Source organism: Dermacentor variabilis, chromosome 10 (genome assembly GCF_050947875.1).
Source record: "Dermacentor variabilis isolate Ectoservices chromosome 10, ASM5094787v1, whole genome shotgun sequence".
Lineage (NCBI taxonomy): Eukaryota > Metazoa > Arthropoda > Arachnida > Ixodida > Ixodidae > Dermacentor > Dermacentor variabilis.
In genome coordinates this window covers 94,552,539-94,624,627 of record NC_134577.1, presented here as the reverse complement: position 1 = coordinate 94,624,627, position 72,089 = coordinate 94,552,539, and the positions used below count along the sequence as shown (strand labels likewise).

Sequence of the window (72,089 nt, the reverse complement as noted above, 5' to 3'; positions counted from 1 at the left end):
ATTTGGCGGGATTCTTTCGATTAACAGCTTCAGTTAGCAAGATTTCGTTAATAAGCATTCTGAAAATTATTCTACGTTATAAAATGAAGAGCATGTACACCGCTGAAAATCAGAAAGAAATTTACAGCAGGTTAAACATGGGTTGGAGTACATACGGCAGGCTTTACAAAATACTGACTGAGAGCTTACCACTGTCCTTGCAAAGAAAACTATACTATCATTGCATGCTACCTGTGCTAACACATAGGACAGAAACTTGAAGGTTGAAAAAGAAGCTCGAGAACAAGTTAAGAACCGCGCAAAGAGCGATGGAACCGTAAAAGTTGCAGTTTCGCCCAGTAATTGCAGCATCCACGGCGACAGCAAATTATTAGAAAGCTATACGAACAAATGACATGAAGTTTATCATCCGCATATCTTTGTAAACGCTTGCTTACTAAAATAACAAGTACGGTGTCACGCCCACAAACAAACATGAACACAGCCGATTACACGGAAGCTCGCTGCCAAATACTGGCGTAAGGAAGAGCGGTAGCAGCAGCAAACTAACTCACCTTTGTGCCGCCTTCCGCTCAAACACGATCGAAACGCCGAGCGCAGAACGTGTACGAAGCTATCAGTCCTCGGTGAACTTCGGCGCTGTCCCCATTGCGGATCGCTTTCAAAATAGTGCTACCACATCAGATCACAGCTACCATCTTCGGCTCACCCTCGCACGCCTTCAGTCGCATACACAGCATATGGCGTGCGGTCCCGATGTTACCGCACATGAACTTTATAGGAATACCACGATGACCCCAAAGGCGACGGAAGGCGCCTGGAGTGTCCGTATATCTGCTATCACAATAAAATGCTAGGCGTAAGTTTAAGAGACAGGAAGAGAGTGGTCTTCATCAGAGAGCGAAGGGGCACAGCTGATATGCTAGTCCAAATTAAGAGACAGAAATGGAGGTGGGCTGACCATCTAATGCGAAGGGCATATAGCTGGTGGGCCATTAGAATTATCGATTGCGTGCCAAGAGAAGAGAAGCACTGTCGAAGAAGTCACAAAATTGGGTAAGGTGATGAAATCAGAAAATTTGCACGCGCAAGTTGGAATCAGCTAGCTCAAGACAGGGGCAATTCGAAATTGCTGAGTGAGGCCTTGGTCATGCCGTGGACCCAAAATAGGCGGATTATAATGCCCACCACGCCTGCAAACTCCTCTGAAAATATGTAGCCGTTCTAGGTCAAAAAATTTCACCGGCGATTACGATACTCCCTAACGCGAAACCTGAGCGCATCGGTATACGCGTTTTCATTTCCCCATATATTGGCTGGCACGGACACTGTGTTTCATGCGGCACGTTTCAAACGGAGCGAAGTGTGGCGCGAGTGCCTCGCCAATCGAGAGATCGCTAGAGTAATAGCGTGGCTGATGCGTGGCCGCGATTCACAGCCGCCGCCGCAGACAACCTCCACTCATGCAGCGCTGAGTTTCCATACAGACAACGCGCGCTACGCTGGTGCCATCTCGTAGCCATCGTCGCCGCAAAGCCACTCGTGTGCGGCATGACTCTTTCATTCTCACGCTTCGCAACACCCTCTTCCTCCGCTTACCGCTTCACGCCCCTTCGCTCTCGCTGCTTTTTTCTTTCTGCTGCACTTCGCATTCCCTCTAACCTTTCATTGTGCTCGTTCACTCGGTTACGACCTATGACGTCGATGCTTACCGCAAGAACGGGTGCCTAAAAGCTGCGGTCTAAAAAACCTGTATGTATGTAAAGATTATATATGTTCATCTTTCATAAGCTGCGCATCAGAGGCAACAAGCACGTATGAAGCCTCGGGCTAAGGTCGGCAGTAAGAAAAAGGCATAGTGGATGGACAATACAACTATGGCATGCTGCCGATTACAGCCGGTGGCGATTGTGACGTGTGGATCAAAGTGGACAGGAGTAGCACTGACACTGACCTGGAGAAAGACGGTACGGCTGAAGAATTTTTCGTGGCATACAACAGGAGACGCATGGTACCAAACGTGGCCCCGATAACTGGCCATTGTAAACACTGAGCAAGTATTGGCTGCTACTCTCTAGTGAAAAACATTCTGGCGCTCAATTCCCGACTACAGTCAATTGCGCTGCCAGGAAACGATATTTTCATTTTCATTCCAGGAATCGAAACTGCACGTGAGAATTGGAGCTTCGCACACCCAGAATGAATTGAAGCGATCCTGCCGGTGTCAAGAAAACACTGTAAAATGACCACAAGAGTGTTACACTGTTGCGCTTACGTGAGGAAATAGTTCAAAGCCTCAGTGACAAGAGTTTTACTAACTTCACCAGGCTTTGTCACGCACATGAATGTGCCGGCGAGCCAGGTCCATAAAAGTTGGTGGAAAAAACTTCCCACTGAGGAATTGTCACACAGTGTGTAGCATTCCTTGCGATTGTTACTTACGAAGCTTATACGGCACCCTTCAAACCGCTAATGCCGTATTTAGAGATATCAGCCACAGCTAAGACTAACACGCGCACTATGACGATACGCTCAGTAAAGTAGTTTTACCACCAATCTCGTCTTTGGTAAATAAAACGAATGGTATTTTTTTCTCGCATAATTTTTCGACAAAGCGCTCCCATGCGTTGCAACGCATTCTCTTCAGAAGCTTCTCTCTGTCGTTCCAGACGCGACTCTCGCTGCTTGCGTTTGCCGCCTGTGCCTTGCCGGAGCTAGTCGGAGCAAGCAAGCTCTCGCCTGCGTTCTAACTGCACTGTGGGTGATGGTCATCCAAAGAAAGGAAAAACTCTTGATTCTGCAACCCGTGAGATGGCCAAATTAAAACGTGCCAAGCATCTCAACGCGCTCGCTTGCCCACAAGTAATTCATAAGGGTGTTCTTTGCGGCTGTCCAATGCATGCGTCCGTGGCGTAATGGCTTCTGTTTTGAACGGCCTCGGTTCAAATACTGCTCTCGGACAATTTTAATGGGGCTCATTTAATTATTTGTAAAATAGTTCTTTGTTTAAACCGATTAGCTTACAAAGCCGTCTCGCCAAAAGTGTGCACTAATCGTGACTGTATGAAGCTGTAAACTAACCATAATTCCATTGCTGGATGAACGACAGCGCTTGCATCTTCCCGTAGACCTTAGCGCCGTAGTTCTCTCTGGTAATCAGAGTTTTTGAACTGGGGCCCCACGATATTGGGGCTCCAAGCCGGGTCGTGTTGGTTGCTCTTGGGTTCGTGGAAGCATCAAAGTTTGAGAATTGGGAGAAGACCAGCAATGGGGGGGGTGGCGCGCCCGGGACGACACAATATAAAATAGTATATTTTTTTACAAAAAAAAAAGATTCGGAATGAAGTTTTTACTAGAAATAATGACTTTGTTATTATTTGTACGGCTTGTTCCTGCCATTTCTAGGCCAGGTGGGAGGGAGAGGGCAGTTCGAAGGACGCCGACCCGACCTCAGCTAGCATCTTGCGTTGCGCTGCGTCTCTTGCCTCTAAATGGGCCGCAAATCACGCGTAACACGGCAAGTTTGTTCTCTGCAACCAACTTTAGTATGCCGATTTAATTTGGAGAGAAACACGACGCGCATAGGAAGCTTTGTGCCAGTCATGCTTGCCGCTCACAGTGCACTATAGCTATAGATGACTATACTTGGCGCCATAACTTCGCTGAGTGATCCGAGCTCTCGATGGCTGCGGCTCGGACGTCTCTCTTGATTATCACGTTACTGCTCGTCGCCCGCACGTGCAACCCAAGACGGCTTAGGAACGCACGCTACTTTTCGAGTTTAGGGTCTTTCGGTTGGCCGTAACGCAAAGACCCAAGGCAGCTTCGCGTTCTATGCGTACTCAATTCTGGCCCGCTATCCTCTTTAGGCCCCTGGGCCCTTGAGGCTCCAATTCTAAAGCTTTTATTAATGTATGAAACACTGTGGTTTTGGCCTTGGGTGTATGTGTGTCGCTGGCTTCCGGAGATTAGGAGGTTCGTGCAACGACAAGTAGATGACGCTAAGCGTAGAGAAGCTTGCGTATTCACAGAAATTCACCTATTAGAGCACACTTACAGCTACGGGTCTTTTGAAACACGAAATGGAAGGGCCAGCGGAATGGAGCATGAACTTAACCCAGGCACCTGACCAAAGATTGCTACGCATAAATACCGATTTACTGCCGCGTCGAGTCATTTTATTCAGTCGTTTCGAATGGATTCGCTCACCTTTACATGTACACGTGAGTTCATTGTAAATGGAACGTTCACGCACGACCTTTGCAGCCAGTGGCGTACCAACTATTTTCCGAGATAAGCGGAAAAGAAAACCACGCCCTTTCTCGCGCCCTCTCTCTCTCTCTCTCTCTCTCTCTGTGTACACACACACACACACACACACACACACACACACACACACACACACACATATATATATATATATATATATATATATATATATATGCATTGTACTCTGACGAAGGCTGGTCGACCATCGACCAGCTGAAAACGTTAATACGTCTTCCAAAAGTTTCGTCGGGTCCTGCGTGCTGCACGTGGAAAAAACCCTATATATATATATATATATATATATATATATATATATATATATATATATATATATATATATATATATATATATATATATATATATATATATTTAGAGAGAGAGAGATTCGTGATGAAGGCTGGACCACCGCCAAAACATTTTCGCAAAGTCGTACGTTCCTTTTGTAAAAACTTACAACTAGATCATCCAAAGAAAGAGTCACTTGTATATCTTGACACGAGCGAAACAACAGTGACAGTCAGGAGTCCATGTCTTTACCGGAAGCAGACAAAGGAAATGTTCTCCTCTTCTTCGAAGCCTCACGCGTGTGCGTAACACAGCGGATGGCTCATTTGTCATGGCATGTCATTACCCAGCTCCCCCCTCCTGAAAAAGTGTCGTGTCGATGCAGTATATGAGGGTAAAAAAAGAGCATTACCGTATAAAGGAATGTGTCGTCACGCGGAATAACAATATAACAATCTACAGCTGTCAAAGAAGGAATGAAAGACTGAGAGAAAAACGAACAAAAAACAACAAAAAGAAACGGCGCTAAGTTTCAATGTGCAAAGTCAGTCGGAGGTCGAGCCACGGCGTGAGAAATATGGTTTGAGTCTTGGAACATGAACAACTCATTTTTGAGGGAGCCAATGGGAGTTTCTTGAGGTGCCTTCTGGGAGAACCTCGTAAGAAACTTTGCTGAGTGACCGTACAGCCTTATAGGGACCGAAGTAGCGACGCAACAATTATTCGGACCGGGGTCCGAGTAGTTGTAGTTATGTGTTATTATTATTTTTATCGTTACGTGTTATGTGTTATGTTATTCTGTTAGTTGTTGTTATGGGGGTCCAAACCGACACTTACCACCTGGATTGTAGCTAACCTCACAGTGACGAACGTTGTAGCGGCGTGCGTCTGCGGTTTGCAACACAGAATACGGTAGCGTGTGAGTTGACAGGCCTCTTTGGCAAGCGGCGCTGGGCATAACTAAGCTTTCAGATGTCGCATTTTTTAAATCAGCACCCTGCAGTAACTATATTAACCCACGAAAGCCACTTTTACCTTGTTTTTAAAAGAACGGTATATTCATATGGTGCGATCAGCATTCTACGCCTACTTCGAATGTTTTGAAACTATCTATCTATCTATCTATCTATCTATCTATCTATCTATCTATCTATCTATCTATCTATCTATCTATCTATCTATCTATCTATCTATATCTATCTATCTATTTTCTTTCACTGGGTGAGTGACTGATTCACTCACTCACTCACCCAGTGAGTGAGTGAGTGAGTAAGTGAGTGATTGAGTGAGTGAGTGAGTGAGTGAGTGAGTGAGTGAGTGAGTGAGTGAGTGAGTGAGTGAGTGAGTGAGTGAGTGAGTGAGAGAGTGAGTGAGTGAGTGAGTGAGTGAGTGAGTGAAGACAACTTTCTGGAGGTCCGGCAAGGACGCGAACTTATCGCGCGCCCGTCTAGTCCCACGTCGGGACCGGAAGGTCTAGCCCACTGGTCCAGTCGAGGGCACGCCGGACAGCCAGGATTTGCTTGCATAGAGTGCAGAGGCTACTCAGAAGCGAGTGCCGTTCCTCCTTGCTGAACTTGGGGTGTCTCGACCCGCACTCCCAGAACGTGTGTACTAGGGTGGAGGTGATTTATTGCCCTCAACTTTGAAACTGGCTGATGACAACTGCCCACCTAACCATCTTAATTTACTGAAGTGTACTAAACGTGCTTTTCGTTCTAGCATTTTTATGCATCTCCTTTATATTCTTTTTTTTTCGTCCAACCTTTTATAGCTACCTTGTACTGTTACCTATAAAATGCTGCATAGCGTGCCACCTGGTGTTGTAATACACGACTTCAGTGTGAAGTTTGCACGTATCGACACTATGCGGAACGCATACGAGATCGCGTGAGAAGTGTCACGGTGCGACGTGAGTGATGCTTTCGTCGAAAATGGGATGCGATAATGGTGGCGATGATTTATTGGCATCCCATTTATAACAGGGTTGTGATAAACGGTTACGTAGCGCGCTTGATTTACTCATGTAGCCATAGATGCTTCTAATTCCAGTATTTCGTATACGTATCTATAATCTTCTATTTCTTTCCTCAAGACTTGATTGTCTACCTTGTACAACTGCTTTATGGCGTGCCACCTGATGTAATATTATGCAACTCCAGCGCAGAGTGCACACGTATCGACGCTACGTGGCGCGTATATCACATCGCGTGTCTCTCGGCGCACTATGTAACCTATGTCCTGTGAACACTTGTTCATAGGACATTTTCCCAGCTACAAATGAGCGGACGGTGTCGTTTTTCAGTGGTTGTATAGCTCACTACCGCTCGGCGGGTGCGGGTTCGATCAAGGCGAGAAGCGGAGATTTTTTTAGAGCGCAGCTCTTTGGCGTCCGCTCCTGGGTTTCGCGTCGTCGTCGGCCTCGTAACCAGCTCCGCCCCCCTTTCATCCTCCCAGCGCTAGCAGCGACCGACTGATACCGCTGGATGCCGCTGACGCCGCTAGAGAGTCAAGATAACGTGACTGCATAGAACACCGTCGCCGCCATGCAGAAAGAGGAGGAAAGGGTCCCCCCCCCCTGTTCTTGTGTGGCGGATAGGGTGCTCTTCAGTTGCCGACGCGCCGGTTATTCGTTGTCCCTGAAACCAACTCCGCAGCTGGGGTTGACTCACTATCGGCGTCAGCGGCATCAGTCAGTCGCTGCTATCTCTTCCCTCCTCCCTTTATCGTGTTGTCCGCTTGCTGCGCGCGCTTCTGCCCCCATCGTTTGCCGCTGGGTGTACACGCCGCCCCCCTCCCCCCTCTTCCTGCGAGTCTCCGGTTGTCAAAGCGCCGGCTCGAACTTAATTCCTTTCTTCGCTCCTCCTCCAATGCAACCCCTGTGCGGTGGCAATCAGAGAGCCAGATCGGTGGCGGCGGATCTGTATATGTGCACCGCCCGAGCCGAAATTACCGCTGCCGTTCGCCCTGTGCGGTGGCAATCAGAGAGCCAGATCGGTGGCGGCTTGACATAAAGACAAACAGCAATTTCCTAACACTTATGCGGGAGAACATCCCGTTCCTCTCGCTCGTAACGCGTCCCACGGCTGTGACAACCTCGCGAGGCACTTGTATAGATCTCGTCTTTGAGAATCAAGCATTGGTGTACCAAGTCGAACATATATCAGTCTATTTCTCCGACCACAAAGCTTCCTTCATGACTGTCAAGAACTGTTAGTGGAGTCTTTGTTAAAGGAATACGTGTGAAAAATAAAAAAAAATTCTGTGATAGCGCATACATGTGTTGCTCGATTTCTTTGCCTCAATCTATCGAAAAGGTGAAACAGCTTATTTGCTGTGCTCAAATTTCGCATTAGGAAGTAACGTAATTGTCGGTAATTTTTTTTCTTTTTTCTATGACATTCTGCAGACATTTGTTAACAAATATGATTTTTTTTAATTATGGGGTTTTACGTGCCAAAACCACTTTCTGATTATGAGGCACGCCGTAGTGGAGGACTCCGGAAATTTTGACTGCCTGGGGTTCCTTAACGTGCACCTAAATCTAAGCACACGGGTGTTTTCGCATTTCGCCCCCATCGAAATGCGGCTGCCGTGGCCGGGATTCGACCACGGGGCCTCGTGCTCAGCAGCCCAACACCATAGCCACTTAGCAACTACGGCGGGTGGAGATTTTTTTTTCTCATTCGCGACGATAGCTGCGACTGACTCCGGCGGCAGCAAACTCCATCGCTATTCGAAATGGCTATTAGAATGAATCCATAACAGCTTACGCTGTAATATGCATTCTAGCTTAATAAATATAGCACCCTTAAACAGAGGGTACCTAAGGCTGGTAAGGTCGGTCCGTGTGTACAATTTGAATTGCGCGACATGCATCGTGATGTCCTTAAAAAAATGAGGTTGCTTACTTTACAAGGAATAAATTACAACTTATCTATGTAATGCTCAATACTCTCACTGCGCTATCGCAAACTTGTATCACTATCGCATATATTAGAACACTCTTTTTCAAATTCCTAATTTAAGGTATTAGGTTTTGATACGACAGCAGCCCTCTCCCTCAGAAAGTGCCTTGTAACCAGTGCGTTCGTGTTCACTTCCCCGTAGTGGTTGAACCTAATTATTTGTGAAAGATGCAGACAGCGTTGAATAAGATGGTGGTCTTGACTGTGCTAGAATGCTACAGTGGCAGTGAGTTCAGAGCTGAATAAATTGCTGAAGTCTGCAGTTCTTCTTTATGTTTCAACATTTGGTAGGGCGCCATCTAATGTTCATATCTCAATAACTGGCTTCCAAGGGAAGGGAAGCGTAGCAGGGGGTGGCAGAAAGTTAGGTGGGTGGATGAGATTAAGAAGTTTGCAGGGACAACATCGCCACAATTATTACATGACGGGGGTTGTTGGAGAATTATGGGAGAGGCCTTTGCCCTGCAGTGCGCGTAACCCGGCGGCGGCGGCGGCGGCGGCGGCGGCGGCGGCGGCGGCGGCGGCGGCGGCGGCGGCGGCGGCTGCTGCTGCTGCTGCTGCTGCTGCTGCTGCTGCTGCTGCTGCTGCTGCTGCTGCTGCTGCTGCTGCTGCTGCTGCTGCTGCTGCTGCTGCTGCTGCTGCTGCTGCTGCTGCTGCTGCTGCTGCTGCTGCTGCTGCTGCTGCTGCTGCTGCTGCTGCTGCTGCTGCTGCTGCTGCTGCTGCTGCTGCTGCTGCTGCTGCTGCTGCTGCTGCTGCTGCTGCTGCTGCTGCTGCTGCTGCTGCTGCTGCTGCTGCTGCTGCTGCTGCTGCTGCTGCTGCTGCTGCTGCTGCTGCTGCTGCTGCTGCTGCTGCTGCTGCTGCTGCTGCTGCTGCTGCTGCTGCTGCTGCTGCTGCTGCTGCTGCTGCTGCTGCTGCTGCTGCTGCTGCTGCTGCTGCTGCTGCTGCTGCTGCTGCTGCTGCTGCTGCTGCTGCTGCTGCTGCTGCTGCTGCTGCTGCTGCTGCTGCTGCTGCTGCTGCTGCTGCTGCTGCTGCTGCTGCTGCTGCTGCTGCTGCTGCTGCTGCTGCTGCTGCTGCTGCTGCTGCTGCTGCTGCTGCTGCTGCTGCTGCTGCTGCTGCTGCTGCTGCTGCTGCTGCTGCTGCTGCTGCTGCTGCTGCTGCTGCTGCTGCTGCTGCTGCTGCTGCTGCTGCTGCTGCTGCTGCTGCTGCTGCTGCTGCTGCTGCTGCTGCTGCTGCTGCTGCTGCTGCTGCTGCTGCTGCTGCTGCTGCTGCTGCTGCTGCTGCTGCTGCTGCTGCTGCTGCTGCTGCTGCTGCTGCTGCTGCTGCTGCTGCTGCTGCTGCTGCTGCTGCTGCTGCTGCTGCTGCTGCTGCTGCTGCTGCTGCTGCTGCTGCTGCTGCTGCTGCTGCTGCTGCTGCTGCTGCTGCTGCTGCTGCTGCTGCTGCTGCTGCTGCTGCTGCTGCTGCTGCTGCTGCTGCTGCTGCTGCTGCTGCTGCTGCTGCTGCTGCTGCTGCTGCTGCTGCTGCTGCTGCTGCTGCTGCTGCTGCTGCTGCTGCTGCTGCTGCTGCTGCTGCTGCTGCTGCTGCTGCTGCTGCTGCTGCTGCTGCTGCTGCTGCTGCTGCTGCTGCTGCTGCTGCTGCTGCTGCTGCTGCTGCTGCTGCTGCTGCTGCTGCTGCTGCTGCTGCTGCTGCTGCTGCTGCTGCTGCTGCTGCTGCTGCTGCTGCTGCTGCTGCTGCTGCTGCTGCTGCTGCTGCTGCTGCTGCTGCTGCTGCTGCTGCTGCTGCTGCTGCTGCTGCTGCTGCTGCTGCTGCTGCTGCTGCTGCTGCTGCTGCTGCTGCTGCTGCTGCTGCTGCTGCTGCTGCTGCTGCTGCTGCTGCTGCTGCTGCTGCTGCTGCTGCTGCTGCTGCTGCTGCTGCTGCTGCTGCTGCTGCTGCTGCTGCTGCTGCTGCTGCTGCTGCTGCTGCTGCTGCTGCTGCTGCTGCTGCTGCTGCTGCTGCTGCTGCTGCTGCTGCTGCTGCTGCTGCTGCTGCTGCTGCTGCTGCTGCTGCTGCTGCTGCTGCTGCTGCTGCTGCTGCTGCTGCTGCTGCTGCTGCTGCTGCTGCTGCTGCTGCTGCTGCTGCTGCTGCTGCTGCTGCTGCTGCTGCTGCTGCTGCTGCTGCTGCTGCTGCTGCTGCTGCTGCTGCTGCTGCTGCTGCTGCTGCTGCTGCTGCTGCTGCTGCTGCTGCTGCTGCTGCTGCTGCTGCTGCTGCTGCTGCTGCTGCTGCTGCTGCTGCTGCTGCTGCTGCTGCTGCTGCTGCTGCTGCTGCTGCTGCTGCTGCTGCTGCTGCTGCTGCTGCTGCTGCTGCTGCTGCTGCTGCTGCTGCTGCTGCTGCTGCTGCTGCTGCTGCTGCTGCTGCTGCTGCTGCTGCTGCTGCTGCTGCTGCTGCTGCTGCTGCTGCTGCTGCTGCTGCTGCTGCTGCTGCTGCTGCTGCTGCTGCTGCTGCTGCTGCTGCTGCTGCTGCTGCTGCTGCTGCTGCTGCTGCTGCTGCTGCTGCTGCTGCTGCTGCTGCTGCTGCTGCTGCTGCTGCTGCTGCTGCTGCTGCTGCTGCTGCTGCTGCTGCTGCTGCTGCTGCTGCTGCTGCTGCTGCTGCTGCTGCTGCTGCTGCTGCTGCTGCTGCTGCTGCTGCTGCTGCTGCTGCTGCTGCTGCTGCTGCTGCTGCTGCTGCTGCTGCTGCTGCTGCTGCTGCTGCTGCTGCTGCTGCTGCTGCTGCTGCTGCTGCTGCTGCTGCTGCTGCTGCTGCTGCTGCTGCTGCTGCTGCTGCTGCTGCTGCTGCTGCTGCTGCTGCTGCTGCTGCTGCTGCTGCTGCTGCTGCTGCTGCTGCTGCTGCTGCTGCTGCTGCTGCTGCTGCTGCTGCTGCTGCTGCTGCTGCTGCTGCTGCTGCTGCTGCTGCTGCTGCTGCTGCTGCTGCTGCTGCTGCTGCTGCTGCTGCTGCTGCTGCTGCTGCTGCTGCTGCTGCTGCTGCTGCTGCTGCTGCTGCTGCTGCTGCTGCTGCTGCTGCTGCTGCTGCTGCTGCTGCTGCTGCTGCTGCTGCTGCTGCTGCTGCTGCTGCTGCTGCTGCTGCTGCTGCTGCTGCTGCTGCTGCTGCTGCTGCTGCTGCTGCTGCTGCTGCTGCTGCTGCTGCTGCTGCTGCTGCTGCTGCTGCTGCTGCTGCTGCTGCTGCTGCTGCTGCTGCTGCTGCTGCTGCTGCTGCTGCTGCTGCTGCTGCTGCTGCTGCTGCTGCTGCTGCTGCTGCTGCTGCTGCTGCTGCTGCTGCTGCTGCTGCTGCTGCTGCTGCTGCTGCTGCTGCTGCTGCTGCTGCTGCTGCTGCTGCTGCTGCTGCTGCTGCTGCTGCTGCTGCTGCTGCTGCTGCTGCTGCTGCTGCTGCTGCTGCTGCTGCTGCTGCTGCTGCTGCTGCTGCTGCTGCTGCTGCTGCTGCTGCTGCTGCTGCTGCTGCTGCTGCTGCTGCTGCTGCTGCTGCTGCTGCTGCTGCTGCTGCTGCTGCTGCTGCTGCTGCTGCTGCTGCTGCTGCTGCTGCTGCTGCTGCTGCTGCTGCTGCTGCTGCTGCTGCTGCTGCTGCTGCTGCTGCTGCTGCTGCTGCTGCTGCTGCTGCTGCTGCTGCTGCTGCTGCTGCTGCTGCTGCTGCTGCTGCTGCTGCTGCTGCTGCTGCTGCTGCTGCTGCTGCTGCTGCTGCTGCTGCTGCTGCTGCTGCTGCTGCTGCTGCTGCTGCTGCTGCTGCTGCTGCTGCTGCTGCTGCTGCTGCTGCTGCTGCTGCTGCTGCTGCTGCTGCTGCTGCTGCTGCTGCTGCTGCTGCTGCTGCTGCTGCTGCTGCTGCTGCTGCTGCTGCTGCTGCTGCTGCTGCTGCTGCTGCTGCTGCTGCTGCTGCTGCTGCTGCTGCTGCTGCTGCTGCTGCTGCTGCTGCTGCTGCTGCTGCTGCTGCTGCTGCTGCTGCTGCTGCTGCTGCTGCTGCTGCTGCTGCTGCTGCTGCTGCTGCTGCTGCTGCTGCTGCTGCTGCTGCTGCTGCTGCTGCTGCTGCTGCTGCTGCTGCTGCTGCTGCTGCTGCTGCTGCTGCTGCTGCTGCTGCTGCTGCTGCTGCTGCTGCTGCTGCTGCTGCTGCTGCTGCTGCTGCTGCTGCTGCTGCTGCTGCTGCTGCTGCTGCTGCTGCTGCTGCTGCTGCTGCTGCTGCTGCTGCTGCTGCTGCTGCTGCTGCTGCTGCTGCTGCTGCTGCTGCTGCTGCTGCTGCTGCTGCTGCTGCTGCTGCTGCTGCTGCTGCTGCTGCTGCTGCTGCTGCTGCTGCTGCTGCTGCTGCTGCTGCTGCTGCTGCTGCTGCTGCTGCTGCTGCTGCTGCTGCTGCTGCTGCTGCTGCTGCTGCTGCTGCTGCTGCTGCTGCTGCTGCTGCTGCTGCTGCTGCTGCTGCTGCTGCTGCTGCTGCTGCTGCTGCTGCTGCTGCTGCTGCTGCTGCTGCTGCTGCTGCTGCTGCTGCTGCTGCTGCTGCTGCTGCTGCTGCTGCTGCTGCTGCTGCTGCTGCTGCTGCTGCTGCTGCTGCTGCTGCTGCTGCTGCTGCTGCTGCTGCTGCTGCTGCTGCTGCTGCTGCTGCTGCTGCTGCTGCTGCTGCTGCTGCTGCTGCTGCTGCTGCTGCTGCTGCTGCTGCTGCTGCTGCTGCTGCTGCTGCTGCTGCTGCTGCTGCTGCTGCTGCTGCTGCTGCTGCTGCTGCTGCTGCTGCTGCTGCTGCTGCTGCTGCTGCTGCTGCTGCTGCTGCTGCTGCTGCTGCTGCTGCTGCTGCTGCTGCTGCTGCTGCTGCTGCTGCTGCTGCTGCTGCTGCTGCTGCTGCTGCTGCTGCTGCTGCTGCTGCTGCTGCTGCTGCTGCTGCTGCTGCTGCTGCTGCTGCTGCTGCTGCTGCTGCTGCTGCTGCTGCTGCTGCTGCTGCTGCTGCTGCTGCTGCTGCTGCTGCTGCTGCTGCTGCTGCTGCTGCTGCTGCTGCTGCTGCTGCTGCTGCTGCTGCTGCTGCTGCTGCTGCTGCTGCTGCTGCTGCTGCTGCTGCTGCTGCTGCTGCTGCTGCTGCTGCTGCTGCTGCTGCTGCTGCTGCTGCTGCTGCTGCTGCTGCTGCTGCTGCTGCTGCTGCTGCTGCTGCTGCTGCTGCTGCTGCTGCTGCTGCTGCTGCTGCTGCTGCTGCTGCTGCTGCTGCTGCTGCTGCTGCTGCTGCTGCTGCTGCTGCTGCTGCTGCTGCTGCTGCTGCTGCTGCTGCTGCTGCTGCTGCTGCTGCTGCTGCTGCTGCTGCTGCTGCTGCTGCTGCTGCTGCTGCTGCTGCTGCTGCTGCTGCTGCTGCTGCTGCTGCTGCTGCTGCTGCTGCTGCTGCTGCTGCTGCTGCTGCTGCTGCTGCTGCTGCTGCTGCTGCTGCTGCTGCTGCTGCTGCTGCTGCTGCTGCTGCTGCTGCTGCTGCTGCTGCTGCTGCTGCTGCTGCTGCTGCTGCTGCTGCTGCTGCTGCTGCTGCTGCTGCTGCTGCTGCTGCTGCTGCTGCTGCTGCTGCTGCTGCTGCTGCTGCTGCTGCTGCTGCTGCTGCTGCTGCTGCTGCTGCTGCTGCTGCTGCTGCTGCTGCTGCTGCTGCTGCTGCTGCTGCTGCTGCTGCTGCTGCTGCTGCTGCTGCTGCTGCTGCTGCTGCTGCTGCTGCTGCTGCTGCTGCTGCTGCTGCTGCTGCTGCTGCTGCTGCTGCTGCTGCTGCTGCTGCTGCTGCTGCTGCTGCTGCTGCTGCTGCTGCTGCTGCTGCTGCTGCTGCTGCTGCTGCTGCTGCTGCTGCTGCTGCTGCTGCTGCTGCTGCTGCTGCTGCTGCTGCTGCTGCTGCTGCTGCTGCTGCTGCTGCTGCTGCTGCTGCTGCTGCTGCTGCTGCTGCTGCTGCTGCTGCTGCTGCTGCTGCTGCTGCTGCTGCTGCTGCTGCTGCTGCTGCTGCTGCTGCTGCTGCTGCTGCTGCTGCTGCTGCTGCTGCTGCTGCTGCTGCTGCTGCTGCTGCTGCTGCTGCTGCTGCTGCTGCTGCTGATGATGATGATGATGATGATGATGATGATGATGATGATTTAAGATATGATTGTTAAGCGCTTGGCAATCTACAAGGCCCCTAACAACTTTTCACGCATTCGGAGAGGCACCTCCACGAAGAATTGCCAAAAGCAATCTTTGCTTGAGAGGAAGAGGTCGCCCAAAACAAGCGCCCACCTACAAAGCGCAGAAATTTCTCTTTAATGAAGTTGTGCCTTTATCTACCTCCTCCGCCGGCCAGTCGCCTCCGATAGTACTAAAGGTGAAAACACAACATTAGTTTGGCGATAGGGTATGTCAAAGATGCAAGTAGATGTGACGTCCAAGATAATATTACAAGCAAATCGCAGCGACACTTGTGTGGTAATTATCGTTGAAGCCTACATAGATTTTGTTTTATTCAAGCGCCTGAAATAAAGTACGGTGCTCCATTAGAAAAAAATATTTTGGGAGCCTCTTTTAACTGTAACGATATCCTATATTTTGATAAATAGTTACGTAAGGGTTGCAGAAGAAACTTCTCTCACTGTCTTTGCTGAAACAGAAGAGAAGTGCACTGGCTTACCCTTATGTATCGGCTCCACCACCCCTTTGTCTTTAGAACGTTGCCAATTCCTTCACCAAATTGTAATATGTGATTTCAGAAAAACTAAATTACATGTCTGAAGGGAATGATAATTTACAAGGTAACTTTAGTTGTCATAAACATACTCTGTAATCGACATGAGTGGTGTTAATAAAGTTAACTATTCCAGCAATGTATTACGCACAATTTGGTTGTCTATTTGTTGAAACTCTTACAAGGCGCAAAGTCTAGCATGGCATTCTGCATTCAAATCCATCTGACTTCAGCTTTGTCCTTACAATGAGATTTAGAACTCGACTGTTTCCAACAACAGCAACAAGGTTTAAACACGAAGTTAAAATTGCTCAACCATTTCGTGATGGTGCTTTCCTTAAGTGGAAGCTTTAGCTCAGATGCTCCTATCTAAATACATGTAAAAGGAGAGTTCGTTTTTCTGGACAACCACTGAACCAAGTTTGATGGGGTTTGTTATATTTAAAAGAAAAACTTAAAATCTAGTGGCTGTTGGTTTTGAATTTTTGTTCTATATCCCCAATCTTTTATAAACATTTGCAAAACTCAAAAACTTTAGAAAACAAAAATATCAAGTTTATAACTCCGTAACCCAGCCAGAAAAATGATATCGCAATTCTGCGAATTGTATCTGATAGAAAATCTAAAGCGAACAAATTGGACGTCTTACAGACGAATCTCAAGAAATTTATTATTATGTAATTACAACTTTTGAAGAACCCTTGTAAACAACGTAGTAACAAACTCACGTAAGATGTAAAATGCCATATAAAATTTGTCCGCTTTGAACGATCTAATGGATACCGTTTACAGAACCGCGATATCTGTTTTTGATGCATGGCTATTAGTTTGTAAACTTCGTGCTTCTATTTTTTTCAAACTTCTCAATTTTTGAAAATCTTTTTAACAAAATTCAAGCCCTAAATCGACATTCCGCTGTCACTAGAATTTACCTTTCTCTCTCAAATGGAACAAATTTCATTAAAATCGGTCCATGGTTTATCTCAGAAAAAACGTTTTTGCGTTTTTACATGTATATGAATGGGCCGCGTCGGAGTTGGGCCCGAGCTAAAGCTTCCTCTTAATCTCATTTTGGCCTATCCCTAAACGTATTGGCGTATTCGGAATGCATAGCGACTCTTGTCCCGCAACCTGAGATTTCACCTCGGGTACAGGAAAGAAAAATTATAGCAACAACGCCAGTATGCACACCTTGTGGCGCAGAGCTTAGTCAGAGATCCCACACAGTAAACACTGCTTCTAATTACGATATTCCACTTATCTTCGGGCGCAAAGCGATGTAACGATATAATTTTACAGGACTGTTATTTGCTAGTTTTTCTCCCAACCAGCAATCACGCGACATATTTCTCACGCTGATTGAATTTCGACAAAGCATCACAGGATGTCGACACTAACTTTACTACTGTATATTACGCGGGCTTATACAAGTACTGTCCACATCGCCGATGGCGTGGTCTTACCTAAACAGTAAGAAATTCGCCACAGGCCTAAACTGTTTATCGACGGCAACCCGATCATTTACCTGTATCTAAGCTGACGAAGCAGTCACGCCTCCGGAGCTTGCTACAAACATGCACGGTCGTATCGCGATGGAAAGGAATTCTCGGGTGCAATTTTTTCAGAAGCTTGACGAGGGTATGCTAGGACGCCTGATGGGAGTGGACGAGTGTACGTAGTGTCGTTTAGGTAGTGACCGACCGTTAAACCGATGGTGAAGGGGCATCCTTTACTGAGAACTAGAGAGTAGAGCTGGTGGAGGCCCTCCTTCCAAAGTATCACTGGTGCAATCCTTCAGCACAACGTTGATGACCCACACCAGGTACTCTTTTGCCGGTAAGAAGGTAGTTTTTGTCCGCCTCGTAGCCGATGCGTCAGGGGGGGTGGACAAACGAGAAAAGAGAGAGGGGGCGATGCAGGCAGGGGAGATTAGCACAAAATGTGTTGGGAGTTCGGGTGACTTCCACCATCATCATCATCAGCCTGGTTACGCCCACTGCAGGGCAAAGGCCTCTCCCATACTTCACCAACAACCCCGGTCATGTACTAATTGTGGCCATGCCATGCCTGCAAACTTCTTAATCTCATCCGCCCACCTAACTTTCTGCCGCCCCCTGCTACGCTTCCCTTCCCATGGGATCCACTCCGTAACCCTTAATGACCATCGGTTATCTTCCCTCCTCATTACATGTCCTGCCCATGCCCATTTCTTTTTCTTGATTTCAACTAAGATGTCATTAACTCGCGTTTGTTCCCTCACCCAATCTGCTCTTTTCTTATCCCTTAACCTTACACCTATCATTCTTCTTTCTATAGCTCGTTGCGCCGTCCTCAATTTGAGTAGAACCCTTTTCGTAAGCCTCCAGGTTTTTGCCCCGTAGGTGAGTACTGGTAAGACACAGCTATTATATACTTTTCTCTTGAGGGATAATGGCAACCTGCTGTTCATGATCTGAGAATGCCTGCCAAACGCAACCCAGCCCATTCTTATTCTTCTGGTTATTTCCGTCTCATGATCCGGATCCGCCGTCACTACCTGCCCTAAGTAGATGTATACCCTTACGACTTCCAGTGCCTCGCTGCCTATTGTAAATTGCTGTTCTCTTCCGAGACTGTTAAGCATTACTTTAGTTTTCTGCAGATTAATTTTTAGACCCACTCTTCTGCTTTGCCTCTCCAGGTCAGTGAGCATGCATTGCAATTGGTCCCCTGAGTTACTGAGCAAGGCAATATCATCAGCGAATCGCAAGTTACTAAGGTTTTCTCCATTAACTTTTATCCCCAATTCTTCCCAATCCAGGTCTCTGAATACCTCCTGTAAACACGCTGTGAATAGCATTGGAGATATCGTATCTCCCTGCCTGACGCCTTTCTTTATTGGGATTTTGTTGCTTGCTTTATGGAGGACTAAGGTGGCTGTGGAGCCGCTATAGATATCTTTCAGTATTTTTACATACGGCTCGTCTACACCCTGATTCCGTAATGCCTCTATGACGGCTGAGGTTTCGACAGAATCAAACGCTTTCTCGTAATCAGTGAAAGCTATATATAAGGGTTGGTTATATTCCGCACATTTCTCTATCACCTGGTTGATAGTGGGAATATGATCTATTGTTGAGTAGCCTTTACGGAATCCTGCCTGGTCCTTTGCTTTACAGAAGTCTAAGGTGTTCCTGATTCTATTTGCGATTACCTTAGTAAATAGTTTGTAGGCAACGGATAGTAAGCTGATCGGTCTATAATTTTTCAAGTCTTTGGCGTCCCCTTTCTTATGGATTAGAATTATGTTAGCGTTCTTCCAAGATTCCGGTACGCTCGAGGTCATGAGGCATTGCGTATACAGGGTAGCCAGTTTCTCTAGAACAATCTGTCCACCATCCTTCAACAAATCTGTTGTTATCTGATCCTCCCCAGCTGCCTTCCCCCTTTGCATATCTCCCAAGGCTTTCTTTACTTCTTCCGGCGTTACCTTTGGGATTTCAAATTCCTCTGGACTAATTTCTCTTCCATTATCGTCGAGGGTGCCACTGGTACTGTATAAATCTCTATAGAAATCCTCAGCCACTTGAACTTTCTCATCCATATTAGTAATGATATTGCCGGCTTTGTCTCTTAACGCATACATCTGATTCTTGCCAATTCGTAGTTTCTTCTTCACTGTTTTTAGGCTTCCTCCGTTCCTGAGAGCATGTTCAATAATATCCATATTATACTTCCTTATGTCAGCTGTCTTACGCTTGTTGATTAACTTCGAAAGTTCTGCCAGTTCTATTCTGGCTGTAGGGTTAGATGCTTTCATACATTGGCGTTTCTTGATCCGATCTTTCGTCTCCTGCGATAGTTTGCTGGTATCCTGCCGAACGGATTTAGCACTGACTTCCATTGCACACTCCTTTATGATGCCCACAAGATTGTCGTTCATTGCTTCAACACTAAGGGCCTCTTCCGGAGTTAAAGCCGAATACCTGTTCTGTAGCTTGATCTGGAATTGCTCTATTTTCCCTTTTACCGCTAACTCATTAGTCAGCTTCTTATGTACCAGTTTCTTCCGTTCCCTCCTCAGGTCTAGGCTAATTCGAGTTGTTACCATCCTGTGGTCACTGCAGCGCACCTTGCCGAGCACGTCCACATCTTGTATGATGCCAGGGTTAGCGCAGAGTATGAAGTCTATTTCATTTCTAGTCTCGCCGTTCGGGCTCCTCCAGGTCCACTTTCGGCTGTCCCGCTTGCGGAAGAAGGTATTCATTATCCTCATATTATCCTGTTCCGCAAACTCTACGAATAACTCTCCCCTGCTATTCCTAGTGCCTATGCCATATTTCCCCACTGCCTTGTCTCCAGCCTGCTTCTTGCCTACTTTGGCATTAAAGTCGCCTATTAGTATAGTGTATTTAGTTTTCACTCTACCCGTCGCCGATTCCACGTCTTCATAGAAGCTTTCGACTTCCTGGTCATCATGACTGGATGTAGGGGCGTAGACCTGTACAATCTTCATTTTGTACCTTTTATTAAGTTTAACAACAAGACCTGCCACCCTCTCGTTAATGCTACAGAATTCCTGTATGTTACGAGCTATATTCTTATTAATCAGGAATCCGACTCCTAGTTCTCTTCTCTCCGCTAAGCCCCGGTAGCACAGCACGTGCCCGCTTTTTAGCACTGTATGGGCTTCTTTCGGCCTCCTAACTTCACTGAGCCCTATTATATCCCATTTACTGCCCTATAATTCCTCCAATAGCAGACTCGCCTCACTAGATAACGTTCTAGCGTTAAACGTTGCCAGGTTCATATTCCAATGGCGGCCTGTCCGGAGCCAGTGATTCTTAGCACCTTCTGCTGCGTCGCAGGTCTGACCGCCGCCGTGGTCAGTTGCTTCGCAGCTGCTGGGGACTGAGGGCCGGGGTTCGATTGTTGTGTTCATGTAGGAGGTTGTGGCCAAGTACTGCACCAGGGTGGCCAATCCTGCTCTGGTAAGGGAGTGCGTTACCAGTTCTGGTCACCGGGATCAGGCCACACTCCAGGCCTGTTTGTGCAATTTTATCAACACGCGGATTTTTTTTAATCCGGTGGAAAATTGCCGGCACTGGGATTCGAACCACGGACCTCTTGCACACGAGGCGGGTGTTCTACCTCTACGCCACCGCTGCATCTCTCCACAAGAAGGGTTAACTGTTTTAACGGTCATCTGCGAAAGCAGTATAAGCTGGTTGGAGAGAGCAGAGTTGGACTGCGCCTATTGCAGTAGAACGCCATGAGCCCGCTAGTGTACCAGGTCGGAAGGGCGAAAGCCGCGCCTGAAACGACGGCAAGGTTCTTGGCAGTGCAGTGTACAGCGTGAAAAGTGCGGAGTTGCTTCGGGGATGTCGAGAGCCTGGCAGAAAGCTTCACTGGCGAGCTGGTTAGCCCATTAATTCCCTGACAATCGTGCAGGACAAAGAAACGGCACAACTTGCACTAATGTGCGTAAAGAATGTGTTATGAGAGAGGCAAGCCGTGTGGGAAGCATTCCCCACTGTGCATTGCGTCAAGCGTCAATCGAAGCAGTAAACAAGTTCGGAGGTTCTAAAAATTCAAAGGTAGATGAAGGAAAGCTGCAGCCAGGGCATGCAGCTCTGCTATCATACCATCATAGTAGAAAGCAGTTCGCGCTGAACTATAGCTATCGGGACCGTGAAAGTACGATGACAAAGAAACCGCGGGGAGGTGTACTGGCGTCGGTGGATAAAAAGCGATGCGAGGGATGAATGCGGGGGTAGCGCTGGTAGCGCAAAACGCGGGCTGCACGGGACAAAACGACCCGTTGGGCATGGATGCATGGTGGAAGATAGGTGTACTTTAGAAGGCCTTGTGTCGCAGCTGGGACTACAGAAAGATGCGTAGTAGAAACCATATGGGCTGAATAGCCTAAGCGCTCAAGTAGTGCGTCTTTGTTGGCTGTGGCGTAGACGAAGTTCTTGATTACGTTTATGAGTAGAGAGAATCTCGGCGGTCGTGTTTTGTACTGAAATCTGGAGCAGATGTGCTGATGCTGACAGGGAGACCTAAGGCTAGCTTCGTGGCGCTACGTAAGAGGGCACCGAATTTGTTTATATCCATGGAGCGCAGGCAAGTACAGCGAAGCTAATAGCGAAGACGAGAAACTAAAAGGTCATCACAGAGACCAAGCATGTCAGGTTCACTGGGGCCCCGGAAGAGCGAGGATACCCTACGCATCATGTGGACCACTTGCTCCCCTTGACGGAGAAAGCGTTGCAGTGTTGCATCCAGACGTCCATTGTCGTCCATATTCGGACGTCCATCAGGATGTCCAAATACGTATGTGTGGCGATTTCACCGGGACAATTCTGAACATTCTTGAAATATTATAATGGCTCAGCACTTGCCTAGAAGAATAGCAAAAGGAAAAGTTGGATTGCAAGAGGCTAAGGCTTTCAAAATGCTGAAGCACAACACAATGCGCATAAAACGTGACACTCAAGTGCCACGTGTGTGCTTTTTTCTGCTTGTTTAGATATCGCATTTTGTAGAATTTTGCGGACTGCGATATTGTGGCTTGCAAAGGACAAGTTAAAAGCAAATACAGTGAGGTTGCGGACAAATGCTTGTAGAGTTCAGAAACATTGGAAAAGAAGGATCTAGAAAAATCAGGAACACGTGTAATATCACCTAGCTGATTTATTCTAAAATAAGTCTGTATTCGATTTTATAATTGACACTTGTTTTGTGCCTCGCGCGGAATACCGACATGCATCACTTTTGCCACAAGAGATCCAGGTTTGGGAGAAAACGTGCTTACTCTGATAGACAAAAACTTTGAATTTGACTTGTCGTTGAGTGGAATTCTTATCGACACTCTCTACAATGCGCCGACATATAACGAAAGAACTTCCTAAACATCACAGAAGATCTTTTCATGTATTCGAAATCAGAACAATAGCGTCTGCACAGATAAAACATGCAGGACTTCATGTCACCGCCATCCATGTTGAATAAAACGAGGGATTACAAATCTAATCTTTCCTTCTAATCTTTATTTGCATTACCAAGATTGTAAGTGTACGCCAGCGTTAGATGAATGCGCGATATTGTACAGACATAAGAATGAAGATACGCGTCTTATTGTAGAAGCATGGCATATATATAATGATGGAAGTGCATGCGTGAGTCAGCCTTCGAGTACTTTACATAAGGAAGAGATTAAGTGCCTTAACAGTTATCTCTCATGTAGACCGGCACATGTACCCGACTGACACGCGGTGATACCATTCCTGAGCTTGCGCAGACGTGTTTTGTGTCTTCCTTCTTTTTTCGCCTCAGTGCTCCCTTCAGTTGATAGTCGGCGTTCGTGTTGTCCACTTCTCTTCTCTTGGGTCCTGTCTGCACGCCTCACCTCTTTTTTTGCATTATGAATCCTCACCAACTAGCTCAGCTTTCTGTCGTTCTATGCACATGGATAACACGTGTAAAAAAGCTCTAATAAAATTGGGTTACCTATGGCGTACTTACCCAACTTTCCAAACGATACTAAGCTGCTATTATAACAGAACGCTGATCCGTCGTGTTGTTGGTCCCGCATCTGTCATTTGGAACCTTTATAAGCTGTGAGAGATTAACAGGCTAGAAGCAATTCAGAAAAAAGCTGTAAGATTTATATGACACCATGATGATCGTGACTGTTCACCCTCTTCTGCACTTCGTTCGTTAACTTTACCTTCGCTCTATCCACATTGACGCAAAGCTTCAATAGAGTTTTTGCACTGCATCATCAGCTCTTCGGTTATGCTTTCCAAAAGCAGCTATAGCACCTCGTGCCAGAGCCTTCAACGAGACGATATCCCTGAGTTTTGCATCCGCCACGGAGGATGTATGGTCTTAGCACATCATCCTTATCGGTGTATGGTGTTTTGCTGTGCAAGTTTTCCTGTTTACGCCTCCCCCTTCTGCTATTGCACTTATTCCGCTGCAGTATGTACAACTAAATAAACAAATGTATTTTGACTTCATTACGCAGCATGCGGCTACGTATTAGCAGGGCATTGCCACGTTTTGACACGCGCTCCGGCTAACTCGATTGTACGTGATGCTCCTACATAGAGAGACAGAAAAAATAATGCAGAGAAAGGCAGGGAGGTTACCCAGAGGTAGTTCCGGTTGGCTACCCTGCGCAGGGCGGAATGGTTACGGGGGATAAAAAGAGAAACAGAGTGGAAGGGGGAGATAGAAAGAGAGACAAGCACGAACAAAGCGCGACACTACAGAGCGATTGGTGGCGGCATTCTTAGAGTCTGTCGTGAAGCCCCGTGGACCGCAGGATCCTTAATAGCGCGAGTAAGGCCTTCAACGTGGGTGCTCTCTATGAACATTGGCCTAAAGCTTTTAGTTCTGAAAGTGGACGATTGTCCAACTGGCCCAGTACGCTGCACATCACTTGTCTCTCAGCACTGTATCGCGGGCAGACACAGATAATGTGTGCGAGCATCTCGTCGAAGTTACATGTGTAGCACGTGGGGCTGTTGGCCATTCCAATGAGGAAAGCATATGAGTTTGTAAAGGCAACGCCTAGCCACAGACGGTAGAGCATGGTTAGTTCACGTCGTGGTAATCCAGGCGGAAGGTGCATCCGTATGTCCGGAGACAACGAACGCAACCGACACATGGTGAAAACATGCGAGTCCCACAGGGGCAAGGTACACTCACGGGACATTAATCGCAGCTCGGCCGCAGCGTCTGTTCGCGAAAGCGGAATGGAGACTCGTTGACCACTTTCATGTGCAGAGCGGGCGGCTTCGTCGGCGTGGTCATTCCCGCTAATGTTACAATGTCCTGGAAGCCACTGAAAGATTATGTTGTGTCCCTTGTCATAGCTTTGATGATATATGTGCTGTATTTCTGAGGCCAGTTGTTCATTGGGTCCGTGGCGCATTGGGCTTCGTATGCACTGAAGGGCTGCCTTGGTGTCACTAAAGACTGCCCATTGTTGCGGTGGCTTCTGCTTAATGAAATCAAGTGCAGCGCGGAGCGCCGCGAGTTTGGCACCAGTCGATGTGGTCATACATGTAGTTCTTAATTTGATCTCCAAAGATTGTGCCGGGATGATGACTGCAGCAGCAGAGCTGTTGAGTTTTGCTGAACCATCTGTGTATACATGTTGCCGGAATCTGTGCACGTTGTGAATGTGCTCCGAAGTTGCTTGTTTCAAAGCTTCCAATGGCGCTCCAGCTTTCTTTCTTATTCATGGAATTGTCAGTTGCACTTGCAGCCGGTGCAGACACCACAATGGATCTGACAATCGTGTAGCGGGCGTAAATTCTGAAGGCAAGTAGGACTGATGTCTTACAATAGTTTTGGCAAAAGTTGAAAGCGGCCTTTTTGCTGGCAAGCAAGCAAGATGGTGTGAGGGAATCCGAGTCAGGTGTCGGATGTGCGCTCTCACGACATCTGTATCAATGTAGACTTTCAAAGGAGCGTCTCTGGCTATGGCCACTGTCGCAATCGATGACGTAGTTTTGGGAAGACCGAGACAAGTCCTGAGTGCTTTGGCTTGCATGCTCTGGAGTTTGCGAATATTCATAGTGCAAGTATTTCCTCGTACAGGTAAGCTGTACCACAGGAAGCCCAAGAACAGTGCTTTATACAGTGGCAACATTGACGGCACTGTTGCGCCCCAGGACTTCCCGCCGAGAAACGAAAGAAGGTCCACAATGGCGGCCAAACACTTTGTCATGTACGAGATGTGAGGGCTCCAAGACAAGTCTCTATCAATGATGACGTCAAGGAATCGGTGCGTTCGTCTATATTGTATAATTTGGTCATAATTCCGCAAAGCATACGGGGCCATCGCTTTGCGAGTAAAAGCAACGAGTGCACATTTCTCAGCGGAAAGCTCCAGGCCTTGTCTTCTTAGGTATGTTGACAGAGCCGTTGAGGCTTTCTGAAGTCGTGCGCGGACTTGTACACGTGTCACGCCTGAAGCCCATATGCAAATGTCGTCTGCATATACGGAGAGCTGAACGGTTTGCGCTAACGAATCAGCGAGACCAACGAGCGCCAGGTTGAGAAGGGTAGGGCTGAGTACTCCGCCTTGCGGTACACCCCGACTGGTATAGCTAGATGCCGTTGGTCCGTCTTCAGTCAAAATAAAGAAAGATCTTCCTTTCAAATAGTTGCATATCCAGCGAAAGGTGCGTCCACCAATCCCTACAGCTTCTAAGGCGTCCAGAATTGCATGATGATCTACATTGTCGTACGCGCCTTTAACGTCAAGGAATAGGGCCGCAGTGATTCGTTTCAGATGTTTCTGGTGTTGTACGTATGTTACCAGGTCGATAACGCTATCTATTGACGAGCGGCCCCGTCGAAAACCAGCCATTACCTCTGGATAGACGTTGTAAAAATCCAAGTACCATTCTAACCGTGTAAGGATCATTCTCTCCAGTACCTTGTCGACACAGCTGGCGAGTGCTATTGGACGGTAAGATGACAATTCCAACGGGGATTTGCCAGCCTTGAGGAGTGGGACAAGTCGACTGGATTTCCAAGTTGTCGAGACCAGGCCGTCACGCCATGATGCATTGTATAGGCCAAAAAGGGTATCTCTGGCCTCTTGACCAAGGTTTGCAAGCGCAGATTATGTGATGCCATCGTGTCCTGTTGACGAAGATCGCCTGCACCCAGCAAGTGCGGCCTCCAGTTCTTCGATGGAGAAAGCAGCGTCTATACGAGGATCTCGGGAGCAAGGGAGCACAACGGGAATAGGTGCGCAAGGTTAATACGTGAGCGCCGGACCCTCGAATTCTCGGCGTCCTTGATGTAGGGCCAGAGACCTAAATGGACGACGCTGTTGAGGAGCTGTTCGTAGTCCACGGATTGTTCTCCAGGCAGCCGACAGAGGTTTACGCGGGTCGACAGACTCACAAAACAATTTCCAGCGTTGATATTGCCGTAGAGCAAGACGACGCTGCATTTTCTTTTGAATGCGTCTGGCCTCTCTAAGGCCGTAGAATGATTTAGTCCGTCTGTACGGTCGCTCCGCTCGCCGACGGATTGCACAGAGGCTCTGTATTTTCGAATGAAAATCTGTGTATTTCTCTAATGGCCGAAATGAGCGCATAGCATCCTGCATAGCCTTGGCGATCTCAAATTCTAGTGTGGACGAAATGCCTTCGTGGCATGCGTCTTCCATAAGTGATTTAAACACGGGCCAATCGATTATTTGTTTAAAATTTGATGGAACAGATTTGGTGAGGCCTTTTATCTTGATGTAGGTAGGAATGTGGTCGCTTCCGCGGGTTTCTATCTCTGCGAACCAATGGACGCAGTGAGTGAGGCATCGCGAAACAAATGCTAAGTCTAAACAACTACTGTACGTCCGGCCGCGCAGAAACGTGGGACTGCCATTATTAAGACAACAAAGTTCATGATCGCAAGCAAAGGACACCAGGTTTCTTCCTTTGGAATTTATCTTGTTGCTTCCCCAAAGTGAATGATGCGCGTTGAAGTCCCCAACAACAATCCATGGACCAGGTGTCGCATCTATGTCACTCAGTTTCTGCCTATCGAAAGGTCTTGATGGAGAAAGGTAAGCGCCCACTGAAGTAAACGCAAGTTTTTGTTTTTTCATGGTCAAACACGCATACTGATTAGTGTCATGTGGCCGCACTGGATGAACAGTGTAAGTCAGTTCACACCGCATGTGGATGATCACTTTGCTAATGCCACTACAAGTCGATGACACATGAGGTTCATAGCCTGAGATCCGGACGGGTTTCTTAAGAAATGGCAGACCTACAACATATGGTTTCGCCTTGTCCTTAGACACCCACGCAGAATAACATACGCAACACCAGACAGCAGTGGGAGACCGCATTGCTCAGGTGTGCACTGGAAGACCAACTCAAGGCAATGCAGCAGGCCGAAGCTGCCGCCAGGGCCCAAGGGCTCGAGGCCATTATCTAGGCTGGGAGGCCTAGGTCTAAAATGTGCTGTCCTAAAATAAAGTCTAAGATGCGAAGACTGTTTTAAAATGAAGTCGAAATGCACGATGGACTAATTACCAAGAAATCGTTATATTACATTTAAAACAACAACCTTCGTCTTAGATTGTGGATAACAAAATGTAGCCGGAGAGTTTGCCCAGAATATTCACTTATTTGGAAAACATTCTAAGGACTCCGCAAGTCTCGCGAATTGCCCTGCGCCTTTAAACACGCGAGTTGACACCTGCAATCATGAGCGCGTAACGAAATTCCAGCTATGACATGCTTCACTCGGCAAAGCTATGTGTTTTTCAAACCATATCGAACTGAATTTCCCTCATTGTTCCCTAGTACGCACGCCAGGCATTCGTTGTTATGAAAAATATAGTATAATAACAATGGCACATGCAGTTGTGTAGAAGATGAATGCATACACGCAATCCTGCATCGTGCATTGTCCAGTCCTATGCGCCGCTTTGTCTTCTTTTTAAGCAAAGTAACAGGTGGGAAGGAACAACATGTGGCAACGCTGGTCGCATAACAGTGCACGTTTGCGCCATATTCGCTGCTAATATAATCGCCTACCGAATCGAACTAAAAATTTTGCCCAAGGAGACAAGAAAGACGTTACACCGAAAAGATGTAAGCGTGAGAACGCAAATAAGTTCTACAGTTTGAAGAGAAAAACAGGTAAACATGCTGTGATACTGTTCATTGAAACTGTGCTTAACTATTCTCATGCCTCTTAAGCCTTATTGCATGCAGAGCTTTTTGATGAGACTTCCAGAACTTACAGACGAGTCGTCGTTCCTTGTTTAATTTTCCAATGTTTACTTGGGTTCTTTTCACATTCAGGTAGATGATATCTATAAAAAAGCCATTCTATCGCCGAGATGAACATTTTTGCAGTAGTTGCTCTTCAACTGGCTGCTGTAACGTCGGCAGCGAATCTTCAGGATCTAATCGACGTAAGTACATATAATCGCAGTTTCGTTAGATGCTCATATTTCGTACGCTAGAAATCTACTCCACACCATTTTAAGCAATGCGTAATATGCATGCTTTTCGTCATTTTAGAACGGTCACTTACATTGATGGCCTTGCCATCTTACAGCTGCTAAAGTTACTAACATTGATATATATAGTTCCCTTTTACCATTTCTATGTACAATATCAGCTCAGATGCTTAATAACATTTATGCAATGAAATTTCACGTCGCTAGTCCCAAGTATTTCTGGCAGAACCAGCACTGGTGTCATATATAATTGTAAGAGGTAACTTGCGCATTAAGACAAGAGATGCGCTGCGCATCTTAGCAAAGAACGTGTCCTTCACACACTCTCGGGGAAGTTGCACAGAGAGAGAGAGAGAGAGAGAGAGCGATGCTTTTCCTAAGCTTTAAAATGTGTCCAATGACCCGGCGGGACGCACTTGACTTTGCAGAAACACGTGACAGTGCCACAGCACACGAAGAGAGCTGCGCAGCAAACTTCCGTGACGAATGCAACCCGTGACATCGTTGTTCATTGTCAACCAGAAGATGCACACGCTCTGTTTTCATGGGCAAACTCTTACAATGCGATGCGCCTAGCGCGCCAAATGTCTCAAGCGCTCGTTCGCAGAAGTTTATGCCGCCTTTTCAGGCACGTCTCCGTGGTGTAGTAGTTAGAGCATCGCGCTACTGAGCTAGCATTTCAGGCTCGAAACCGATGATCGGACATTGGTACTTATTTACTAGTGACATCCGGTGTCCGAAGTTGTCCAGAAACGTACAAAAACCACAGACTGGTGACAAATAAATAAGAAAGCTATCGCTGTAAAATGGCACTTTCTTGTCAGTGCGTTGGACTCCAGGACGTGGTCGGAATCCGTTCGGCGATGTGGCCGAACGAGCCGTCCACGTTCCATAACTATCTAAGCTAACTCCCTTCCGACACACGCGCTCGTCCGAACCCAGAAGTCCACCCCCGACGGGAACCATGTGCGCTTATACACCCGCGCCTGCTTCCTTTGCTGCAAAATTTCTGGCCAGGAGGAAACTTTCGAGTCTTCGAGCAGCTGTGGTCCTGACATCAGCATTCACATCCGTCTGGGAATGTACAAATAGAAACTGTGGAACAAGTTCCAAGTACTGGCTGCGGCTTCTGAGGCCCACACTTAATACTTGATTCGGCTGTGGCCTGGTATTCCAGACATCAGACACAAGTGCTGAGCAATGCGAAACTAAAGGACAAAAATAATAACGTTGGATAATAGGCCGCAAATTCGAAAATGAACTCATTGGTGCAGAACCTGCATAAGGAAAGGCTGAATGCTTTTATTTCAGGTCTCAGTTTCGTTCACATTTTACAACACACGGCGATATGGAAAATCCTCCAACAACAAAAAAAGTAGATAAAGATTAAGAGTGTTCCAAACCTAGCATGCTAAAGTTCTCGCGGAGGTTATTAATGCATTTGTGGTGTTGAATGAATTCGCACTGCATCGGTAATGCAGAGTCAAGAACTCTCGTTTTCTAGAGTGAATAAACATTACGTAAAACAAGATCTAATTAGCAGTAAACTTGCCGCACTCATCTTCATATATAAATTTTGCTCATTAGCTCATTTTAATGACACCAGAAATGTGACCAACTGGTGAGCGTAGCGTGTTTAATGAGGAACTGTCGCAACCTTAGACACCATTTCAAACACTAGCCTATTATATATGCACAATGCCCTAAAATGCTTGACATAGCTGATGATAAACTTGGAGCTGCTTCACAAACTTCTTGCCTATTTTATAATATATTGCATACATACAACTGCACGAAGCCCTCGACAACTTGAAAAAAAAAACTAAAAATTAAATTATGGGGTTTTACGTGCCAAAACCACTTTCTGATTATGAGGCACGCTGTAGTGGAGGACTCCGGGAATTTCGACCACTTGGGGTTCTTTAACGTGCACCTAAATCTAAGCGCACGGGTGTTTTCGCCCCCATCCAAATGCGGCCGCCGTGGTCGGGATTCGATCCCGCGACCTCCTGTTTAGCAGCCCAATACCACAGCCTCTGAGCAACCACGGTGGGTAACTTGGAAAAAAGAAAACTGATCAGTCAGTAAAGACTTAGACCTTTCTAGTGGTACATAAGTCCCATCGTTTCAGTTTAGCTTGTGATGTTGCTTTCCGTGCAAAGACTTGCTTTTTTTTCTTTATTGCCGACTTCAACACGTCAGTTTACAAAATCAGTCCGCGCGAAGAACACAACACGTATGCTAAAAATACGTCACCCTCACTTGGGGTTACGTGATGAGATTAAAATTCACGCATGTGTAGCAAAGCTTCCATTCTTGGAAGCCACTCAGGCACTGGGTCTTGTATCTTGTATCCTTCAATAGCTCTGCTAACAGATTCACAAAAATACTGTCTTATCGGCCTGGCATCAATGTCTACGTGGCTGACCGCCATCCTGGATCGCCAAATACTGTACAGGCCCAATATCATAATCATGTCAAAAGGAACCCCGTCTTCACTCTCGACGGGCAGAAATCTAATTCCGAAAGCATCCACCGGTAAGTCTTTTTTAATCGTGCGTTGGAGAATGTCCCAAAAGAAAAGGGCTTCCCAACAATCTAAGAAAACATGTTCGATAGTTTCCGGCTTCCGGCATATGAAACAATGATTTCCCCAAGGCACAAAGAAACCCTTCGCTTCCAAATACGTCTTGACTTCAAGAGTGTTCGTATGGAGCTTAAAGAAGAAACTTTTAACTCCGCCTGGTACAGTCATTCTTTTCACACGTTTTAGAACTGACTGCCATGGACCTGCACAGTACAACGACCTGTACAACGGTACCGGAAGAAAGACCTCACACAGGTCCTTATAAAGTTTCTTTCGCGACACCACTGACAAATATTCAAACGAAAATCGCACTTGCAAGACGCGACATGCCATGTACACCTCTTTAAGGAAGCCAAAAATGCTCCCTTGCATACTCTCCGAACTAACAACCAAATTTGGCAAAACCCTGCCCAACCTAACCTGACACACAGTTCGCAAAAAGGGGTCATTCGTGTCACGAAAAAACATAAATCGGTTAACCAACTGGCGCAGATATAGATGGGCCAAACCTAGTCCTCCAGAGCGGACGCGGTGAAACAGATTGGTGCGTCGTGTCCGCTCCCAAGTGCTTCCCCACACAAAAACCGCAAATACACGGTGCAGCTTCTGCACATTGACGCGAGAACAATGAATTGCTTGCAAGACATACCACAGCTTGGTTACAAAAAAAAGGTTACAAATTGTGGCACGCGCGAAAATAGACCAGCTGAAGCCTTTGAGCCTGTCGGCCTTCTCACGCATTTCAGCAACTTGGCATTTCCAATATGGCTCACTGTCGCGATAATTCTCCAGCGGCACTCCTAAATATTTTACTGGGGTTGCTGTCCAAGTCATGTTTGCGAAATTCGTTGGGGTTAAGGGCCAGTCGCCGTGCCAGAACCCCAAACACTTAGCCCAGTTCACAGCACTCCCGCTCACAGAACAAAAGTCTTTCACAATTTGAACCACAACACGAACGCTTTCGTAGTCAGCACAGAATACGGCAATGTCATCAGCATACGCGAGAATGCGGACCTCCGCCGCATGCAAACGAAAACCATGAACGCTGTTGCTTTCAATAACGCTCAAACAAAAAGGTTCAATATACAAACAAAAAAGCAATGGTGACAGGGGGCAACCCTGACGCCCAGAGCGTTGCACTTGGATGCGCGCTCCCACCCCCTTATTTACTAACAACCGCGTCGTGCATCCTCTGTACGCCATGGCTACGCCTTGGCAGATGACTGATCCGACATTAACGTGCTCTAAAACAGAGAACAAGAGGTCATGCGGCACCCTGTCGAAGGCTTTCTCTAGATCGAGCTGGAGCATTGCGATGCTTTCATGCAAAGCGTCGCAACACTCGAGCACGGACCGGGCTGTGTGTATGTTGGTATATATGGTGCGACCTTTGATACCACAGGTCTGATGTGGTCCCACTAATTCTTGCATCACGGCTTGGAGTCTTTTAGCCAGAATTTTCATGAAGATCTTGTAGTCTACATTAGTCAGGGATATGGGTCGGTAAGCGGTAACCTGTCGCAGTCTAGCTTCATCTTCGCTTTTTGGTATTAAAATTGTATGGGATGTTAAAAATGAAGGAGGAAGCATATCCTTGTCATAAGCCTCATTAAACAGTGTAGCCAAAACCGGTGCTAAATCATCTTTGAATGCCTTATAAAGCGGTGCTACTAGCCCGTCTGGTCCTGGGGACTTTCCCGGGTTGAGGTCTTCTATGGCTTTCCGCACTTCTTCTGTTGAAATGGGCAGTTCTAGCCGCTCTTTCGTATCATCACTAAGCCGCGGCATTAAAGAGAGGAAACGGGTCTTGAAATCTTCGGTTCTTACTTTGGTGTAACCAAAGAGCCGGCTGTAGTATTCATAAAAGGCCCTTTCTATATTTCCTTTGTCTACGAAGATTACACCGTTCCACTCTATTTTTGGTATGTCATTCTTGCGGGCGTGCCTTTTTTCCAAGCCGAAAGCACGTTTTGTGGGCATTTCGCCCGTTATCAGCCGCTGTGCCCTCGCCCTCACGATCGCTCCTCGATATCGCTCCGTATCTATTGCCTCTAGTTTCTGCTTGACGGTGCGCATTTCTTCGGTGCAAGTGCCTGGCTGCTTTCCTTCTTGCATTATCAAAAACTTTAGGTCATCTCTCAGCGTGTTTTCCTGCAGCCTTTGCTTTTGCTTTATAGCGCACGATCGTTCAATTGCCATCATTTTCATTGCCTGCTTAAATCTTTCCCACTTCGCTCCCAGAAGTTCGTTGTCCGCCATTGGCAGTTCGTGTATCGCCGACGTAACGCGATCCACGAAGATATCATCGTTTAGAAGCTTCTCATTAAGTTTCCAGTTTTCCCACACAAATTTGCTTTTCGTTCCTTTTCTTTTACCTACATGGAAGACAACAAGACAATGGTCACTGAACGGCACTGGTTGTACGCTGTATTCGCCGCAGTACGGTATCAGTTCAACAGATACGTACGCCCGATCCAGACGCGCGTGACTCGTTCCTTGGAAATGGGTAAACCGAACGCCAGAACCACATCCGAGACAATCACCAACATCCTCTAGATGACAGCGATCAATTATGTCACTTAAACAGGCAGTACTCGCATCTCGGTAGGGCGTCGCACTGGTTTTGTCGCGTGCCATGCTTACGCAGTTGAAATCGCCAAGTAAGACAAGCAGACGGTCTGTGTCACAATGGTTGCCGACTGTCTCAAAAAGGTTTCGCCTCTCTTCCGTGTTAGTGTGCGCGTAAATACAGATAATACGCAATTCCAAACCAGCAAGTGTGATGTCACAGACAATCCATCGACCGAAAACGCAAGTCTCAACTTTTTCCACAATCGCTCCCAGAGACTGGCGAATCAACAGCATGCAACCTGCCGAGGTACCCACGGCATGAGACACGCAAACATCATACCGACTACTGAACGAGAGCACCATTCTGTCGGTCTGGTCTTGACTCTCGATTTTGGTCTCTTGTATCGCTACAATATCCAATTCCTGCTCAGTCACGAGTCTCAGCAGCTGATTTTGCCTCCTCCTGGATGAAAGACCCCTGACATTAAGCGTGGCTACTACGAGGTGTCTTTCAAATGCCGCCATCGTTAAGCAAGACCAGGCCGCTAGTACGGCGCTTACCTTCATGCGCACAACGCCGCGCCGTGTAGTGCCGTCCCTCCATTATTAGGTCTTCGGGTTGTCGTCGCGAGGAAGCGACGACGATCGTTGCCCGCTGGTGACACGCTGCTTTTTCCTTTCGCCTACGCCCCACTGGCGTTCTAGGAGACGCAGTCGTTGCTCCTGGCTCATTGCACTGACATCGTCGTGGCGCCGTTTCGCAGCCGCAGGGTCAGACTCCATGGGTTCCTCGTTGCTTTTTTCAGAAGGGCGTGGAATATCTTGCGGTGAATTGGTATCCATGCTCGTGGTTGCCGACTTGGGGGTGCTGGGCGCTGACTCACGAGTCCCTGGCATGGCGCCTTCCTTTTCATCGCTCAGCGCTGCGGCCGTTGGGCTCTCGACCACTGGGTTGGAGGCAGCTTGCTCAGCTTCATCCTCGTCCATGTGCAGCTCACTATTATCGCCGAATGTTCCTCGAGTCGCGGCGCGGGCGTATGACTTCGTGCATTCAGCCTCTTCATGCCCGAAGGCGTGGCACTCGCTGCACTTGGGCACCTTGCAGTCCCGCCTAATGTGGCCTGTGTTGCGGCAGCGGAGACATATCGGCGCACGCCCGGGCACGACGACTAATACTGCACCGTTCCCGATACGCAGCTGATGGGGTATGCGCTCGAGGCTTGCACCTTCTCGAAGAACCAGCCGCACAACACGAGTAGTCGAGTCGGCGTTTTCAAACCCGCCGGTCTTCCATCTATCGCTCGAAACTTCTTTCACTTCGCCGTACTCGGCGAACGCCCGCCTCAGATTTTCGTTGCTGACGTTGAAGGCACACCAATGCACCTTCAGCCGCACTTCCTGCCTTTCAGGGTCAAAGACAACGCAAGTCTTCCCTTTAACAACAATATGCCCGATGTCGAGCAACTTTTTCTTGGCTTCTTCACTACGGAAGTTGACTAACCAGACGTGCGACATCTGGTACGCTCCGATACCGCCCACCTGTTCAATGACGCCGGCTTCTTTCATCGGCTGGCGGAAATCTTCTATCCTGTAAGGCCTTCCAGCGGTGTCGCAGTGAAGAACAACCATTGTTTTCAGTCCTTCTCCGGTTGGCAGCGGCGGCAGTACAATCCTGTAATCTTTCAGGCCGTCCAAAAACGATGTTCCGCGGCCAGAATCGGCCGTTATCACAGCTCGCGAAGAGCCAGCCATCCTGCGTCCTTTCACGACCGTGGCCGGAAGCAGAATGGCGTGCAAAGACTTGCGTGTTGCGTAACAACGAAATGACACATTTAAAAACTGTAGATCTGCAGGGAAATCAGTTCGATATGCCTTAAAAAAGCTGCCTAATCGTATGGTTATATAAATTATTCCTCTCGTCATAGAGGCAGGCAGCCCTGAGTTCCTAAAGTCGAAGCGCTTAAAAAATTTTCGATATGAGGAACATCAGTGTACCCGAAAAGATGCGTTACATGACTATTCATGCCTAATTGATGCGTAAGGTGCGTGTCTAAGAAAAATATTTAACATTTGTTGAACGCCCAAAAGCCAAATGTAGTACAAGCTAATGCACCCGTCATTCACCTACGGTGTGAATGATCCCAGAACGTCTTAATCTCTAATATAGATAGCCGCTGCGAACAGTGTCCCTGCAGCCGCCGTCAACTTCGTGTATACTGGAGCTTCGTGTATAGACATGTCTCCCCGCGACGACGCTCTCGCCACATATTCTCAAGTAGTAGTAATGAATGAAGAACACATCAGCAAAACTGTGAATTAATTAACTAACCTCTTATGGGGCGAACCTTTGCTCGCCAAAGCAAGTTATACTCAAATCATAACGATAGCGGCGGCCACAGTCGGCGATCGTTGAAGTCTGATCTTCTGGGCAAGCGCGTCGGCTTTTATGCGTGAGTCATCGAAGGTTCCAGAATAATCGCTTGGGCCCACGTGCCTACCAGAAAGTACTAGAGAATTCGCGTTGCGTATACACTCAGATTGCACAAGGTCCCGTGACAACAGGCAGCGGATAGAACCATAGATAACATTCGAGAAACTTCCGATACATGGTGGCGCATTTGCACTGAGCGATAACATTTGCTAGACGGTGAAACGTGGTCACGCGAGAAAGATAAACAAGTACGCGTGTCGCAGAAGTTTTTCACTAAGACCTTGTCGGCGTATTGGGGTCCAAAACCCAACTTGGTCGCGGGGCTGCTACTCCACGTTTCGTTGTCGCAAAATGTAGTGCCGGCTGTCGGTCCTCTGCTGATTCTTGATGCGCAGGCGGGCGAGCTGTCGGGCTTCTTCGGCGCGTTGGACATAGGCGGCGACGTCGTGATTCTCTTCGTCGGTAACGTGCCGCAGCATGGCGGGGAGAGTCGCCGTCGGGTTCGTTCCGTAAACCAGCTTCAATGGCGTGACCCGCGTTGTTTCTTGCACGGCCGTGTTATAAGCGAAGGCTACGTACGGAAGGACGTCATCCAACATCTGGTCGACGCTGACGTACGTTGCCAACATACCAACGCAGGTCTTGTTTAGCCTCTCCCTAAGATCATTCGTCTGCGGGTGGTAGGCAGTTGTCCTGTGGCTTGTCCGGCTGTGTTGCAGAATCGCTTGCGTGAGCTCCGCTGTAGAAGCCGTACCTGGATCGGGGATCATCACTTCCGGGGCACCATGTCATATCAGCAAATTCTAGACGAATAATTTCGCCACTTCGGCCGCACTGCCTTTAAGCAGGGCTTTCGTTTTGCCGTAGTGGGTAAGGTAGTCGGTAGCCATGACGACACGCTTATTTCTGGATGTTGACGTGGGAAATGGCCCCAACAAGTGCATCCCGATTTGTTTGAACGGCTCGATTGGTTGTAGCAATCGTGCTGGCCTTGTTGGAAGTGTCTTGCGTCGCTGGCATTCTTGGCATGTCTCGACGTAATGGAGGACTTCGGTGGTGAGGCGCGGCGAGTAGTATTTCTGTTGTACCTTTCGAGCGTACGGGACAATGCGCAGTGCCCGCCGGTATGATAATCAAGCAGGGCGTGCATGATTTCGGCCGTCAATGCTACGGGCACAACGAGTAGGTAGTTTGCGTGGATTGGGGAGAAATTTTTATTTACGAGGACGTAGTTTTCCAGGAAAAAGACAGACAACCCTCCCCTAAATGCACTAGGGACAACTGAGGTGTTGTCTTCCAGATGCTCGACGAGGCTTTCTAGCTCCGTGTCTGCTCGTTGTTGTTCAGCTAAGTCCTCCTCGCTTACTGTTCTTAGGAAGGCGCCTTCATCTTCGTCGTCTTGTGGTGGGAGTTCAATGGGGGGGGGGGGGGGGGGGGGGCGGCGCATGATAGGCAGCCGGCATCGGAGTGCTTGCGTCCGGATTTCTAGACGGCGGTTATGTCTAATTCCTCGAGTCTGAGACTGCAACGTGCAACCGTCGTAGCAACTAATTGGTCACGCATTCAATGCACTTGCGTATGTTATATCAATTGGTATAAACGTTCCAGCTAAGGATATCAATATACGAGGAGTAGCAAAGGCGCCATTGCAGTAACTTAAAAGGTGGCAGTATTTACGGGGAAAAGGTATTTTTTCGTGTTTCTTGGACAGATGTTTCAGTCAATTCACATTCATCTGGAGCCGATATAATCGAGAGGCAAGCACATATTTTGCTTCACGTGCATTGCTCGCAGATGAGCTTAGTTGTGCTTATGATAGGCAGAATTTTTCGCATATCCTTGCTTCTGGCTTTTAGCCATTTCTAGCGGCAACATATACGCCTGCGGATAAATCGTGCTCTGAGATCTGTGGCCGGCCAGCTTCATTACTAAAGTGCCCTCAGCATGTGCAGCTGTGTTCGGGGACAAGAGCGCTCTTTGCCGTTTCCATCCTATATTCAACTATTGCGGGAAATCAGGCGCTGCTCACGGTTGACTTAACAATGGTTGAACCTGGAAACAGCTGCTAACGCAACATTTCAGGGCTGTTGTACCTGTGCTCACGACTATCAGTTTGGTCTTGCTATTGTACGATTTCGCGGAAGCCTGCCACGACGCACTTTACTTTTTATTGTGCTTAAGAGCAGCTCGCCATGCTTGCTTAGTGGCTTTGGCGTTCTGCTGCTCAGCAAGAGGTCGCGCGATAGAATCCGGGCCGCAGCTGCATCATTTCGATGAGAGCGAAATAGAAAAACAGGCGTGTACCGCGCAAGGAGTGCAAACTGAAGAACTCCAGAAGGTCAAAATTTGTCTAGAGATCCCCACTATGACATGTCTCATAATAAGATCGTGGTTTCGGCACATAAAGCCCCAAAATTAAATTTTGAAATTGTTAAGCAGCCGAAAGGAATGCCGTTTGGTGGCAAAATTATTATGAGAAATTTGGCCGCCTCGCAAACGCATTTGCAGCCGCTTGATGCAACAATCGCCAGACTTTTCAGTCATGAATAAATTTATCGGCACGTTAACAAAAAAATAGCAAATCCTGCGCACAGGTTCGAATTCATGTGAAGCAAAGCTAATAAAGTTAATAACGTATTTAAATTTCATAAAGTAAATCCGATGTGTGTAGTTGTCTCTGTATTCGTATAGAAAGTGCAATTACATGTAACGCTTATGTTCATGCACCGCATATGTGCCAACTTTAGAGTCGCGTTATATCTATGTTTATGAAGTGAGCTGCACCTAGGCTTTGTCGTAAGCCGGTCGTTCATCCGCTCTGAAGCGTCAAACCCGTGATGTCAAGAGAATGAAGGCGATGCTAGGTCGAGGGAATACTGGCGGGCAGAGGGTAGGCAGACAGACGTATGACACGAAAGAAAAGGCTAAGAATGACTATTATACGCACGTTTCATTCCTGCGTATTTAGCCTCACGTGAGCTGGGGGCGGGCGCACTTGCTCTTTTTGGAAGAAAGCTGCTGCCACGGTCAAAAAGTCTAGAAGAATGCGCCAAGAAACTTCGTTTCCTAACTCATGGGAAACTCCCCTATCGTTCACGTGCTTTGGTTCGTTCATTATTCCTTCTGCTTTTACTTATTACCTTCAATTTAACTTCAATCACGATGCAGCTGCCTAAATCCCCTCGCCGCACTCTTCAAGTCAGAACATATGCGCTGCTCTAGCTATTACTTTATAACGCACGTTACAGAGACATACATTCGAAGCTTTCTAGAAGTATATAGGGAAGATGCAATGCCTATGTTTTTCGCCCTAGATTGCTTCTATGGCACTGGCGTACATGTAAATCATTATCGTCATCATCATCATCATCATCATCATCATCAGCCTATTTTATGTCCACTGAAGGACGGAGGCCTCTCACCGCGATCTCCAATTAGGTTTGGCTTGCGCCAGCCGATTCCAACTAGCACCCGCAAATTTCCTAATTTCATCGCACCACCTATTCTTCTGTCGTCCTCTACTCGCGCTTCCCTTCTCTTGGTACTCTATCTGTTACCCTAATGGTCCAACAGTTACCTACTCTACGCATTACATGACCTGCACAGTGAAATATTTTTCTCTCGATGTCAATTAGAATGTCTATACCCGTTTGCTCTCTGATCCAAACCGCTCTCTTTCTGTCTCTTAAAGTTATGTCTGGCATTATTCGTTCCATCGCTCTTTGCGCAGTCCTTAAATTGTTCCCAAGCTTCTTTGTCAGGCTGCCAAGGCTCTGCCCCATATGTCATCACCGGTAAAATGCCCTGATTGTATATGTTCTTTTTCAATGATAGCGGTAAGCTTCCAGTCAGGAGCTCACGATGTCTGCCCTATGCGATCAAACCCATTTTTATTCTTCTGTGAATTTCCTTCTCATGGTCAGGGTTCCCTGTGATTAGTTGACCTAGGTAAACGTACTCCTTCACAGGCTCTAGAGGCCGATTGTCGATCCTGAACTCTTGTTCCTTTGCCCGGCTATTTATCGTAATCTTTGACTTCTGCATATTAACATTCAGCCCCACTCTTACACTCTCTGTTAAGGTCCTCAACCATTTGCTCCAACTCGTCTGCATTCTTGCTGAATAGAACAATGCCATTGGCAAACCGAAGGTTGCTGAGGTATTCGCCGTCGATCCTTACTCCTAAACCTTTCCACTTTAATAGCTTGAATATTTCTTCCGAGCACGCAGTGAATAGCATTGGAGAGATTGTGTCTCCTTGTCTGACTCCTTTATTTATAGGTATCTTCCAATTTTCTTCTGTAGAATTAAGGAGGCTGTGGAATATCTGTAGATATTTTCCAAGCTATTTACGTAAGCGGTCTGTACTCCTTGATTACGCAATACCTCTATGACTGCTGGTATCTCTACTGAATCAAATGCTTTTTTGTAATCTATGCAAGCTATATAGAGGGGCTTACTGTACTTTGCTGATTTCTCGATAACCTGAATAATGACATGGATGTGATCCATTGCAGAGAATCCCTTCCTGAAGTCCGCCCGTTCCCTTGGTCGACTAAAGTCTAGTGGTGCTCTTGTCCTATCGGAGATTACTTTGGTAAATATTTTATAGAATACTGAGAGTAAGCTAATAGGCCTATAATTTTTCAGTTCTTTAATGTCTCCCTTTTTGTGGATTAGTATGATGTTTGCATTCTTACAGTTTTCTGGGACCCTTGCAGTTGATAGACATATATTATAGAGAGCCGTTAGTTTTTAAGCATTATGGCTCCTCCATCTATGATTAAGTCGACTGTTATTCCATCTCCTCCTGGCGCTTGTTCCCGTTTAATGACTTGCGAGGCCCTTCTGACCTCTTGTCTAGTTATAGGAGGAATTTTTGTATCCTGTCCCTTATCGTTGCGAATAGAGTTCTCCTGAGTACTCGGGGTACTGTACAGGCCAGTGTAGAATTCTTCCGCTGCATTTATTATACATTCGAGATTGCTGATGATATTACCCTGCTTATCTTTCAGTGCATACATATTGTTTGTCCTATGCCAACTTTCCTTCTCACTGATTTGAGCCTGCGTCCATTTTTTACGGTATCCTCAGTCTTTCTCACATTATAATTTCGAATGTCACTTATTTTCGCCTTATTGAACAGTCCTTACAATTCCGCGAATTTTACCTTATCACTTCAGTAGGGGACTTTCATTCTTTCTCGTTTCTTTATTAGGTTATTTGTTATTTGGGAGTGCTTGCCTACTGGTTGCCTTGCTGCTTTGCCTCCCACTTCAGTTGCTGCCTCTGAAGCTAGCCTCGTTACGGTTTCATTTGTTAGCTCTATGTAATCATCACCATCTCTCTGTTCTAAGGCTGCAAATTTCTTTGGAAGTACCAGCCTAAATGTGTCTGCTTTTACCCTTACTGCCTCTAAGTTGACCTGTTTCTTGTTGACGAATTTTACTCTTTCTCTCTTCAAATTGAGGTGAATCATAGCCCTCACTAACCTATGATCACTGTACTTTACCTATCACTTCTACATCCTGCACTATGCTGGGATTGTCAGAAAGTATGAAATCAATTCAATTCCTTGTTTCACCATGAGGGCTTTTCTAGGTACACTTTCTGTTCCTACGCTTCCTGAAAAAGGTTTTCATTATTCTCAGCTTATTCCCTTCTGCGAATTATACCAGCATCTCTCCTCTAGCGTTCGTAGAATCGACAGCGTAGTTGCCAATTGACTGTTCACCCGCCTGCTATTTTCCCCCTTCTGTATTGAAGTCACCCATCAGTATTCTATACGGAGTTTGCACTTTTTTCATCGCTAATTCAACATCTTGATAAAACTGATCCACATCCTCATTGTTGTGGCTGCATGTTGTAGCGTACGGTGTTACTACCTTTAATCTATACTTCTTATTAGGTCTGAATGCGACTACGATTACCCTATCATTAATGCCGTAGAATTCGTCAATGTTGCCCGCTATGTCCTTATGGATTAAGAATCCTATTCCGTATTGCTTCTTATAAGGGAGACCTCTATAGCAGAGGACATGACTGTTATTCAGCAACGTATAAGCCTCACCAACTCTTGTAATCTCCGTAAGGCCGATGATATCCCAAACAATGTCTGATAGTTCCTCGAACAGTACTGCTAAGCTAGCCTCACTCGACAGAGTTAGGCAGACAAAGGTAGACAGGGTCAGTTTCGAGTACATTTAAAAAAGTTGTCTAAAAGGGGTAACGAGACAAACAATATAAGGAAGAGTAGTTTAGACTAGCCAAATTACCTAGCCTATTTATGAGAATTACCTAAGCCTCATTTAGCATAACTTAGACAATTTGGTTAACTAAATAGACTAAGCGAAAGAAATACAGTTGCTCCAAGCCAGAGCTATGCGAGGACAGTATAACGCCTTCCAGGACGCGTAAGGCGCTGACCCTGCTTATTACTCGAGAGTAACGAACTCTGGCGAACTTGACGGAGAAAGCCAAACCAAATGGTGTGGCTGCCACGCGCTTAAGGAAACGTCCATCTGTAGCGCAACTGCGTACAAATTCCAGACGGGCCAGCGTACGGCAAACCAGTGCGGCTTAATAAGGGCACTCACTTCATGTTCCCCGACGGTTGTTATATAGAACGTAACCAGTGAAGCCGTTTAATTTATGTTGACCACCTACATTCAGCGCTCGAATTACACAGTAATAGGTATGTGCCCCCTGTACCGTAACGTGATGTAACGTTTACTGGTTTCAAGAATTCTATTTGTGTAGAGTCATGAAACTGAAATGTTTTGAAATTGCGCCTGAATAGCGCTGCGTATCGCACTTGTATGGATACTCATTGAATCTTATTTCAGGCCTTGAATACGAATGAACGGACCTGGATATATCAGCGCAGTTACGTTGAATATAAGGGCAGTGAATACGTCACATGCGCATATTATCGAAAACTTGAACTAAACCAGACTAATTACGAGTTCTTCAAGGACTTCATGTTATGTTCGCAAGCGTAAGTGCAGAACATTTACATTAATGCTCATGGATTCAAACCCAGGTGTTAGTACACGTCATAACATTACTAGCATAATTTCATTTGATTGTCTAAGGAAAATACGCTCCTGAAGAAAGCGCCACTGAGGGAAATTTTACCTTTCGCGAATACGGGAATACGAACTGCCGGAAAAATTTCGCTGTAATATAAATGCTGACATAATGAACTAGACCAAATGGGAAATTTTTCGTGGCAAACGTGGATGCCAGAAGGGCGCTACCAGAATTCTAGTAGGGTCGCAAGTGAACTATTACAGCAGCGCACACAAAAGAGTTGATTTCAAAACAAAGATTTTAAGTCAAAGCAATTCACAGAAGGTGCAAAAGAAGGCAGGTTTTGTGCGCATGACAAGGGCGCGTAGAAAGCGCAATCTGATAAATACTTGCGCCTATCGGTGACAATATGTGTCACGCCGTCATTCGCCGCTCGCAAAACGTCAGTAAAAGTGGGGTTTCTCTCTAAAGACTTACTGGGTGAGCTAGTTAGTCAATCATGATGGAAAATGGCAGCGCACTTCAAAACAAAATGCTAACAGCGAGAGAAGAGACGGATTCTCTAATTCGAGACTGCAGTTGCTCACTCTGTGAACAGAGAACCAGAGAACAAATGTGTTGGTCTATTGTTTATTTCTCGTGAATATAGAGACCTTCTTTTGGAGATAACTAAAATGCCCACCCACAAAATACCGCTTCAGTTTTCCCTGCAGAGTTGCTTAATGATGATACTTTTTCAGGCACCAACGCCATCTTTATGCTGAATTGGGCGATGGTGGCACAGATGGACCGTACATGGGTGTAAGTACCTGGCCAGGTAACTACCACACTTGTTGTCACCGTTTACAATGGTAGGCCTAAGCATGCGTCGAGCTGCGTGGGCTTTCAGGAGTGCATTAAAATGACAGCGACGAGAGTTTTGCAAACTAGGACATTGTGTGAAAACCCGACGCACACGATTCCCTTTGTGTCCAGTTCATGTCCGATGCCTCAGGTCGAACCACAACGTTCAATCTCATAGTGCATGGACTCCTTTTTTTTTATTTTCCTGCAACATCGTTCATGCACCTAAAGCTGTATCTCAATGCTAAGGGTTTATTTTCACGGTACCTTGCTTTTAGACGATAAAATTGAGGATGTTTATAATAACAGCAGGCACTTGCGCTTCGACAGCAGACCAGGGCTTGTATTCACAAATAACGTACTTACGCTAAAGCTGTTCGCAATTGAAAACGACACACAATCATTATGGCGGACATATTATCAGCAAATGAGGTTAGCCAATGAGACATAGCACTTACTAAGAAAAAACTTTGGGAAATTGGCCGAAGATGCACTGGTGATAGTGGAGAAATACTCACGGTGACTGTATAAAGTGCATAAACGCGTTGTGAAGTTGTCGTGTTAAGACAGCGCTGCATAACAATGCATTGACGCCGTATTACTATGTATAAATGCCGTTTATTTGCTGAACGAGAAGAAAGCGGGTTAGGGGAACCAGACAAGGGGGATCCAGGCGGAAGGCCCGGGTGGATCGGGATGCGTATTTCGGGATGATTTTTCTCATGCGGACATCGTCGCCGGCGCAGTCCCCGACAGTGACGCCGGATGTTCTGCGACGCGGGGCTCTTAACAGCAAGCTTTAGGTCGGGCCCAACTCTGATGACTGCTTCGCAAATAAACGTTAAACGCATGAACCACTTTGTGGAATATGGATCCTAATAAAATTTGATGCATCTAATAAATAAAGTTGAATTCTTGCGACTGTTGGAAGCGAAAGTCAGATTTAGGGCGTCAGTTTTTTTAAAAGCAATTTTCAAAAATTGATGAGTTTAAGAAATATAGAAGTGCGATGTTTAGAAATTGTTAGCACTGCACGGAGAAGAGATATCGCATTTATTTAAGGTCCATCAATTAGACCATCCAAAGATTACAAATTTGGTAAGTCATTTTATATGTTACGTGAATTTCTTACATTCTTTACAAGGGTATTGCTGGAGTTCTACTCATAAGCTACAGGGCTATGTGAGAGCCATGTATATTATATCAGTTTTATTCGCTTTGAATGTATTAATAGGTGCCATTGACAGAGTTGTGATGTTATTTTTCATTGCTTAGTTAGAGTTGTAAACTTGATAGTTTCGTTTTCTGAAAATTTGTCATCGTTGTCAATATTTATTAAAACATTGACGAGGTAAATTAAAAATTCACAATAAACAGTCACTGTATTTCAACTTTTTTTTCTTTTAGATGCAGCAAACCTCATTAATTTCGGTGTTGTCGTTGCCAAGAAAAAGCTATTTCTCCTTTACCGCGTACGTAATTGGAGGCCCCAAGCGTAAACTTCCAACAAAGCTGTCACGTTACAGGTAGCTCAAACTGCCTACTGCGCCTCCTGATTTGGTCCACGCGAAATAGATTCAAAATGAGCGTGCCCGACGCGTCGTGCTGCATCATGTAGCCGGCTGACCTTAACAGAACACTTAAAACTTAATTTTCGCTTCGTAGGATCGCGTAGCTCGGCGGCAAGATCAAAGCCTTTCACTACTTTTAGATAATCTAGGGGCTTTACGTTTGGCGCGTCATAAGCGTCAAAATCTGAAATAGTGGAATCTATGGCAACTTCCAAAATAAAAAAAACATACGTTGACGTTCAGTAGGTGGAGCGCTGTACGTACGCCCCCGCTCCACCGAAGCCCTCGCAGTGTTAGGCATTGAAGATGAAGCGGGAGCACAAGGAATGGGAATCACAGGCGACCTTTGATCTTTGATCCCAGGTAATCATTGATAGCCAATAACTCCGCTTCTGCAGAACGCACCTAAGTAATTTTTTTGCTGGAATTATTGGTGAAACTGTCTAGTTTAAATTCCGATGTATTTCTACACTTTAATGAAGAAGTCCTTCCCCTTTAGTACCATGCACGTATGACTTCTTGTAACGCGGCTGACCTTGATCGGTATGCTAAACTTCACACTTACACCTATTTTTAGGCAGCCCAGAACATTCCTTTCGACAGGTGTTACCGGTTTATTATTCCCTACGCGAGAAATTTTGTTATAGACACAAGTAAATATACTTTTTCGCTGTCGCGCAATACCAGTTACCAGTGAAGTAGACGAATAGTGGAGCGTGTAAATGCTTCGCTGCAAGAGCGTTCAGTTGCATATGTTGTTGTTAATAGCGGAGCATACTGCACATTAGACACCGTACTACGGTACCTAGCACATTTTACAAGTACCTAAAACGCAGTAATGGCCAGCAGTAACATTACAAAACATTTCAGCAGCATACCGGGTAGCAGTGTTGGGCATACTTGAGCGGTGAGCATACATGCTGAGCATACTTCTGACAAGGGTCTATCCTTTAGGAGCGGAGGTGACCTCATACACGTTGAGGTATTGGAACGCCACCGAAGCCTGCGCTGTGTACACATTGGACAAGTACAGTAAGTATCATGTTCCGTAAGTTTTCTAACGTAAGAAATATTAAAGTTGATTTAACCGAAAGAGACGTGCGTTCATATTAGGGATGCGGTACTGATGCGCCCTCTTCATTCTAAAAGTAAATTACACAATCGTTGATATTCTATGCTTTTCGTGCCTAACAATGCTCACGCAGCCCTTCAACACAGAATACAACACTGCAATAAGCATCGTTATTTCGACATGATTCGCTTCTTGACTGCCCGGCATTTGTGCTTCCTAGAAGTGAAAGCACGAACTTAGCATTTCAATCCTGACCATAAGAGCCAAGCCAAAATTTGCATATTAAAGCAAAGTGACGGGCATCGCACAGACAAAACTGAAATAACTTAGGCGTCTTCTCGCCCACTTTTACACGTCTTTGAGTGTTCAAGCTAAACTTTCGTTTTCGGCATAAAAGGGAAGATACCTGTCGTATGCTTTACTAAGGCACAGTTCATGCATAATAGACTAATAATAATAATAATAATAATGCATAATAATACGGCTGCTTCATGAAACGATGCCCGATTGAGCTCGCGACGTTATGGTTAGCGCTCGATATTTGATAGCTATAGACATTTTTTGTAGCTATAGACCATCTACAGACATTTGATAAGCTAACACGAGGTTTAACAGACTAGCAATATGGGCGTGTTAGTATGCCACCTGGATCGGGAGGGAGGAGGGATAGAGATAAGTAGAAGGCAGGGAGTTCGGTTGGCTACCCTAACCGGGGGAATGGGAAAGGGGGAAACAAAGATAACAGGGAGAGCGAGGAGGGAAGGAAAGAAGGAAATTGCGGTGAGTTCGCTGACGTGTGTGGCCTTACATAAATTGCATTAATATTCACAGATGGTCGCGCAAGCCCGTCGTCCTTAAGAAGCACAAAAGCGCCTTCACCGCTTTATGGGCCGACGGGCGATGGGGTGGTGTTCCAGCAGCACCTGCACAGAAAGAGGCCGATTGTCCAGTTTTTGGAATGCTTTGGCAAGTTCTGTCTCTCTGAGGTGTATCGTGGACAGTGGCACAGCAGGTGGTAGATATTTTCTTCGGTGCCACAGACCTCGCATACTGCACTGTCAGTCACTCCAAGTAATGTAGAGTATGCCTTTGTGAAGGCAACCCCTAACCGAATGCGACAGAGAAGCATAGCTTCACGTCAAGGAAGTCCGAGTGGAGGTCGGAGTTGCAGGGAGAGGTTTAGTCGATGCAGTCGTGTAAGTCGTAAGTTTGGCGAGTTCCACTCGGTCAGTGTGAGACTGCGTGCCAGGTGTCAAAGCTGCCTTGCGGCGTCTGTCCTCGAAAGCGGAATTGGAACGCTGTGCTCTTCTTGATGTGCTGTGCGAGCAGCGTTATCGGCGAAATCATTGCCACTGATTCCACAATGGCCATGTACCCATTGGAAAACGACCTCCTGACCTTTTTGTTGGACGTGATGGTAAAGTTTAACAATTTCGTATCTCAATTGGTCTAGGCATCCGTGTCAGAGAACTGACTGCGTGCACTGTAATGCCGGTTTTGAATCACAGAACACAGTTCATTTTCTAGGTCTTTCAGATTCAATCAATTACAGTGCTCGACGCAGGGCCGTTAGTTCTGCCGCCGTTGAGGTTGTGACATGCGATGTCTTGAACCGCAGTGTCACGCCTCGCGTTGGTATAACCACGGCACCCCCAGAGCTGCACAACGTAATCGATCCATCGGTATAGATGTGCTTTTGGTTGCTGTACTTTTCATACAAAAGAACTAAGCTCAGCTGCTTTAGAGCAGGGGCCGGTTGATCTGTCTTCTGTAGCCCTGGAATCATTTATGTACTTGTGGATGCCTCAAACACCACGGAGGAAACGATGGCTTGGCCGCAGGTGCGTACCCTGAAGTAAACGACGCACGATGTCAGGATAAAATGTGTGTGCCATCTGGGCACACACAGCGCAGTGTGTGCCCTTTGCGTCTTTTTCTGTTCAGTCTTATTCGCGCTAAGGAACTCGGACACGGAGGTTTATTCCGTGCTCACGTGGTGCCAAGCTAGTCCCCGCAGCTTTATTTTCTTGGGTTTCTATATCAACCAGCTTTCTTCGTCGGGGTACCCGAGGAAGAAAGATGGCGCTCCCTCTGTGTCTTTTCACGTCAAGTATCGCGTTTTCCTGCGCGGTTTTATAGTCTCAAGTTTGTAACACCATCCTACCCAAGTTACCGCTTTAGCAGCCTTTATTTTATTTCCCTCGTATCGTAGTCCAAGTAGTTCGACCTTCTGATGCTTCAGATTTTACGTACCATGGAGCGCCTTTTCAATCAATCATTCATCCTATGATTCATTTGGTTCCTTAGACGGTGTCTGAAAGGTGCTCGATGCTAAGGTCTTTATTACCTCATGAGGCCTTGATGAAAATTTCGTGCTCATGAAAGAAACATGCAACTTTACAAAGTTAAATCAATGACGTACAGGCATTATTTGCTTATGAAACCCAGAATAAAAATACCATACAGAGCATATAAATAGTGCGCCAGCAAGAATGCGCCAAAAAAAGCAAAGCCTCTTGAACTATACCAGGAGAGTGTCGGTAGCTAGCTTCTGAAGACTTCTGAATTAAAGAAATACTAATGGCTAGATAATTAGTTAATAATTATCCGTGCCCCCCTCCCCAAAGAGCATTGCAAAAATTGCAGCGCTTACCTTTCTACTCAAGCGCAAGTTCAGAGGGAAGCTAGATAGAATAGTAGAGAGGGCGGAGGAGATGAGGAAGAGAATGGGTAGAACCGACGCAGTTCCGAAACGGGTTCATAGGCGCGGAGTCGAGCTCATTAAACGGCTACAGAAAATAGCGCCTCTTCTTCTTCACAATCGCACTCCCTCACTTTTTGCTCGAAATTCCCATGCAAGAGGGAAGGTGGTTTAGTGAAAAGGGTCAAGGGACGGTATGATACGTTTCTACTATTGCTAAAAATAAACACCGTGTATATTTGCAACGCAGACAGCCTACGCAGGGCGTGCAGAAGCAGAGCCGCGTTAACTAATACCATAAAGACTAGGCGGCAATACGAAAGAGATCATAGGTGAAATCAACACTTCTGTGCCCGGCGTGGTACCTTTGGGGCTGTGGAATTGCTCGAAGTCGCGCGTTTGATCATGACTGCGGCTGCCGCATTTTGTCGGTGACGAAATAAAAAACGCCCGTGCACTTATATTTATGGACACATTAAAGAACACCACGGCCTAAAAAATTAATGACGAGTCCGCCACTTTATACGGCGTGCCTCATAATCTGATTGCCGTTTTGCCTCATACAACCCAGTAATTTAGTTCGTAATTTCGGGCTGTGGTGCGATGTGTCATGTGAAGGAATGAATATGTTTAACCCTCTAAGATGTTATGAAGCAGCGCGCATAACAATGCCTCGAGCAAAAAGCACTCCGTGTGTGTTCTGTGTACTACGCAGACAAGCAGCAGTGGCACTGGCAAGGTAACATTTAGCGTCAACTCACTACTCTCCTAATCGGACTATAGGTTCAAGAAATTAAACATTCGCCGCCGTCATAATAATAATAATAATAATAATAATAATAATAATAATAATAATAATAATAATAAACCTATTTTAGGTCCAGTGCAGGACGAGTCCCTATCCCTCCGATCTCCAATTACCCCTGTGCTGCGCCAACCGATTCGAACTTGCGCCGGCGAATTCATTGTTTCATCACCCCACCTAGCCTTTGCCGTTCTCGACTGCGTTTCTGGGCACCCATTCTGTAACTCTAGAGGTCCACCGATTATCTAATCTACTCATTACATGACCTGCTTATCTCGGTTCCTTTCTCTTAATGTCGATTAGAATATCGGCTATGCCCGTTTGCTATCTGATCCCCACCGCTCTTAAGATTCGCCGTGAACATCACCGCTAAAATCCATCAATCATAGCAAATAGCACAGAAAGCTTCTCTTGCGTCGATTCCAACAGTGCGTGGGATCCGCGTTTTTTTTTTATTTGGTCAGCTTCCTTTTCTTTTTCGTGACCCTTGCACTCTTACATATTATCGCCAGCGCATGCTCAACGTATTCTTTCTCTCTCATGAAGCTCTCACGAAATCGAGTTGGCTTTCTGATAGAGCGATTGATAAATCAGCCACACAAAGGTCCCCAAGGTTATAGTTATCACTCCCGTGTTCTTTTTTTTTTTCGACGCAGACCTACAGTGAAAGGTGTGAACAGGCCCTATGAACACCAACATCTCTCAATACTCGTACAATCGCATCCTACTGCATATCTTCCTCATCAGTCCTCAAATTCATCTTTTTCCCCTCTCCTGTTCTTCCCCTCTTCTTCCCTCTAAGCAGTGTACGAGGCCAGAGGGTATTACCTTAGGCTGGCCCCTCATCGTTTCCTCAATAAATTCTCCTTTCTCTATCATCCCGCTTCCGTGATCTGTCTGGCGAACCAGTTACAGCATTTCGCAAAAATACTGGCTTTATGAGAATTTGCCTACTCTTATAAAGATAAAAGAAACTCACCTGTATTCTTCCTTATCTAGCCATCAGAAAAAAATGAATTATCTGAGAACCTAATGCGTGAACGTGTTGAGCACGGGCCTGCGACCCCATATAATGCTGCAAGATAGAACGTCAATATAGTTGTGCCACGACAGGTCGAGTGTTTTCATCGATTGTTCGTGGCTGTGCAGAACTGTCGGAATAGAAGCATTCAGAAGTTAGCTGGCTGCCCGGTGATGTTTCAGGTTCAACTCAGCCTTACCAGATAGACCAATGCGTCTGTATAGCGTGAACATTTGATGTGCGTGGCATGAGTGCGTGCGACGCCTCTATGTGCGTGGCGACAGCAAGAATGCAACGACGACTTGTATTGTATGACCGCCATAGCAATGGCATGGTGACCACATTCTTAAGACATTGTTTACTTTGGTCACTTCACGAACTTTTGGCGTATTTGTAAAGAAAGCTTCTCAAGAAAAGGGACAGTTTCGTTACATGTCGTAGCTAGTCACCAGAGGTATAAATATATAGGTCCCAACGAGAGAAGACAGAGTGGCTAAACTAATGGTAGGGGCGTAATTAGCATCAATATAGTGCCAGATATGTATATTGCGAAAAAAGACAGAAAAGCGCCGCAACAAAATTTCGTGCGAGAGAAGACAACGTTGACGTACATGCACGTTAAAAAAAAGCCTGTAAAGAAACTCGAGATGAATAAAAAAAATAGCGGGTCCGGAAAAAAATGCAAGTTCTGAAATTCAACGAAAAAGATCCTGGAAAGAATGCGAAACTACGATATGATTAGGCAACACGGTATCGTCTACATTAGCACCAATTTCAGTGCATATAGTATGTACGTCGGCTTTGGTGGGCACACGTTTTCTTAAATGTGATGATAGGTCTCTGGGAACTCTTCCCACTTTACGGTTTCTTTTTACATCGTAGTTAACATTTTCACGAAGTTACACAAGTTATGTACTAGCTTGAGCCACTTGGTATATGCCGGCTACAATCTTACCAAGTAAAAATAGGTTCCACTGGGTGTGTGGCCCTGCTATACAACCTGCTGCTTGCCGCTTCCCGATCTAGCAGGCAACTTTGGTCAATGAGCATGTGGGTGAACATACAACCTTAACATTCCATAGCGGATATCTGTGTGTGCCATTTCCTGATATGCCAAGGTGACACGAGGGGGTATGCAGCCTAAACATAATAAAGTGATGGTGTCTAATCGACAATAGAGATATCAGCGTCCAATGCGGCCCCACGATGGATAGCCATTGTAGCCTAGTTGCTGCCAGGATACCACCAATTGGGGGAGCGGCTTCTTGCTACGGTGTTTCAATTGGAGTGCAGTAATTACGACAAGGTGAATGGTAAAAGTACTGGAATATGAGCGAGTCGGTAGCTATAGCTACCAAGATTGTCTGTGCTGTGAAACAAGATACCAAGCTCGTAAGATTTAGACTACGTGTAGTGTAAATATTGGTAACTATCCACCATGTTTACATAGGCTAGGCCTGCCGGTGTGTCTGAAAGAGGATCGACAATCACTTGACAAAGATAACCACTCACGCTTAGCCAAGCACTGCAACAGGTCTCATTGTGAACCTGTCCATTGTAATACTGTGATTTTGTTTGCACACAAATCCAAAACACGGGAAATAACCGAAGCATTCTATATCAGAAAGCGCGTCGATATATATATATATATATATATATATATATATATATATATATATATATATATATATATATATATATATATATATATATATATATATATATATATATATATATATACATACATAGATAGATAGATATAGGCATGTGTCCAGTTGTGTGTGTATGTAACTTTCCCAAAATAAACACATTTGCGAGTCATAGCTTGTGCCTTGCCTTTGCCTTCTGTCCTAGTTTGATGCGTGCGCGCAGCGATATTCTTATGACGATGTATGGTGTTGAGGTTATATTCAACATTGCGGTTGGCAGTGGGTCGAGTGTCGAGGTATATGTGCATGAGATTTCGCGTTGCGCAGATGGGATTCGGTACAATATCGTCATATTATTCATCTAACATATCAGCATATCATAACCAATGCTTACACTAATCATACAAAATAATGCTGATCGCATTGACGTCGCCTGTCATTTACAGGGTGGATGCGCCGGCAAAAAAAAGAGTTAGTGATTTTTGCAGGGCACCTGTGCATATGTTGTTATGTTTGTTTGCGTTTTGTTTGAATTTATCTTATTACAGGTGAAGCTGTATAATCCTCTTCTTTTGTTAGTGTGAATAACAATCTTTGTTTATTTTTTGTTTATCAATTGTTGCGTATCTGGTGTCGGCATATTGTACAAAATTGTATTGCGATAGCAATTATATGGGCTCTCCAGGCAAATTTCTGCTGCCGGCGTCGCCGTGCGGTTCCGTATAAAGTCCAAACGCGATAACACCACCGCTTCGCATCCTACGCTGTATGCGCCAGTGAAAGCGTGCGACGAGAGCTGATGATCGCTGCTGAATCTCGCCCGCGCGAGAGGGACGAGTGCGAAAAGCCCGCCTCCTTCTCTCGCGCGCCAGGGCTCCAACATTGGGAGAAGCCGCGGGGAGGGGAAGGAGGAGGTGCCTCACAATAAAAATTTGAGGGGCTTTACCCCACAGGCGTTCTCCTCCAGCTCTAAATGAGCATGTGCCGGCAGTACGCGGTCGCGCAGCTGTATCTTGAGAGCGATCTGCGTGGGGGGCAGACTCTAGGTGCGTCGGTGGCTCGTAGCTCTTTACCTGCTCTTGGCACTAACTTGGCGTTGAAGCGATAGAGAGCACGAATGTCACTTCACTCGCTTCTGCGGCCGCGTTTCCTCACGCCAGCATTTTGACAGTGGTCACAGTCATCGAGTGTGATGTGTCTATGGTAGCTGTGCGCGCTTGCATCATGCTTAATAGTTTAGTTATTCACCGAGTGTTTGCAAGTGGATACGGTCCATAAAAATATTATCCTTACTTCGTATGTGTGTCTGCTATTTTGCTATTGTAATCGATCCTCGGTTTTTGGTCGAAACTCCGTTTTGTGTGTGCGTGCGTGCGTGTTTGTGGGCGTGTGTGTGTGGGGGGCGTGTGTGTGTGTGTGTGCGTGTGGGCGTGCGTGTGTGTGGGCGTGTGTGTGTGTGGGTGGGTGGGTGTGTGTGTGTGCGCACGCCCGTGTGATAGCCCATTCTTGGTTGAGACAATGTGGCGTGCAATACATGTATTGTTAAAAAATACGCCAGAACGGATTTCACTATGAATGCCGGCGGTAATCGTAGTAGCCGTAGGGCAGTGTGTTCAAGCAAACCATATTCATGAAGTCACGTATCTTTGTCTAACGTAGTGGAAATTCTGAAACTTTGGTTTCTTCGGCTAGATGCCACATACTTCGATATCGTCCTACTTTGCTATCTCACTTGTTTTACAAGGTCGCCTATGAGCATGGAGACATGAAGGTTACTGTATGACGCCAATTCAGTGACAATGAAATGATGAAGAAACGATAATGATGAAACGACAAAGATGCATAACGACGACACCATGACACAATTCGATGGGGATTCCTACATTATGACAACGGTGTAAAGACGACAACGTGATGACAACGGCATAGGACACTGACATTATGACGACTGTTTGACGTCGAAGGCGTGACGACGATGGTATGGCGTCAATTGAATGAAGAATCGGGAATGATGAAGACGGCACAATGAGTACCGCATGACTATGATGGAGTGAGAATGGTTACATGATGGCGTCTTTCTCGCGACGATGCAAGGACAACAGCGGCATAATGAAGACAGAATGACGACAGCATGATAATGACAGAATTAGGAACGGGTAATGACGTCGATGGATTTACGAATGTGGTATGACGGCTATGGTACGAAGACAATTTTATGACAACACTGAAGGAATGACAATGGTTGAACGACAACGTGGTGATGATGCATGACTACAAATGTATGATGACGACTGCATCACGAGGGCCGGAGGTCGGAAAAACAGTGATGACGCTGGAAAGACTGTGAAGGCGCCTCGACGACCGTATGATGACGAATACGTGACGACGACTGTATGACGATGACAGCAATGGCATGGGGACAATTAGATGGCGAATACATGATCACAACGGTGGGACGATGACTGCATCACGAACCTTGTATGATGAAGATGTCATGGTGACGACGGCATAAAGAGAGAAACGGGACGAAGCGGGAGAGCCAATAATGGCACGTTCACGACAGGATAACGGTGACCAGGGACGATGCAGGCATGTCATAGTGACTTTCTGACAATGACGGCATCACAAGGGTGGCGATCCCAATTGGATAACAACAGCATGATTGCAGTAAACCACAAAGTAAGATTGACGTCGATGGAATGATGAAATGCGGTATTACAGCGACGGCGCGGCTTCAATGGGATAAAGGTACTGAAGTGATGACAATGATAAACGAAAGTGTTACAACGAAAGCATGACGACGGTGACGACATTAGCGTTGTCATGGCGACACAAGTGGGTCGTATGAAAAAGCTAGAGTAGTGGTGAAGCAACAACCACGAACGCATACCTAGTGGCACAAGCTATTCGACAACTTGGCCGACTGGGTTGGAGTAGAAGGCGTGACGATGAGAGTGTTATGAGAGTCAGATCACGAAGCTGGAATGACGACGACTGAATAACCAGGACGGCATCGCTGTTGCCGTGTGTCAAAGAATACATGACAATGGCGTGAGAAAGACAGCATGAAAAATGTTGGACGACAAAGCTGGAAAGACGACGATTTAATGACCAGAGTGGCATAACTATTACCGTGTGACAACGAATGCATGGCGACGGTGTGACAAAAATGGCATGAAGAACGTTAAATGAGAAACCTGAAATGACGGCGATACAACGACCCCGACGGCATCACGACCACAAGCCCAAATCAAGTGGCCCACACTTTTAGACAACTTTGGCTACTGGGTCGATATTGAAGGCCTGATGACGACGACATGACGAGAGCAAGATCACGAAGCTGCATCACAAAATTACCACAACGACGTCAATATATCTGTATGATAAAAATGCTTGACGACTCTATGACAACAATGCCGCGATCACCAAGGCATCCCGACCAGGAGCGAATGCTTAGTAAGTCAAGCTATTGGGCCACTGGATCGGCGTAACCACGTTGGCTGCATGATCTTACCGTCGTAAGATTACAAAGCTGGAATAACTACTATGGATTGACTACGATGGCATCGCGACCAGGAGCATGTCTGGTGGTCGAAGCAGGTTTACAACTTCGGCCAGTGGGCCGGCGTAACAGAATAGATAGATAGATAGATAGATAGATAGATAGATAGATAGATAGATAGATAGATAGATAGATAGATAGATAGATAGATAGATAGATAGATAGATAGATAGATAGCCCCAAAATGACTGCATTAAGCAAAGTGTCGTGAAGCACTTTGGGCAGTAGGCGTTCGCGACTCGAATGATAGAGCAGCGAGAGGTAATACAGCCGATCGAGCACCGAAACAAGGTTTGTCTCTCTCGCCGTCATTCTCTCTCTCAAAGCCACAGCCCCACTGCTCCTTTGTTTACAGTACAGCTATCTCCCTCGCGGAAAAGGAAGCCGTCCCGGCGACCTACGGGTCGCACAACACAGGCGGGTCATAGTACGGTGTCAGACTATGGACATGCACAATTTCACGTCCTCGACGGCGACGATCCAAAGGTACCTCGAGGTTTTCCACGATATAGTTCATTGGAGACGTTTGGTTGATGACACGGTATGGGCCCTTGTACTTCGACGCGACATTTGGTGACAGTCCAGGCGTAGGGGCTGGAACCCAAAGCCACACTAATGAGCCAGGAGCATAGGATACAGGGGCATGGGAAGTTTCTCGATGGTGGTGCTGGAGTTGCTGGTCTTCGGCCGTAAATATACGGGATAGCTTGCGACACTCTTCTGGGTGTGCAACAGCTTCGGATAAGTTGATGGTTTTCGTGGTGTCAAGGCGGTATGGAAGGATTGTATCCATTGTGGAAAAAGGTTCGCGTCCGTACAGGAGAAAGAAGGGCGAAAATCCCGTTGTAGTCTGCGTGACGGTATTATAAGCGTAGGCCATAAATGGTTGAACATGGTCCCATTTACCTTGGTCGGATGCAACGTACATGGCCAGTATGTCACCAAGAGTGCGATTAAAGCGCTCGGTCATACCATTTGTCTGTGGATGACATGCAGTAGTGGTGCGATGGATGATGCGGCATTCTTTGAGGAGAGCTTCGATGACGTCGGAGAGGAAAACGCGGCCTCTTTCACTAAGTAATTCCCTGGTAGCTCCGTGGCGAAGGATGATGTTGCGCAGGAGAAACCAGGTGACGTCACGTGCAGAAGCGCTGGACAAAGGGGAAGTATTCGCATAGCGCGTAAGATGGTCGATCGCCGCGATTACCCAGCGATTGCCGTCTGATGTGGTTGGCAGAGGTCGTTAAATGTCGGTGCCTATTTGAGTAAACGCAAGTTCTGGGCAAGGCAACGACTGCAATGGGGCGGTTGCACGACGAGGGGGTTCTTTATGCATTGGCAAAAGAGGAAGGAGCGTAAATGTTGACGGATGAATCGATACATGTCCCGCCAGTAGTAACGAAAGCGTACACGTGCGTATGTCTTTAGTACACCTGCATGCGCGCACTGGGGTTCGTCGTGGAACGCTGCACAAATATGCGAACGCAGATGCCGAGGGATGATAAGCAACCATTTGTGGCCGTCCGGGAGGTAGTTATGACGGTAAAAGAGCCCGTCGCGAATAGAAAAGTGATGTGCTTCGCGACGTAATGCGCGACTGGTAGTGGGTGTCGATAGGGTGGACAAGAAACTCAGCACGGACAAGATTCATTGGTCTTTGTTCTGCTCCAGAAGAATGTCCGTGGCAGTAAGGGAAGACTTGGACGACCTCGTTTGTTAGTGACAAACGAGACAAGGCATCCACATCCGAGTGTTTTCGGCCAGAATGGTGCAGCACTGGGATGTCGTACTCCTGCAGTCGTAGGGCCCATCGAGCAAGACGACCGGATGGTTCTTTTAAGGACGACAGCCAGCACAGCGAGTGGTGATCAGTTATCGCGTCAAATGGGGTCCATAGAGATACGGACGGAATTTGGTTATAGCCAAAATTATAGCCAGGCATTCTTTTTCTGTTACCGAATAGTTTGATTCGCGTTTAGAGAGTGCACGACTGGCGAAAGCGACAACGTACTCATCGAAGCCAGCCTTTTTCTGAGCGAGAACAGTACCAAGGCCGATGCCACTGGCATCCGTGTGTATTTCAGTTGGAGCGCTTGGGTCGAAATGGCGCAGGATTAGTGGTGACGTCAGGAGACGACGCAGGTTTGTGAATGCGGTATCACAATCTAGTGACCAGGTCGAAAGGTGGTGGCCACCACGAAGAAGCTGCGTTAGAGGTGCTACTATGGTGGTGAAATTGCGGATGAAATGGCGCAAGTATGACGCTAACCCAATGAAGCTGCGCAGTTCTTTCAAGGTCGTTGGTCGCGGAAACTGGGCAACAGCTTGTAGTTTCGCCGGATCAAGGAGTACACCTTCTTTCGACACGACATGGCCGAGGATGGCCAGCTGCCGGGCATCGAAGCGGCACTTCTTCAAGTTAAGCTGGAGGCCAGTATCGGCGATGCACTTGAGGATGCGTTCAAGTCGAAGTGGGAAGGAAAGTCCGGGGAAAAGATGACGATGTCGTCCAGATAACACAGACATATCTGCTAGTTGATGCCGCGCAAGATGTTGTCCACCATTCTTCCAAATGTGGCAGGCGCGTTACACAGGCCAAATGGCATCACGGTGAATTCAAATAAACCGTCAGGTGTGATGAAGGCCGTTTTTGGATGGTCTGACTCGGCCACTGAGACTTGCCAGTACCAGGATCGTAAGTCTAAAGATGAGAAGAATTCAGCGCCTTGGAGGCAGCCTAGCACGTCGGCAATACGTGGTAGTGGATAAACGTCCTTGCGGGTGATCTTATTGAGTCGCCCGTAGTCCACGCAAAAGCGAATTGTGCCATTTTTCTTTTTGACCAGCACTGCAGGAGAAGCCCAGGGACTGTGCGAAGGCTGTATGATGCCGCGTTGTAGCATGTCTCGAACTTGCTCAGTGATCACGGATACAGGATACGGCTTGTGGCGTAAAGGTGTATGGTTGACGGTGTCGATGTAGTGGACAACAGTGGAAGTACGGCCTAAGCGAGATTGTTGTAGGTAGAATGACGAGCGAAAGCGGTCAAGGAGATCGATGATCTGGCCATGCTCACTCGAAGTGAGGTTGGAATCAATACACCGGGAAAATGTTGGGTCACACGGCGGCATGGGAGGAGAAACTTGAAGGGCCAGAGCGCCAACCGGAGGAGAAGCCGGGTCGTCAGGCATATTGTAAAAGATGCTCGGTTCGATTTAGTCAGCATAACCAAGACACTCATCGTGGAGCAGGCTAGCAGGGCAAGGAAACAGGTTCGATATATAAAGTGCGCTGAAACCTTGATGAATGGCAAGAAGGGCGAAAGGAAGCAAGAAGGGACGACGACGAGCAACAAGTTTAGACGGCGTGAAAAGAACTGTGGAGTCGGAAAACCCAACACAGGAAACAGGTACAAGTGCGGCAGAGTATGGAGGAATCTCGGTATCGGAGGTGACGAACGCACGACAGGAAGCGTCATCATTATCTTCAAAAACGGTGTGGCCGAATGGCGACAGCGCGAGTTCAGCACGGGCACAATCTATAACGGCATGATTAGAGGACAGGAAGTCCCATCCTAAAATCATGGCATGGGAGCAGCGAGGCAGAACAACGAACTCAACATGGTATAAAGTGCCGCTTATAAGCACACGCATGGTACACTTACCTAAGGGTTCAATCGGCGCAGCGCTTGCTGTACGTAATGAAAAGGCAGAATATGGCGTCGCTACTTTTCTAAGGTTAGGACGAAGCTGGTCCGAAATCACTGACATTGCTGCACCCATGTCTACAAGCGCATGAACGGCAATGTCGTCTGCATAAACTTCAAGGACGTTTGCAGGAAATAAATGAGGACTTGAGGAGTTCATTGAGATCGCAGTTCTTGCCTCCGGAACTGTGGTTCTTCGTTTTCCTCTCGGATAGCTTCAGGGCGACGGAGAAGGGGCGACAGAGAACGCCGACGGGGAGACGAAGACCGACGGGAATTGAAGGTTCGGGAATCCAGAGGTGAGGTTCCGAAGGGCTGAGCGGCAGAAATGGAACGAATCGGAGAGTTGAAACCGTTGCCTTGTGGCCTCGGAGAATCCGAAGGATGCCATCCGCGCCGGCGGCAAGGCCGTGCTACTTGCCGAGGTAGGCCGCACGAATAAAAGATAGGCCGGTTTCCATGGGTGCGCCATCGATTGAGAACAGTGGGCGGAGACTGATGAAAATATTGGCGAGGTGCGCACATGAGCTGCTGTGGCGGCCACTAGCTACTTGTAAGCGCATATGTTGTCGCTGCTTGCGGAGGGGAAGGAAAGGTGCTGATTATTCTGGGTTGAATAGCTGCAGACGGAGGCCTTGGATTCGCGACAACGGCCACGTACGTAAGTGGAACAGGTGTAGGAGGTGGTTGATGAGCAAGTGGTAGCGACTTGTATAACGTTAGCGACTTGTTAGTGCCAGAGTCGCCCTTTTCTCCCAATCTCCTGACGGAGATTGGGAGACAAGGGCGGCTCTGGCGCTGGACTGACTGGCAGAAGAGATAGTTGGCGTGCCACTTCTTCTCGTAGAAATTGTTTGATTTGGTCAAACATTGCTGAACCGCAAGGAGTAGCACTGACGCCCTCACTCAGAGCTGAAAGCGCGACGTCCGGAGCGAGCGCGCGCCGCGTAAAAGCAGTTGTTTGTACAGCTCCTCGTAACTCTGGCAAAGCGTTATGAAGTCGTTGACTGTCTGAGACTTCTTTGCCAAGAGCATTTGGAAGGCGTCATTTTTTATGCCGTTGAAGATGTTCTTGACCTTCTCATCTTCGGTCACATCTGGGTTGACACGTCCTCAATGTCAACTAAATCTTAAATGTAGCTCGTAAATGTTTCGCCCTTTGTTGTGCACGACAGCGAAGCTGTTGTTCAGCCCGAAGTTTGCGCACTGCAGGGCGACCGAAGACTTCTTGAAGTGTCGTCCGGAATGCTGTCCAGATAGATAGATAGATAGATAGATAGATAGATAGATAGATAGATAGATAGATAGATAGATAGATAGATAGATAGATAGATAGATAGATAGATAGATAGATAGATAGATAGATAGATAGATAGATAGATAGATAGATAGATAGATAGATAGATAGATAGATAGATAGATAGATAGATAGATAGATAGATAGATAGATAGATAGATAGATAGATAGATAGATAGATAGATAGATAGATAGATAGATAGATAGATAGATAGATAGATAGATAGATAGATAGATAGATAGATAGATAGATAGATAGATAGATAGATAGATAGATAGATAGATAGATAGATAGATAGATAGATAGATAGATAGATAGATAGATAGATAGATAGATAGATAGATAGATAGATAGATAGATAGATAGATAGATAGATAGATAGATAGATAGATAGATAGATAGATAGATAGATAGATAGATAGATAGATAGATAGATAGATAGATAGATAGATAGATAGATAGATAGATAGATAGATAGATAGATAGATAGATAGATAGATAGATAGATAGATAGATAGATAGATAGATAGATAGATAGATAGATAGATAGATAGATAGATAGATAGATAGATAGATAGATAGATAGATAGATAGATAGATAGATAGATAGATAGATAGATAGATAGATAGATAGATAGATAGATAGATAGATAGATAGATAGATAGATAGATAGATAGATAGATAGATAGATAGATAGATAGATAGATAGATAGATAGATAGATAGATAGATAGATAGATAGATAGATAGATAGATAGATAGATAGATAGATAGATAGATAGATAGATAGATAGATAGATAGATAGATAGATAGATAGATAGATAGATAGATAGATAGATAGATAGATAGATAGATAGATAGATAGATAGATAGATAGATAGATAGATAGATAGATAGATAGATAGATAGATAGATAGATAGATAGATAGATAGATAGATAGATAGATAGATAGATAGATAGATAGATAGATAGATAGATAGATAGATAGATAGATAGATAGATAGATAGATAGATAGATAGATAGATAGATAGATAGATAGATAGATAGATAGAAACTTGATTGAAATGAAAAATATTTGAAGGAGGGGTGGTCGGAGCCTCTCAGTCCAGGGCCCCACTGGCCTCTGCCGCCTGCCTCACCTGTCTAATTAAGGACTTTTGTCCTGCCAGGTCAGAGTGGGCGAGCTGTGCCTCCCATTGCTCCATTGTGTTACTGGTATTTTGCCTATGAGGGTACTTAGTGCACTCCCAGGTTATATGTATTAGAATAGGTATGCCACCGCAGCAAGCACAGTTGGCCCTATAACGAGTGGGATACATGGCATTTAGCAATTTTAAATTGGGGCATACCCCGGTCTGTATTTTACGGCAATCGGCGTTCTCTTCCCCGCTAAGTTGTGGGTGAGGCGGCGGGTATTTTCTGCGGACTGCGCGCTGATGAGCAAGGATGTCTTTGGCATTTATATTGGTGGAATTTTGTGAATTTTGGTGGAAAAGTCAGCCTCATGCTTGGGGAACCAAAGATGGGTGACCCCGGAAAGCCAGAATGGTACGTAACCAAGCTTGTCAGCTTCAGTCCTTTTGTTGTGGGCACTCCCTCAGTTGTACGATGATAGCGAGACCTCTACGTCATGACCGTCAGTGCCATTGAATATGGGAGGATACCGTTGGCGTGGCGCACCAGGACAGACTACTGGAAGCGGTGCCTGGGGTGGATCAGTAGGACTAGTTTCTTCAGGCATTGGAGATGTGACAGGGATCGTCTGGCTTCGGAATTCCAGGTTTGCAAAAGTTCCAGCACCTCTACCAGATGTCGTGAAGCACTTTGGGCAGTAGGCGTTCGCGACTAGAATGATAGCGCAGCGAGAGCTAATAGAGCCGATCTAGCACCGAAAGAAGGTTTGTCTCTCTCGTCTCCGTTTTATCTCTCAAAGCATCAGCCCCACTGTTCCTTAGTTTACAGAACAAAAGAACTATATTCACGTAAATAAATAAATAAATAAATGCATACATAAATAAACAAATAAGATGTTGATCAATCGCAGAGCGGGGCCCCAGTTTTGGCCTAGGTGGATCCCAAAAGCGAGAAAATGTCCCACAGAGTCTACGTAGTTTTGCCTCCTTCGAGGAAAGAACTGAGCAGTGTGGGCCGATACCAAAAGGCGGTGCAGTCTAACATAGGGTCTGAAATCACCAGCTACAACACTGCATGGATGAATAAAACTGGCACACTCTCGCTTTTATTGTATTACTCCAATGTTTGGCCCGTGGCGGTAACCGTACGAAGCTTGTATTTTTGATGCATCTATATGCAGGGTTTGTTATCTCTCGCTTTAATCAGCCACGCTTTGCGGCATACGAAAAAAAAAATAATGGTAAGATAGACTGTTATTCGTGCGTTCTACTATTGTGCCCGTTAACAACTGTAAACTAGTGCGCGCTCGCACATGTTACCGCATTTCTAAGCAAATTGCCGCTTTCAAACGTTACGCTCGCGCTAAAGTAGTTATACTCGTGGATAATTTTTTCTGGCAACGAATGGAAAGCTGCGAAAGCAAAGCGCGCACAAGTGAGAGCGCTTCTGAAAACAGCCCGGTGTTTTCCACGTTAGTTTAGGCTGCAGAAGAGAAAACATAAAACATCTTATTAGCTACAGTCAAATAAGAAAAAACATACCATTGAAGTTAAAGTTTATTTATTTTTCGGCTTTTCCCTTCGGCGTCTGGGCAAACTCGAAGCCGTACACGTTAAGCTGCGTCGATTCAGCGTCTGTTCCGAGCAACCAAAGCAGTGCCAAACGCTGGCGAACAACTTGGCGCAATAACACATATGCAGAAGCTCCGCCCCCGTAGCTTTCCCTTCATTGCCACAGAATGTTGTGCGCGAGTATCGTTAGCAAGAAAAAGAAATTGGCATGGGCAGGACATGTAATGAGGAGGGAAGATAACCGATGGTCATTAAGGGTTACGGACTGGATTCCAAGGGAAGGGAAGCCGAGCCGGGGGTGGCAGAAAGTTAGGTGGGCGGATGAGATTAAGTGTGCAGGGACGACATGGCCACAATTAGTACATGACCGGGGTAGTTGGAAAAGCATGGGAGAGGCCTTTGCCCTGCAGTGGGCGTAACCAGGCTGATAATGATGTTGTTGTTGATGAGGATGATGATCGTTGGATTATTATTATTATTATTATTATTATTATTATTATTATTATTATTATTATTATTATTATTATTATTATTATGATCGTTGGCTTTGGCATGAGAGCACTATATGTGTGGCTGCGGTGTAATGCATGGCATAAACAATCAAAAAATGCTGCAGCACAATGAGTACAGCGCCGTGTTGTTGTACTGCATAGGCCATTTGATCCGCCCACCTCACGCGTAAGTAGTACATCGAAGCTGCTAGCCTCTCGTTGGCCATCATTTTCCGTTTTTGGCGATGCCAGAATATGCGTAGCGATTCCAGGGGTAGTGCAATACCGGGCCAACCCGCGGCGGAGGTGAACCAGGCTTGAAGCGCTCAATAAAGTCAAGCGAAAAATGCAGACATTCTTTACATACATAACGTCACTCGTTTGAATATAGAACAAGCACAAAACTAGCATCCGAACCACATAATCAATGATAAGGAGCTTTTGAGAGCAATGCGAAGCACGCACCGCTCCCCGCACATCTTTCCCGGTAAAGATGACCGTTGAACATGCTGCCGCGGAGACGGCAGCTTGCAGGGGGGGGGGGGGGGGGGAGAGCCTTTTGACAATAAAAGAACGAGCCTGGCATCTGAATTTATTGTTGTTGCAGCACCTCTATGGGCAGGCAACGCATAGTTAGGACTCTCGAGGATCAGCGCGAATACGTGGAGCGCCAAAGAAAAAAGAAACGGCAATACGACCAGTGCCAGCGCGGTGTCAAAATTCCCATTACTACCATTGCTGTAAATTACCCTTACTACCATTACTCTAAAGCAATAAAGCATTGCACATCTGCCTCAGCAGTTGTAGCCGTGGTTTTCAACAGCTTCGCTGGACAGCCACTTTCGCGGGACGAGGATGGCGAGTAAATTTTTTAATATTATTTTAAGAGGCTCGAAGTGAGACGAGGCAGAAATGAGGGCTCCTCAAGTTTCTTTAAAGCTATTCTCCGCACTCCCCACGCATTTATCGATATGCCTATTTTAAAAGAATACACTACTTTTCTGCCTGGCAGCCCACATCTCTACATTCATGCTGATTTTTATACGGGCCGCTAAATGCTTCGTATCAGGATAACTATATTTCGCACTTAAATTGTGGCCTTATAATTGGTGTACTAGGCTGTTTCACCGGTTTTACAGACAAGTTTTTGCATTGAAAAGGCATGGAACCAGGTGAGTCAGGAACATGCATTTGTGTAGCTAGAAGTGCGTGGTATCGGGCCAAGAATGCTTTTCGTTCAAAGGGAGTGGAAGGTTACCCCTATGCATATGTTTTGTCTCTTTCCTGTGTCATTTTTTCGCCTACTGCAACGCCACGAATATGTACAGTACCAAGCAGTCAAAGCGGTTACAGTATTTTCCATTTACCATTTCTCGTTCGGTACCATCGTTGACACCGAGTGATAAATCATGGAAATTGCGGAGGCGGCGAGTATTGTGACGGCCGATGAATGAATTACAATGTGCGAAATGAATGGAAAATAAAGGGCGCGGTTACAATACACGGCTCCAGGCAAGACAGCTTTCACGAATTGGTTATCTCAGCAAGAAACTGCCCAGATCTCCTTTACGAGGCTTGAACGCTGGCAGAAATAAACCATGCACATAGTGGAAATTTAAGAGTCGCGCCAGAATAAGCACCTATGCACAATATTATGATGAGACGTGCTAGTTTGTCTATATTTGTCGGGAGAAGGTTTTAAAGCACCCCATCTAATACACACAAAAAAGTACAGACACACGATAAACAATAAGGAAAAAAACTGTCAGCTCAGTCCTTCCTGTCATTTTATATTGTTTGTTTCTAACCTCATTTTTTCTGTTTTCGCTTTCGACCGTAGGAACCTTGTTTGCGTGTAATAAAGGTGCGACAATTTTCGGGTCACACCAGGAACGTGCTAAGTTTGTTCGCAGATTACTTGAGGGTACAATTGCCGATAGCCTGCAAAAACCAGAAGGTGTCAATGGATTTCATTTTTTCTTTTTATTTCATGTGCGTTTCTAAACGTAGATAAAATAGGTACGCGAAAGAAAACGCGCCGTCAATGGCTCTAACTGAAATTTTTGAATGGTAACCTTGACATATTGACTGATAAGTTATATTATGCTTCGTTGCCAATGATTTCATTAGGGAAGCACAAAAATACTCACTGCCGGTTCATATGGGTTTAAAGAACATAGCCACAGCCACACGAAGTAATGGACATTGAACCCATAAAACCACACGGGAAGGACTGTGTTATGTTTATTTGAAATGAAGGAATATACAGGGTAAAGAAATATGAAAATAGACAGAAAGCCTTAGGTGCTTCAACCTACGTTTATTCTTCTATAAGTTTAGTTTTCATGACCTGGGTCCCTTATGGGTGAATGAGTTAGATAAACATGCTATTTTCCCGATTTTAGAAGATTGGTGCCAACCAGGAATTCTCGACACCTTGTTAGGCTATATAACATTACCTTAGTCTTCTGCATGCTAATCTTGAGACACACTGTTGCCGTTTGCAGACTACGGTCCTCAAGTCATCCGTAATCTTGCTGAATAGAAAAGAGCCGTCTTCAAACCGCAGCTTACTGAGATAAATGCTGTTGGTTTTCACTCATAATCCTTCCCAGTGTGACAACTTGAACACTTCCTCTGAGCATGCAGTGAATAGCATTAAGAGATTACGCCTGTTTGCCTGACTTCTTTTTAATGGTACTTTTCCCGCTTTTATTGTAGAAAATTAGAGTAGCTGTTGAATCTGTATGCATACTTGCTAAAGTATTTACGTAGGCTTGCTGAACTCCGTCACTGAGCAATGCCTTCATGAGCGCTGGTGTCTCTACTGAAAGACATGTCTAGCAAAATTTTCCCAACGGTGTACGGGCGTGCCTGTTCGTGGTGTAGCGACTCACCACCGTCTTTGTACCACATCTCATGGGGATGCCAAAATACACCGCCAAATTTAAATGCCCACTTAGTTAGGTATAACCTAACCAACACACTGGAGCAATGGGAGGCACAACACGCCAGCTCAGACCCGAAGGTGCAGAAGGCTCTTCTTGGTCACATTCGGCTAGCGGCAGAAGCCAGTGGAGCCCTGGACTTGGGGCACCGCCCATCAAGCTCCTCATCCCCTATCTCCATTTCCCCAATTCAGTAAAGTTATTCTCTCTCTCTCTCTCTCGTAATCTATTAAAGCCATATATGAAGATTGGTTGTACTCAGCAGATACGTCAATTACGTGATGTGTGACATAGATGTGATACACTCTATAATGATACTTGCTGAGGCAGCCCGCTCTGTGGGTTGAAAGAAGTCCTGTTTTCTCGTTGTATTCAGCCACCTTGGTGGATATATGTACATTGCTGAAATCAAGGTAATATTGCTACTTGTATTCAGTTGACGGACCTGTTCCGTCTTTCTGATTAGTATGAAGTTGGCATTATTCCAGCTTTCTCGTAAACTTAGTAAAAATGAACTGCGTATGAAGGGTCGCAAGTTTTCCAGTATATTATCGGGTCGCATACGAGGGCTCACTGGCCTAATGCCTGCTCTTAGCAGCCCATATTATGTGAAACCTGCAGCTCAAATTAAGTTCCGCGTCCGCAACTTTGTTGGCAGACAGATGACTGCCACAGTAGCTTAATTGGTAAAGCACTTCACATGAAATGTCAGAGATCTAGGTTTGGTACCCACCTACGGCACATTCTCTTCTCGACCTCTTTTCACCGGCCATTTTGTTTTATTAGGATTGCAATTATATGGACTCTCCACGCGAACCTACGCCGTCGGAATTGACTTAGTATTCGGTGCATATTCATAGATATGCGTGCTGTATATTTATATATGCCTTAGTTGCAAGGTATATGCCATACTACCTTACCGCCAAAGAAATTCTCTTCTATACTTGGCTGACATTTCTGCAGAATTAGACACAATTGCAGCGCGCAAACAAAAGTAATTACACATTTCCTTCACAACGCGTGCCTTTTATTCAAAAGCTTCACTATTACTAAAAAGGGCAATACAACATTACTCCTCACAATCTGAAAGCGTTGTAATTTCACTGTCTCGCTCTTTGCGGGCAGCCTGGGAGATGCCATGGCATGCCCTACACGAGGGGCTAAATGTTTTGAGCGTGCCCGAAGTTCATCAACACATGAGTATGTCGCACTGGCGTATACTTGGAACACTGTCGCAGAAGTTAAAACGCAATGCCAAACCTTGCTGTCGCTGTAAGCGCCTCGTCTATTGTGCGAGTTTTCCAATTGTGCTTGTGTCTTTCATCTAAACCTATCAAACACTTTCCTCTGTGATTTTTCTGGCTTCATTGTCTTTTACATTATAAGCTTGCCATGAGCAAAAGAGGAGCCAATTGGATGCCCTTATGCTTCTCTGCAGGAACATACGAGGGTCGTTCAAGTCCAATCCGGGACTTTTAAAAAAAAACAAATAGAAAAACCAATTTCAAGGTGTGGACAGTGGATTTATTTGTCCACATAACCTTCAGGAACAGGTACACACTGATCCCAGCGTTTAACAAACGCCTGAAATGCTTCGGCATAGAAAGGTTTATTATTACGATGGAAGAATTGTAGGACACCATTCTTCATTTCATCATCAGGGATGAAACGTTTCCCTCGAAAGAATTCCTTCAGGGACCCAAACAGGTGGAAATCACTTGGTGCTAAGTCAGAGCTATATGGGGGGGGGAGGTGGTAACATCTGTCAGTCAAGTTCCTGGATTGTTCGAAATGTGCGCTGAGCGGTATGCGATCGTGCATTGTCTTGCAAGGAGACCTTTGTGATCAAAACCGGACGTTTCTTCCGTGAACCCTTGTGCACATCACGCAGAAGACGGCAGTAATACTCACTGTTGATAGTGACAACATGGGGTAAAAATCTACGTGAATGATTCCCTGTTTATCCGAGAATACACTTCCCATCACTTTACCAGCAGATAAACCTGTTCGAAATTTCTTGGGAGGTTGTGATTCCGGATGCTTCCATTGCATCGATGCTCTTTTGGATTCTGGGGTGAAATGGTGAACCCATCTTTGGTCACATGTCAAGGTGCGATTCAGAAAATCCTGGCCTTCCCTTTCATAGCGTTCCTTCAGTTCTCTACAGACTTCAACTCTATTCTGTCTGTCAATAGCAGACAGCTGCTTTGCGACCCAGCGTGCCCTCATTTTCCCGAACAACAATTTATCATGAATTATTATGTTCACTGTTCCTAACGACAGGTTACGCACCCTTGCAATTTCACGACAGATTATGCGACGGTGGTCCATGATAAGCTGCTCCACGCGCTGAATGTTCTCAGGAATGACTATTGTGGACTGCGATCCACCACGATCGCGATCGTCAGTAATAGAGATACCGCCATCTTTGACACGCTTACTCCATTAAAATGTCTTACTGCGACTGAGTGTCACATCGCCATACTGAGCCTGAAGTCTTCTGTAAATTTCAGCAGGTTTTACTCCCTCATTCACTTGAAACTTATTCACAATACGCGGTTCCACGTAGTCTTTCACACTGTTGTCCGCCATCTTGAGTAACAGTCTATCCAGAAGCGCAGGAAATGAGCGCCGTCTACCAGTAACAGGACACAGGTACCAGTTTCTACTGCATACAAAATCTCCAGCCTAGGCGTCCATTTAAACTGGGAAAGAAAAAAAGTCCCGGATTGAGTTGAATGACCCTCGTACGTTTCCTGAATATAAAAGCTTGATGCACTTTGCATTTTAAAAAAGTCATGTCAGCAGTAACAACCTCAATGAGAGGTCTGCTGTGTGCTGGCCTGTGTCACATGTTGAGCTCAGTCGACCGCATTTTTTGTTTATTTTCTTTGCAAGTCAACTTATGCAAAACTTGTTATTTAAGCATGATTTCACTAAATATTCATTTCATTTCTTTTTCTTAACAGACACAATTGACTGCGAGCTCCATGTGAGGCACCACAATAGGAAAGGACTGTTCAACTACTGCGAACTTTATTACAGAGTGTATTGCCACGGAAAGATATTCCAGATTTATTCAGAAGCCTGCAAGAATTAAAAGAACATGCTCACGAGTCAAAGAAGTTGTCATGATGCGGAATGACTTTGCTACACTTTATTCGGACGACTGGGCTAAAGTTAATTAGAATAAAAAACTGCTCAGGAAACAAAGATTCCGACATGTTTTACCATATGTTGATCATCAGATAACATTTGTAAAAAAAGCGCTTGCAATAAAAAAATCATGAGCCATTCCATTCTGTGAAGGTAGATGACCAGCGAAGCTGTGTTGCAGACGACAAAGAAGGGACATAAAATTTCGAACAAAACTACGAACAGATTTATTATCTTGATCGGTTGTCATCGTGACGTAAGGTATGCACACACGTTTATTTTTTATACGAGCGCGTTCATTCGTGCTATACATCCGCTTCATACATTCGTGTTTTCATTTCGCGATATATTGAGACAACAAATCTGAGACCAAAATCGTCGCATCGAGCAGCAGTGGGCCAGTGCCGTCAGCGCTTTGGCAGACGGATGGCAATATAGGAATGCTGGCATGATGAGCAGCAACGGAGACAGCGGTGCAAGAAGATGACAACGACGAACGCGCGAGAAGTTGCACGACCACGTTCGCGTGGTTACAGCTGCGGTTGAAGACGACAAAAGCGCGAGCTGTGGCACGAGTCATTGCTGATGATGATAGTTTTTCTGCTCGCATATTTGCTGATGGACACAAAAAATGTCCGGAACCATAGCTATAAACAGCTTTGCTGCAATTCGCAATTAACAATATATTCAAGCGGGAGGGAAGCGTTCACACGGAAGTGCTCCCAAACACTGCCGAGTTCATATTTTCCAGCCAAAAACAATGCGTCCAATGAGACGACTGTGTGGTTTGTATTTTTCACACAACTATACTTAGGAAATATACGTCTAAAATGTAACGTGAAGTTTATCAAATGGCGAAATATTTCTCACATCTTGACTATAGGCTGATAATTCATTCTGAGCGTTTTCAACATTTATTTATAAGCGTTAGTTACGATTTTAGGTATACCTTCCACTTATGAAATAGCAGCTTCACGAGGAGCAGCAGAGATTCTTTCAAAAATAGATGTCGCTGACACGCTATACACTTGCTTTAAGCGGGGTAACTGTATTTCTTGGCCCAAGCCCAGCGGCCTCGCTGGTTCCTGAGAAAGTCTTGCAAGTAATCGATGCAGCGAGCAACACGGCTTCTTTTTACAATATGGCATCTGTTGTTGGGAACCCATCATGTGAGGCATCTATGAAACCACACCCCTGAACGTCTATTTGATTCTCGTTGCTCGGGAACACGCTACAACTTAATCTATTTGTAACAGTCGTCAGGACACTCGAAACGCTTATGTACGAGTAGTGCGAATTCTTAGAACATGCCGCAGGGATGAATGGCGAAAGGGAAAGTTACGCCTGATAAAGATATATCAGCAGAAGCAGCGGTGTCAGGGACTTTATTTTTGATTTGTAAGAGGACCTTGGGTGTAATAAGTGAGAAAAAATTTCTGCCACCTTTGTCGTTCTTCTTTTTTTTTCTCATTTTCAGCGCTTCAAACGCCCGGCAGTATTTCTTCAAGTCACATGCAGTACTAAGACCTTTCTTCGTTATAAGAAAATTACAAACATCTTCAGCGATTATTAAGCACATGTCATACTTTTGCTTCGTCTGTCATGGTGGCGCTAACGTTTCCGCATAGTTTCAAAACAGCCTGCACGTACGTTGTACAATTTTCGCCAGGTAATTGAGCTCATCGGGAAAGCGTCTGCTCAGATTTCGTTTTCTTGGAGATCGGGTCCCCAAAGCACTTGGTGATTTCTTCTAAAAAATTATCCAA

General features: G+C 47.3%; 2 protein-coding genes across 2 annotated transcripts; one reads left to right on the top strand and one right to left on the bottom strand.

Moving 5' to 3' along the window:
* The first annotated feature begins 27,648 nt into the window (after nucleotides 1-27,648).
* Nucleotides 27,649-70,477, top strand: LOC142560829 (uncharacterized). Its single transcript, XM_075673205.1, has 6 exons — nucleotides 27,649-27,845; nucleotides 28,011-28,123; nucleotides 42,606-42,757; nucleotides 43,533-43,609; nucleotides 46,161-46,238; nucleotides 70,137-70,477. The coding sequence occupies exons 2-6, from the start codon at nucleotides 28,049-28,051 to the stop codon at nucleotides 70,265-70,267; spliced, it is 513 nt and encodes a 170-aa protein (XP_075529320.1). The 5' UTR covers nucleotides 27,649-27,845; nucleotides 28,011-28,048; the 3' UTR covers nucleotides 70,268-70,477.
* Nucleotides 31,895-35,283, bottom strand: LOC142560828 (uncharacterized). Its single transcript, XM_075673204.1, has one exon. It carries the CDS (start codon nucleotides 35,250-35,252, stop codon nucleotides 33,936-33,938), a length of 1,317 nt encoding a protein of 438 aa, XP_075529319.1. The 5' UTR covers nucleotides 35,253-35,283; the 3' UTR covers nucleotides 31,895-33,935.
* Nucleotides 70,478-72,089: the final 1,612 nt, after the last annotated feature.

What these genes read in the sequence shown, in the direction of transcription:
- LOC142560829 (XM_075673205.1), top strand. Translation starts at nt 28,049, where the DNA reads ATGAACATTTTTGCAGTAGTTGCTCTTCAACTGGCTGCTGTAACGTCG. An exon ending in TTCATGTTATGTTCGCAAGC is followed by an intron (nt 42,758 to 43,532) that starts GTAAGTGCAGAA and finishes ATACTTTTTCAG; the next exon opens with GCACCAACGCCATCTTTATG. An exon ending in GTACACATTGGACAAGTACA is followed by an intron (nt 46,239 to 70,136) that starts GTAAGTATCATG and finishes TTTTCTTAACAG; the next exon opens with ACACAATTGACTGCGAGCTC.
- LOC142560828 (XM_075673204.1), bottom strand. Translation starts at nt 35,252, where the DNA reads ATGACGAGAGGAATAATTTATATAACCATACGATTAGGCAGCTTTTTT.